General features: G+C 45.4%; 5 protein-coding genes across 5 annotated transcripts; all 5 read left to right on the forward strand.

Moving 5' to 3' along the window:
- The first annotated feature begins 2,771 nt into the window (after window positions 1–2,771).
- On the forward strand, window positions 2,772–3,917 carry LOC112902762 (dof zinc finger protein 2-like). The gene has a single exon (XM_025971931.1). It carries the CDS (start codon window positions 2,949–2,951, stop codon window positions 3,831–3,833), a length of 885 nt encoding a protein of 294 aa, XP_025827716.1. The 5' UTR covers window positions 2,772–2,948; the 3' UTR covers window positions 3,834–3,917.
- Window positions 3,918–11,662: 7,745 nt separating this feature from the next.
- Window positions 11,663–22,657, forward strand: LOC112902080 (DEAD-box ATP-dependent RNA helicase FANCM). Its single transcript, XM_025970992.1, has 22 exons — window positions 11,663–11,783; window positions 11,859–12,444; window positions 13,828–13,971; window positions 14,080–14,162; window positions 14,275–14,389; window positions 14,660–14,751; window positions 14,921–14,975; window positions 15,056–15,177; window positions 15,254–15,367; window positions 15,484–15,677; window positions 16,523–16,647; window positions 17,424–17,484; window positions 17,860–17,936; window positions 18,531–18,580; window positions 18,650–18,815; window positions 18,913–19,034; window positions 19,106–19,420; window positions 19,527–19,587; window positions 19,828–20,928; window positions 21,099–21,153; window positions 21,316–21,474; window positions 21,802–22,657. Exons 1-22 carry the CDS (start codon window positions 11,721–11,723, stop codon window positions 22,340–22,342), a joined length of 4,401 nt encoding a protein of 1,466 aa, XP_025826777.1. The 5' UTR covers window positions 11,663–11,720; the 3' UTR covers window positions 22,343–22,657.
- A 9,626-nt stretch (window positions 22,658–32,283) lies between these two features.
- LOC112901910 (myb-related protein 308-like) lies at window positions 32,284–33,776 on the forward strand. Its single transcript, XM_025970775.1, has 3 exons — window positions 32,284–32,626; window positions 32,737–32,866; window positions 32,992–33,776. The coding sequence occupies exons 1-3, from the start codon at window positions 32,494–32,496 to the stop codon at window positions 33,599–33,601; spliced, it is 873 nt and encodes a 290-aa protein (XP_025826560.1). The 5' UTR covers window positions 32,284–32,493; the 3' UTR covers window positions 33,602–33,776.
- Window positions 33,777–44,103: 10,327 nt separating this feature from the next.
- Window positions 44,104–49,947, forward strand: LOC112902910 (transmembrane 9 superfamily member 1). Its single transcript, XM_025972101.1, has 12 exons — window positions 44,104–44,310; window positions 45,933–46,125; window positions 46,253–46,357; window positions 46,469–46,486; window positions 46,571–46,659; window positions 46,730–46,882; window positions 47,039–47,173; window positions 47,499–47,665; window positions 48,364–48,458; window positions 48,561–48,934; window positions 49,126–49,399; window positions 49,482–49,947. Exons 1-12 carry the CDS (start codon window positions 44,221–44,223, stop codon window positions 49,547–49,549), a joined length of 1,761 nt encoding a protein of 586 aa, XP_025827886.1. The 5' UTR covers window positions 44,104–44,220; the 3' UTR covers window positions 49,550–49,947.
- A 2,040-nt stretch (window positions 49,948–51,987) lies between these two features.
- On the forward strand, window positions 51,988–55,050 carry LOC112902627 (FT-interacting protein 1-like). The gene has a single exon (XM_025971740.1). It carries the CDS (start codon window positions 51,988–51,990, stop codon window positions 55,048–55,050), a length of 3,063 nt encoding a protein of 1,020 aa, XP_025827525.1.
- The last annotated feature ends 4,560 nt before the right edge of the window (window positions 55,051–59,610 follow it).

Raw genomic sequence — 59,610 nt, forward strand, 5'->3', positions numbered from 1 at the left:
CACCCTTTCAAAGTGCTTAAGAAATCGAATGATATCAAAATCAGATTTGAAATGCCTCTTCAGCTCACTATTTAGACTCTCACTCAATTGTGAACTTCTCATACCTAATGCGAACACATCCTTCACATAACATTCAGACCATTTTTCTTTCACCTTGTACATACTATCCAACCAACTTTGTTTGCTCGCCTTTGCCTTTATGGTATTAAATACTTGTTCAAATGTTTCCTCATCTTCGTACTCAAACATACATGCACTAAAATCTGCGAGAATACTTGGTTCTTTCTCATTGTCTTCGGCTGTCTGTTTGGGAGAAGTACTGGATTCTTCATCGTCGACTTCATCTAGATGTTTGACAGCATTCTGCATAATATGGAAAGTGCACAAAACATGCCATGCTTCTAAAAATACTTCCTTAACTGCTTTTCCTATTGCAGAATTTTGATCGGTATAGATTGTTTTAGGTTGCTTGCCATTATGTGCTTTTAGGAAGGTCTCAAATAACCACTTGAAGGACTCAAATATCTCATCGTACATGAGGACAGCACCAAAAACCATTGTTTCCCTAAACTGATTGGACCCAACAAATACACCAAAAGGTCTACTTTCCTTGTTTGTTCCAAAAGTAATGTCAAAATTGACAACATCACCAAAATATGCATAGTTAGTGAGAATTTTAGCATCAACCCAAAATATATTTGCTATTTGTTCCTCCCGATCCATCTGCAATGCATATTGGAATGATGGGTTCTCAGCAATTTTGTCTTGAAAATACATGAGCATGCTTCCTGCTTGACCATATGCCATCTCTCGTTGGCGCTTGCCCCGTAAATCATTCTTGTGGTCACGGAGAGTGTAACTGAGATTAAGTGAGCCACCAACTTGGATACTGGCCAACTCATGTGCTGCTTTGGGTCCAATTCCCGCATCGTCGGCTATCTCAATTTCAAAACCTTGTAACTCTAAAATTTTCCTTTGAGACACCATCAAGTGCGAGATTTCTAGCAACTGAAGGATGTGATTGTGTTCCAAAACTAGATCAGCCACTTTATAATTCCCCTCCTCTCGATCTAGTATAACACCCATGCGAACTTGACAATCGGTTCTAGTTTCAGCTCTTGGACACTTTGTTAGATGATCCATTTTATCTTCCTTTCTATGACCCTCATTTGCACAAACATATCTGCAGGACCTAACCTTCCCATCTGATTTTCTTTTGTTTGTGTACCTTTTTCTAACCTCAAACCCAATTTTACCTCCATAGCTAATCCAAAACATCCAAGCCTCATCAATAGTATTGAACTCCATGCCAACTTCAGGTAACAAACTAGGCAGCACACCCACTGTACAGGAAAAAAATGATTTTGTGGTCATTCAACAAGTAAAATATATCTGATCACATAGTGAAAAATTAACAACTATGGCCTTACAGACCTATTTTCTTCCATCTCAAATATGCAGATTTTACTTTGCTCAAGACACGTTCAGATTAGCCCACCTGTGCCCGGAGTGCTGAAAATTATCATTTGCAGTAAAGCACGTTCAGAAACTAGAGACGGTATTATTACACTCTGAATATACTGAGGACATCTATCGATCCATGTATGTATGTTTCTGTCGTCTCGGGAGAGCAGAGTAGAATCATACAATAAATTCATACCTGGTCCTCTGCTTGGAGCTGTTTCAGGGGGCAGCACTCCGGCACTCAGGGCTCCGTGGCGGCCGGCAACGGCAAGCCGCCTCCGGGCACGTGAATCGCCTGGCTCTGCTGCTGCACGGCACGGGCACAGGCCAAGACGATCACCGCCGCCCACGGCTTGTCCTCGCGCCAAAACGCACGCCGCGGTGCCGCGAAACACGCAGATCGCTGCTGCCCACGGCTCATCCTTGCGCCAAAATGCGCGCGCTGCCGCGAAACGATGCAGCTTTCGCGGTAAAAAAAAAAAAAAGAGTCCGCCGCCCACGCTGCTACTCTTGTTCGTGGGCTGAGATGGGCCACTGCGTGCGCGGCCTGCCAAATCCATTTGCCGAGGGTCGCGGTTGGATCAGCAGCGTGCGGTTCGGATGGCTGGCTGCCGAGCAACGTCAAAACGAGCGACTCCAGAGGATCTGGTTCCTCTAGGCCTAGAGGGATTCCATAAGGGGCAGAACGGTCTTTCGCAATGTGATGGAGCTGAGTGGTAGAGACGTATCCGTTTGATGGGGAAGGAATAAAAGAATGACATGATGCTGAAATGCGAAGAGGAGGCAATGACGAGGGAGTGATGAGATGGCCCAAGGAACAAGGGGAGATGCTTCAGATCGATTGAGGCCGCTGTGGCTCGCGAGTGATGTGTAAACATAACATAGGTTTCAGCCTACTAGCTAGACAAAAAGAAAGTTAGCTGCATTCACTCCACATAGGTTTTAAAAATGACCAGCATGCAATTTTGCTGAACTACCACGCCAACATAGGTCTCAAAGCATTTTTAAAGGCGATCTAGGACATGCGCGTACGTAGGTTCCGTGTCCCGGCACTTCTTGTGACGTTCGAAACCAAACAAATGAGCAGATGTAACTTACTGCAACTTGCCTAATGACTAACACAACAAAAGCTAAGAACAAGTTACGCTAATATAGGCCAACTTGCTTATTAATCAACAAAGCAAAGGCGTGTTAAGAAGATTGACGAGACTTTGGCAATGCCATCGCAACCACGCATGCCACGGACTGATTCAAACTCTGCGTGCCGCACGTGTGGGAGTGGAGATATATCACGCGCAAAAGGCGCGTTGCATCTTTGAATCTCACCACTACAGCAGGATCGAGATGCTATAATTAGCACGAAGGAGGAGGCCTGAGGGAGGTGGGGAATCGAAGCAATCGATCGCCTCTTTGAGCTCGTCGATCTCTCTCGCTCCTCCTTCCTAAGCGATTTGAACACGACGCGCAAGAAGTGCTTTGCATTCATGGATCCCACGCAGCGGCACGAGGACCAGAGTCCTGGCGCTCCGGCTCCGGCTCCGGCCATGGCTGCAGGGGCGGCGCGCAGGGAGCGGCCGCGGAAGGAGGCGGCGCTCAACTGCCCGCGCTGCAACTCGACCAACACCAAGTTCTGCTACTACAACAACTACAGCCTGCGGATGCCGCGCTACTTCTGCAAGACCTGCCGCCGCTACTGGACCGAGGGCGGCTCGCTCCGGAACGTCCCCGTGGGCGGCGGCTCAAGGAGAAGGAACCGCGCGTCGTCCTCTGCCGTGTCGGCGGCGGCGACCGAAGCAGTCACCCCCTCCGCCTCCGGCACGATTCCCGTGGAGCTGGCTGCCAAGAACCCCAGGCTGGTGCACGAGGGAGCGCGCGACCTCAAGCTGGCGTTCCCGCACCACGGCGGCCGCGGCCTGCTGCAGCCGCCGGAGTTCGCGGCGTTCCCGAGCTTGGAGACCAGCGGCGCGACCGTGGCGGGCGGCAACGGCGCCGCGAGAAGCGGCGTGGGCGTGCTCTCGGCGATGGACTTGCTCAGGAGCGCCGGCTGCTATGTCGACGCGCAGCTAGGGATGCCCGCCGAGCACGTGGCCGCGGGGTTCGGGCTGGGCGAGTTTCGCTTTCGCATGCCCGCGCCGCCGCCGGTCACGCACGTGCACGGCACGCGAGGTGTGCAGGAGAGCGCGGGTAGCAGCCTGCTCTTCCCCTTCGAGGACTTGAAGCTGGCGGCGAGCGCGGGTGAGGACGCAACCGCCGGGGCTGATCAAGGAGATGACGGCGGCGTGGTGACCGCTGGCCATGAGACCACGGGGTTCTGGAGCAATAGCATGATCGGGAACGGCAGCAGCAATGGTGGCGCCAGCCCTTGGTAAAGGCGGCGCGGTCCGTTATCTTTCTGATGTACTCTGAAGTCTGAATTGGTTCAGTAAAGAGGACAGCATGCTTCCAGTTGATCTTCTACATAAACTTGAAATATAAATTCTTGAAACATATGTAGCCTACTGGAGGTGATGTATAAGCAAAGGTACAATTTATAACACAATTCCTGAACAACGTCGCCAAGCTCCAGATCTTTCAGTAGCGGTTGGTCCCTGCCCAATGGCAAATTTATTAACACACAATCCAGTATTAGTAGCTGCTACAAAAATGCACACTAGACAAAACGCTTCTAGTCAATTAGTTCAAGATTGCAGCGCAACTTCTTTGCTGCGTGTTTCCGAAAATGAGTACTAATCTGTCCAAGCAGACACACTTGTATTCTATCTGAATATAACTCTTCTATGTCTGCTCTTGTGAGACTAGCTAGTGGTTTAACTGATGAAACATTATCACTAGGTGGAGGTAAATAAGAGGAGGATTAGTTTTCCGTGGTTACCTTGCCAAGATATCCTTGCAGCGCTCGCTGACGGCAAGAATGTACCCGAAGAATGCTGCCATGGCCATCATCTCCAATCCGAAGTAGTACACGAAGAACCAGGGGCCCAACAGCAGACCAGACAATAGTACAATACACCGACAGGGAGGATGGACCCCATGTCGTAGAAGAGGAGGCGCAGGATGAAATCACAGGAGACGAGAGTTTCGTGCAGCAAGTAGTAGATCATGTGGCTAGCCCAGAAGTAGAGGATCCACCACATCAGTCCTGAAAAGCACGATCATGAACAGGTTTCCTTCTCCATAGGAGGGGAAGAAGACCAACCATACCACACGCGCGGCCAGGCACAGCGTGGACAGGCTCGACATGAAGACGCAGTAGAAGTGGGTCAGCATCTGCCCCTCGCTCAGGCTGGGACGGGTGCGCGCGGCGGCCCCGTCGGCGGCGAGCTCGCTGCCGTCGTGCATGCGGTACTCCGCGAGCGCGTAGCCGAGCAGGCCCGCGGCCCAGGCCGTGCTGAGGTGCGCGGCGGCGATCCCCGCGGCGGGGCCGACGAGGCCCGCGGCGGCGTAGGCCAGCGTGGCGCCGTACGAGACGCGGAAGAAGACGGCGGCAGCGCCCATGGTGCGCGAGAAGGTGTATATTTGTGGTGAGAAACTTTCAAGTAAAAACTCACAAAGGAAAAAAATACAACGTTAGATATTTGTGGTTATATATTATCATATACATGATATTCTTCAGGAATACTGATTAATCTTCAAGACGTACGCATGAACTTTATGGTTCTTGCAATATAGATCTACATGATCTTAAACAATTAAGTGGTGTACCTTCATGGTAGTTTCAAAAATTAACCATCGAGTTGATTCCTTCTAGGTAATACAACATAAATTAAATCTAATCATGATAAAAGATATGATCCCCTTATAATAGCATTCTTTGAACTTTGATGTTCAAAATTCCTTACTTGAATTCTTCAGAAATGTATATGAGTAGTATTATTCAAGTACCACAATGTTTAGTCTTCAGAGACTTAATTTATATTTCTTCTAGATTATATTTAGGAGCAATGCTTCTATCACTAATAACCACTTATTAATTTGTGCAATGGAAATAAAGTTTTATCCTTTCAGAGAATTCTGGGATTCTAAATTAAAGCCAATGATCTATTCAGTGGATCATAGGATTTTAGTTTGTTCCACTATAGATAATGAGTCTTCAATTGGTATTTGAGGGGATAATTCAACTTGCCGATCACCAATATACCTTCTATGGTATGCGAGGATACTTGCTATTAGTGGCAGCTAGTAACAAATGCACTTATAGGTGCGCGAGAAGGTGTACATCCAGAAGGAGAGGTAGGAGCAGAGAAGCAGCGAGACCATCCACACGACGGACACGGACTGCCGCAGCGTCGGCAGGTCGCCGCCGGCCTCATCGTCTGCCGCGGGCGCCGCCGCCGGCGCGGAAGCGGCCCTGGGAGCCGGCACAGCAGGACCGCGGCGAGCGGGACGAAGAGCAGCGACACCAGGATCATGCCGGCGAGGGCCGTGTTGCGCAGGCCGCAGGTGTAGTTGTAGCGGCGCCACAGCACGGGGTCGAGCCCGGCGGGGCACTCGTCAGCGTCGATGTCCATGTAGATGCTGATGTCTTTGAAGCGATTCGAAGCGCACATTTTTGCATGGGAAGTGCTTCATGCTTTGTCTCTTTTCCTTCTTTACCGCCCTTTCCATTCTTTGCCCCGCGGCGATGGCGCTGTTTGTGCACTCGGTCATCCACATTAGTTCGACTCCGTACCTCAATGTTACTGATAATTCTGTTTCTGGAATCTGATACCCTAGCTGTTACTTTACTGGTTGGGCACAGTTTCATTAACTGTCACACACGTCAAACCATGAACCCAAGCCGATGGTACCAACAAAGTTTATTGGGATGAGCCGGTTCTGTACAGGAATAGAGTGAAACAACCATCACCAAGTTAAAGGTGAATCATCAGCTATAATTGTACTGCAGAAAGAGAAAAGAAACTAAGCATCAAATGATTCTGTGCTGTTGGTCAAAACTCGATTGATGGGTCCTGGTCTTTACACTCAATTATTCGTTGCCCGTTCATTTGACCTGAAATTCTATGAGAAAGCTAAATGTTTTCTACCATTTTTGGGTGATATAAAACTCACGTGGATGACATGTCATACTTATATTAGGTGGAAATTTGATTGAAAACTGAAAGAAAAAAAATAGCCGAGTGTTAACTAGACACCCCAAAAAAATAGCTAGGTGTTTGATGGACAGGGGCTAATAAGGTGAGAAGACGTGAATGCATTGCAGAGGAACTATATGCTGCTAGTGGGACGAACTATCTGTGTGCTCCAATGTTTGTCATGTACGTAGGCCCAATATAATAGCATGCATATAAATATTTGAGTAGCAACTAGGAAAGAAAGGAAAAACTAATCAAAGCAAATCCAGAAGCATAGTTTTCCAGCCACTCTATCACTGTGAAGATTACTTGGGCCGTTTGGCCTGGCCCCCTAGTAATGGTAGGCCGGTAACATAATCACCTCCACTCAACTTGCTTCACCATCTGAATCTTCGGCACACTTTGCAACTATTAATTGTAGCATCTATAGAATCAAACAACATTAATATATACTTGGTGAAGTAATAAGCAGCATATGAAATACTTCTTCCTTTTTCTGAATGAGAAACGTTACTTGATTGAGATGTAACGCATGCTTTCCCAAAAATAATTCTAACGTATTGACAATTAAGAACCAAGAAGATGAAGGTCACGGAGTAGGCATCTGCAGCTATAGTAGAGGCAGCTAATTACCTTGGGTAGTAGCCGCATCTTCATACTTTGCTGGATTCATATACTCGGAGATTCTACTAGGACAATAGATGACATCAATACCACAGTATTTTCGAATGCCAAAATAAGCTGCAGATTGCTGTCTGCCTTCAGTCTTCATGTCAGCAGCAAGGATCCATGCAATATATATCATGCATTGGCTGAGTAGCAGGCAAAAAATACTTTAAATGCTAGAGCTATACATCGTTTGTCCGACAATACCTTCATCCATCACCTGAAGAGAGTCTTAAATGGACCGTAACAGTAAATTAGCCCAATAGAGAAGCACAACACTTGATAAACTATATCCATACATGTGAGGCCACACGAGAGAATCTTAGGTGGGCTGTAGCAGTAAATTAGCCCAACAGATCAGTGCAACACTTAATAAACTATCCGCATGTGAAGATGTAAGTGAAGATATTTTTACTATTAGCGTCCGTCAGTTTTATAGTGTGCAGACTACATGGCTAGCCACTAACTACGCTATATTGTCACACATGCATTCTTATTTAGTTTCTTCTTTCTTTCTTTTTTTAGCTTCTCATCTTTTATATTTTTCTGTTCCTTATTCTTTTGTTTCCTTCTTCTCAGGTTGATATCACTTTTTTCTTTGTCTTTGTTTTTTCTTCCTTATTTTATGATAGTTTTTTTCCTATTTCTTTTCTTTCCTAGCATGTTACTTGAGTTGATATAAATTTATTTTTCTCTCTTCTATTTTTATTTTTCTATTTGTTTATAGAAATTTCTTAATACAAAGTTATAATTTTGTGACTATAATTACTTGATGCCTCTCCTATTGGTTGTTCTCTATTTTTAGTTCTTTCTTTCATTTATTTTTTCACTCGTTCAATAGCTTATGATTCTTTTTCTTTTTATTTCTTCTTTTTATTTTTTATTTCTCTTTTATATATATCCTCTTACTTTATTTTTATTCTTCTCTTAGAAGATTTATAATTTATTTAGTTTCTATTTAGTTTACAATCTATCCATTAATTTTTTTATAGATAGTAATATTTTGTTCTGTGTTTATAATATAATCGTTCTAGGTGTATAGTTTATTTGTTCACTTGGTAAATTAAATTGTTCGGCCATGTTGACTCATTTGTTCGTGATATTTATTTTTTATTATTTAGTCTATACAATCAAATGTTCGTGATGTTTAATGTTTTGTTTGTTGTACATTATTATTTGTTCATTATATCTAATTTTTAGTTTATAAAAACAATTATTTATTTGTGTTGTTAAATTATTTGTTCCCAGTAGCTGAAACTTATTATTTAATATTAGAGAAGTATTTTAAAAAAATATCATGCAAACATAGCCAAGCGTGGTCTTGTTTCGAAGATCTTATCATAAGAAAGATAATGGTGCAATCCAAATTTCATCTGGATGCTCAGTTTAATAGTTATAATTTTTTTTAGTTTCGGATTTGCATGCATATGGGTGACGTCAGCATCGTTGTCTTCCTTAGCATGTATGCACAGATTCTCTCCTATTTAGCTTCCAACATGCACGCTAATGGGCCTAATCTATAGCGCAAAACTACATCCGCATCCATAGCCAATTAAATCATGCATCCTTCAAGTGATAGTTAGTGAATCATCACCTAAAGTGATGCCTAATCGCGAGAATTCATCAACAACGATTTCATGACCATACAAGTTGGTTCAATGGAGGCAAGAGAAAATCAGTAAGCATACAGTACTCCAGACTTATAACCTGAATAGATATCAAACGTGACATTAGAAGATCACCATAGCCATCTTTAATATCAAATTCAACTCCTCCTCACTAACTTCATCTAATTCTTCAAGATCCTGCTCCTGACCATCTTCACCTAATTCTTCAGCATCCTCATCGACTGTTATAACATACAGTGAACAACATAAATATTTGGTGAACTACAACATATGAAATACTTATTCCTTTATTCCTTTGTGAAAGGAAACAGTAATTTGATTTAGATGCAACAGGTCATTCCAAAAAAAAATAGTTTCATTTCCATTATGTGATTGTCATGGGATCTTCACAAGCGCTACTGAATTCAACTGGGAACGGATGAAACATAATATCAAGTCTCGACTAAATAAAAAAGGGAAAACAATTATAATCCTGTAGGACATGTACACCGCTGGAGTTGAGAGTACTTATACAGAATTATTTATATTTGCATGCAAACATCAATTCCATTAAAACACAGCAAAGCCTTCCTACAAATTTGTTGAATTTGCATTGTCAATACTTATTATTATATTGACATCTTAGCATTATTAGTAAAAACAGTCGGTACAGTAAAAAAGAAGCATAATCCTTTAGAACACACACTTCATGGACCAAAGACTTTTTTTAAAAAAAATTATGGACCAAAGACTTAGTCTACCTTGTCGATTAACCAACAATCCAACACACAGCACTATTCATATTTTCAGACATATGTCCATTGTCCTCTACTTCAAATTAATATATAATTGATCTACTTGTAAGATTATTAACTAGGGTAGTAAAGTAAATGATAAGGTTTCCGATCCAAGCAATCAGCAGTTCTTGCAAATATATAGTCAAAGCAGTATAGTCATCCACAAGAGAAGCAATTTAGTGACAAAGGTCACGGCCCAAAGTTGCTAAGCACATGTCACAACAGTGATAAATTATAATGTATGGACAATTAAGAATCAAACTGAGGAAGGTCTAAGGAGTAGGCATTTGCATCTACAGTAAAAAGGTTAATTACCTGGGGAAGTGGCTGGTTTTTCATACTTCACTGGATTCATATACTTGGAGATTCTGCTAGGGCAATAGATGACATCAAGACCAAAGTATTGTCGAATACCAAAGTAAGCCGCAGATTGCACTCTCCCTTCATTCTTCATGTCAACAGCAAGGATCCATGCCTTTGGGTGACTGAACTTTTCCCTGGCTACCAAGTAAACAACATTTTCACCAGTGATGCTGGGAGTGGGCTGATAGATCGAGAGGTTCTGCAGGTTTATTATCCGATGGTACACGCAGCAATCCAGTGTCCTTCAGCATCCGTGAAATCGCCGGGTCGATTGCGATGCTGGAAGCTTGTACCACGGATTCCTTGTGCCAATCCTCCAGGGAGTTGCTCATCTTCTTGTTGCTCCATGTGGTGAGCGCCCAATCATCCACTCGGACTGTAATCAACTCTGTTTCCTCATCCACTTCCGGAAAGCATTCCTCCGTACTTTCCAAGTTGGAAAGTACGAACTTATTCCAAGTGAACAAAGTTGAGGCAGCCCTTGCCCCTGATGAAGGCGATGCCGCGGCGTTGCGCCGGGTTGCCCAACTCCATTCCCAAACCGTAGTTATAGCCCATCTCCACCAACGGCAAGGGGAGCGGCACGCCACGGAGGGAGGGCTCGGCATGGAGCACGTCGCAGAGCAGAATGCCACGCCAAAGATCGACCCACCCCATGGTCCCGCCTTCGCCTCCGATGGTGATCACGGTGGTCGTATGGTGAAGAAGAAGCCGGCCGCAGTTCCGGGGAGTTTTCACCGGGAAGTCCTCCTGCGGCGCCGCCACCGACAGCACCCTTCTGGTCCAGGTCGAGGTATCCGAGTGGAACACGTGGAGCTCGAACTGATGAACGGTGCCGGTGAAATTCAGCGCGGCGATGGTGTGGTGGCCACCCGGCCGAGGAAGGAGGCCGACGTCGGTGTGGTAGAAGTAGGGGTGCGGGCGCCGCAGCAGCTGGAGCGACGGGTGGGCGGGGTCGGCACGGTAGACGAAGTAGTCGAAGTCCTTGTCGTACAGGGCCGAGGGGCCGGACCCCATGTTGAGGCGGAGGAGGAGGAGGTCGTCCACCGAGTAGATGATGCGCGGGGGCAAGGACGGGTTGATGTCGGGGCTGTGCGCGAAGAGCGTGGACGGCCGCGGCGGGCGCCTGAGGAGGAAAAACACCTGGACGAGCTCCCCGTTCCTGGTGCGGGCCGTGGCCGCGGTGCTGCTGCTGCTGCTGTGGATGCCGACGACGGCCTCGGTGTTGAGGAGGACGTGCGCGGGGTGCCGGGACCCTCGACGCGGGCGGCGGCGGGAGGAAGGAGCCGCGGTCGCATCGTTGGCGGGCATGGTTTCGGTTGGAACGGAGGCGGTGGCCGGCGGCCGTGGTGGCTGGGTGCGCTGGTGGATCACCTCCCCTGATCACCTCGGCGGCGGAGGCGCGGAGCGAGAATGGTGGGAGATGGCGGCGGCGTAAGAAGAATGGTGGGGCTGGGTTACATTCGACACAGGCAGAAGAGTAATGAAGGCCCAAACACCCGACTCTGGGCCATTTTTCTTAAGGTTGGAGACTTGAAGCTTGGCCCGCTAGGAAGCTTTTGGGTCGGGCTGGTCACCGTACCTCGCTGGCCTAACGGCCCATATTTGCTCATCGTCTTCTCCGCTTCCCTTCCCCTCTCCCGAATTCCAAAACCTCGCCATCTCCCCGCCCAAATCCCCCGCGCACCTCTCCCCAATCGGCAAATCTCCATTCCCAAATCCTTCTTCGCGAAGCTTCCCGAAGGCTTCCAATGGCAGCGGCGCCGCCGCCCCAGCCTCCTCCGGTCGCCGTCGACGATTTCTACGATGACGACGTAAGTTCACCGCCGCTCCCCCCTTCCCCGTCCCCCCTCCCTCGCGTGTCCCCGCTCACGCAACCCTAACCACAGGGCTTCGACTGGGAGGCCGCCGTGCGGGAGATCGACGAGGCCTGCGCCCGAGCGTCGGCCTCCGCCTCCTTCTCAGCCCCCGCCCCCGCCCCCGCGCAGGTGCATCATCCGCTGCCGCCGCGGCCCCCGGAGCCCTCGCCGACAGCACCGCTTCACCGGCCACCAGCGGCGGCGGCGGGCGGCGGCGCGGGGCGGCAGTCGACCCTCGACCGCTTCGTCGACTCCTTCACCAAGAGGCGGCAGGAGAAAGAGAGGCCCGCGCCCGCGCCCGCTTCAGCTCCCGCGCCGCCGCCGCCGTCGGGCGTGGAGCCTGGTGGCGACGGCTTGGGTCGGCCAGGTGTCCTCGCGGGCGAGGGGTACTCGCGGCAGGCGGCCGAGAAGGCCGTGGAGGACCGCTTCGTCGAGTCCTTCACCAGGAGGCAGCGGGAGAAGGAGAGGGCTGCGCCGGCGGCACCGGCTGGTGGCCGGAAGCGCCCTGCGGCCCGCACTAAGAAGGGATGCTCGCGGCGGGCCAATGTGGAGGTCGAGCTCGCCCCCTGCGCCGTGGCCCTGGACCAAGAGGCGGTGCAGACGTGGATCTATCCAAGTGAGAGCTCTGGGCTTCTGCTGCATTTGGCCAATAGCTTGTTCTTTCTAGTGGTTGCATGCTGATGCTGGGGTTTGGCTTAAGGGTGCGGCCATATTGAAAAAACACGTTCATTTGGTGAAGATACTAAGGCTTTATTACTCGACATTAGCAGGCATATTATTACAATCCCAGCAGTGCTTGCTGGTAATGAACACCAAATGATTGGTGAACCTGACTCTAAACTTAACTCAGAGTTTGCTGAGCTCTTGAACAGCCATATCAGAAATGCAGTTACAACAGGAAATCAAACCAAAACTATAACATCTAGCATAAGTAGTTTGGTTTCCTGGAGCACCATTGCATTCACTGTAGCATCCACCTCTTTCAGCCGGAGCAGATGGACAAGGAGTTTATCCACCCTTGGCAGTGTGTTTTTTGTTGCATCAAGCAAACATAAATTTTGGGACTCTAATTGGTGGATTAGGCTGGGTGTTTGCCTGTTTGGAGTTTCTTCTGTTACTTATCCATATATTCAGAATGCACAGGTTTTAGTGGGTCTGGGCAATCACAAATAGTTCCCCAAACTGTAACAATGCCATGATTTCAGCTTTTAGGTGTAGCTTAAGCATTGAGTGCATTATGATTGTTGTATTTTTGAGTGTCCTATACTGAGGCAGGCAACATGTGGACTAGTTCAACTATTCAAGTGAATGGTAATTATTTTATTTGTACAATTGGATTACTTGTTTGGTTACATAAATAGAAAAGATGATACTTGACTGTGGTGGGTTATATGCTTGCTAGGTATGATCAACCTAGCATTCCTTACATATGCACTGCAAACACTCACAAGTATTAGTAAACTTCAAATTTGTATGTTGCTTATGTTGTTGATTCTATTGCTTTACTCGATGCAGTTACAACAGCTAATTTTGCCTCCTAGAAACAGCTAATTTTGCTCTGTGATAATAGCACTATTTTAGTATAGCCTGGAATGGATATATGTATTCTACTAAATTATGCCTGGATTGTGATGTTTTTATGCGCAACAATCTTAATTTTTTTTCAGGATGCTTATCTATATGGGGAAATCTTTGATTTTGTAGCAGTTGGCTGCCTAAATCCCATGGGAACCCCCAATTTCAACATGGATGCACATAGATTCATCCTGTAGATTCAAATAGCTTAATGAATACATCAGTCAACTTGGAAAGTAGCCTCTGAAAAATTCCTGTCAAGGGTTCCATTTTGTTGTTTTTATAGTTCAATCCTTCTAGAACCATGTTTGCACTGTAAATATCTAAGGGTTTACACCTAGCCAGATAATTATGTTGTTATGTAACCCAAGTAGCAAATAAAAAAAATTGTAAACTTTTTTGCTTATTCTTTTATGTGTTGCAGCTAATGTACAAGTCCGAGACTACCAGAAATATATGGTTGAAAAGGCTCTATTTACTAATTCATTAATAGCTTTGCCAACTGGACTTGGCAAAACTTTTATTGCTGCGGTAGTGATGTACAACTACTTTCGATGGTTCCCCGAAGGTAATGTTTTGTTTTCAATTGTAACTGTTACCTCCCCAATGGTGTATTTTATGAACTCTCTCAGAAAGTACATGCTGAGAAGTTGTTATCTCATAAATGGGAATTTAGGGAAAATAATATTTGCTGCCCCTTCGCGTCCTCTTGTTGCCCAGCAAATTGAGGCATGTTACAATACAGTGGGAATACCACAGGTACTTCAATAATTTTGCAGTTGGTGTTTTCCTTTTTATCTATAAATATTCTTGTTCTGCTTCAATTTTTCCGTACCCCATGCTGGAAATTGACATTGTTACTTGGATTCAGGAGTGTACAATAGATTTGAGAGGGAATCGAAACCCTTCCAGTCGATCAATTTTCTGGAAGTCAAAGAGAGTGTTCTTTGTCACTCCACAAATTCTTCAGAATGATATAAAATCTGGTGATTATCTCTGATTATTCATGATAATCTTTATTAATCTCCTTTGATTGTTCTTACTAATACATTTTGCCATCAATTGAAGATCCGATAACTTAACATGAACTTACTTTTGAAATCAACATCAATTATATTTGGACTGACCACTTAAGAACTACTCTACCTGGAGTTGAATTTTTTGTTTTATATTCGTGTTTCATACTTTTATCATGCAGTTAACACTATTGTTATTAATTCTTCTCAAATTTTGCACTTTGAATACCGTGTTAACAGGTATATGCATGGTAAAGCAAATAGTTTGCTTGGTGATAGATGAAGCCCATCGTGCCTCAGGAAATTTTGCTTACTGCACTGCTATCCGAGAGGCATGTTTCAAATACTGCACTCATTTCTTTGTTTATCTGTACTTTAGAATCCTATTTTTATCAGCATTTTCCTTCCTTATGAGCTCAGTTAACTCATGATAATATCAGTAAAATAGTTGTTTGAATGCTGTGCAACTTGGCTTATCAATCTTTATTTTCACATCCACAGTTGCTGGCAGCTCATGTCCCTTTAAGGATTTTAGCTCTAACTGCCACACCAGGATGTAAGTCTCTGTAAATTAGACTTACTTGCCCACATGAAGGCATCATCTAAATTTGTGATCTTATCCTGCCTGTGGTTCAGCCAAGCATGCAGGTATTCAAAGTGTTATAAACAATTTATGCATTTCGGAGTTGATTTATTGCGATGAAGAGGATTCTTTAGTGAAGCAATATGTTAACACGCGCAAAGTTAAAGTTGTGAAGGTATGGATGAGCTTTGGTAAGTAAATAGGTAATGCACTGTTCTTCTGCGAGGTAAAAGTCACTTGTTCCAGTGTAGGTCCCTTTGGGAAGCAATGCAACTCAAGTCGATGGTATGCTTTTGGATATTATGCGCCCACATCTTAATCGGCTGCGTGATTCTGGTGTGATTGATCATCGTGATTATGCAAAAGTACGCTTCTCATTGCTTTAAAATATCGGTCATTATGTTACATGGATTTCCATTATAGGTCATTAATTCACCCACTTCTAGCTGATGATTATTTATTGTTCACATGATTTCGCCAGTGGACCCCATTTGAACTTCTGAAATATAAGGAAAAATTCATGGAAGCACCCCCACCAAACATCCGTGAAGTGGAGAGAGGGGAAATCACAAGGTCTTTTGTAGCTCTTGGCTCACTTTTACACATCAGGAAGTTGCTTTCGAGCCATGGAATCCAACAAGCGCGTCAGTTTCTTGAAAGGAAGTTGAATAAAGGGTATTGTCTGCGCACATTTTTGCTACATACTGTGCTTTTATATGAAATGATGCATAAGTAGGCTCATAAATATGTAGCATGTGAGGAATATTCTCATTGGTAAGACTATGGAAATTCTTGACAGACCTCTTTTCTTGATGTATGGAATATTTTTGAAAGCCTTAGTGTGATTTTGATATACGATGGTTCAGTGCAACTTAGTCCATTTGGGTTGTCTAGAAGGTTATATAATTTAGCCAGATACCAATGTTGACCAATGATTACCTGTAGCTACAATGTGACCAGTTGCCATATGTTGTTCGCTCTTGTTATTTATTTAAGTATTATTTGTTATCTAATGTTGTTTGGAGTTGGAAGTTGTAGTTGCAGGAAATTTAAATAAAATTTAAGAAAATAGATCAGTTTCAAAGAAAATTACACAGGGAATCTGGGAAGAAAAATAGAGTTTTGTACTTTTCCTCACTTGTTCCATGCACTTCTGAAATTATATCCATAATTATTGGTATAAATTTATAATAAGCATCTTAGTAGTGAAATAAACTCTGCCTATCCTGTTCAACTGCACAGCGTTCCTTCTGAAATAACTAGACCTATAATTCAGTTGAATTTCTGAATGGTTGTGCGATATTGTACAGTTGTAATGACCGTTCAGGAAACCTGATTATTCCAGAATTTAATACCCCAAGATTATTGGAGATTTGTTTAGTATTAAATGTGTTTCCTCATAAATCAAGAAAATTATAATTGTGATGCTTAGGGAATTGATACTTGTTTTGTTTCTGCATTTATTTTAACAAGCAAGCTTTATCTATGTTCAAGTTTAGCAATGTTCTTGTTTATTGAAGGTCATTAAATTTGATGCGCAAGAATGAACTCTTCTGGCAAATAAAAGAAAAGATGAGGCTTACCTCGTCTCAAGGTTCGACTCCAAAAATACAGGTGTTGATAAAGCAGATGGTTGATTACTTCGGTAAGTGACCTATTTTCCTGATGGTGTATCGTCGGAATTCAATGATGCGCCAGTAGATGTACAATGAATAGAAACATTTGTGAACCACAACTAATAGCTGTCTGACATCGCAAAATGTGTAACCTAATGATTGGAGCTGGTTTTCTATTGAATATTATGTGTGTGGCAATAGTTGTTCTGTTCATTTGTTGATTGTAGGCAATGTTTCAAAGATGCTTAGGTAGGCTATCGGGCTGCGCCTAGGCGTTCCTAGATGTTTGTAACTTTTCCAGTCAGCTAGAATAACGCCATGTTAAATAGAGAAAATTTGACATAATAAAACCATGAATTTGGCATTATCATGTATCCATGAGTTCCATGGACATAATTCATCTTCCGTCATCTCCAAATTGTCCAACTTTCATGCATATATCATGGCCTAAATCCCTCTAGGTAGGAAAGTGCCTAGACGAAGCAGTGCCTAGGACCGCCTTTTGAAACTATACTGTTCTGTAGCAAAGTAGTCTTAAGTTTATTAGATTTGACTGTTCAGTTTGCAATTTATCAAAATACTTGATGGAGTATTTTGGCAAATGCGGAATTATGTCATATGTTTCAAATGGACACACCACTGCACTAAACCGTCGTTGATTTATGTATGTCTCCTATGAAGGATTTCTGTTCCAGTTCATGTCACCAAGAAATCCAACTGCTGCTTAACCTCAACTGAACTGATGCACAGATTATTAAGTTTACATGTTACAGTGATTGGGTAGGTACTGATTGTCTTGATACAGATAAGACTGACTCGAAGGACTCGAGGATTATTATATTTTCCCATTTCCGGGGAAGTGTCAAGTAAGAATCAAACCTTATAATGTAGTCTTGGTTCTTACTAAGTAGTTTCTTCGAATTTTTTTTTCTTGTTCCAACATTTACTGGTGAACTCTGAACTATTAGATGATTTAAGCAATGATTTAGATTTATCTAATTTCGTTTTCGTTCATTTACAAGTTGGGTCATAACTGTACATGAATCTCACTCTTTTGTCTTTTGCAATGTCCTGTAATCTTCAATAAGTATATACAGTTTTGTTGAATTTTGTTTGCAATCCTTATATAGCCCAGAAAATATTCATTGTATTATGGCTGGAAAACGATGTAGTGCTTTTGTTGTCTGTTCCACAGTTTATCATAAAAGATTGAATGTATTGGTGATTGCTTTGCAATGCAGTGAAATATATTGCTCACTACAAAATATTGATGATAAACGTATCAGACCTGTTGAATTCATTGGTCAAAGCTCGGCAGGTATGGGATATTTACTCGTTTCATATAAAATCATTATGATCTTGCAGAAGTAGGACTTGCAAATATATTTTTGTTAGTTCTGATTAGCTGTTGTTTCACTCTTGGTCATAAAACCATGTTCTAGATGTTGACAAGATCTCCAAAATGTAACTCCGACCCGTATTTTCTATTGTACCATGTGTAAAACACAATATAATTATAGTATTATCTATTACGAAATAAGTTCAGGACACAACTACATATGTGACTCGTGTTTCCAATTATAATATTTTCAAGCTATTAATAGTCAAAATTCAAGATCTCAATTGCATGTATGTCCAAAACGGTATTTATATAGATTGAAGGTAGTACTATATTACAAAGATTATTTTTGATATGTAAGTAATTTGATTGCAACAAGTGGTAGGAGGAACTGCATTCAGTATAATCTAGTTATACCCCTTCCTTTGTCTAGGTACTTCTACAGCAGAAATTTCTACAAAATGTGGGATATTTAAAAATGTAATATATGAATCATGAATCCATATCGTTATTTTACAGTACTGTTGTGTCCTACATGACAATTACTTAATTCAGAGCCTTTTTCTTTGACAGGTAAACAATTGAAGGGGCAAACCCAAAAAACTCAACAAACTATTCTGCAGGTATCGAATAGAAACTCCTGTTCTTTATTTGCATTAGTTTCGCCATCTCATCTTCTATATTGTTTACAGAAATTTCGATCTGGGGTATATAATGTTTTGGTGGCAACATCCATTGGTGAGGAAGGACTAGATATTATTGAGGTTGATCTCGTGATCTGTTTTGATGCCAATGTCTCACCACTAAGGATGATTCAACGGATGGGAAGAACTGGGAGAAAGCATGATGGACAAGTTGATATCCTTTTTTTTCATGATGAGATATAGAAAGTTCCAAGTCCAAAAGTTCTAACCATGGTTTTCTTTTAGGCATTTGCTACCTTAACTGCTCATACTGGTTTTGGCTTGTGAAGGACAGGAGTTGAGTGGGTACTCAAAGAAACAAAAAGATAGTCAAACCATGAGGAAGCTATTGCGTAACAGTGAGAGATTTGAATACCATGCTAGTCCTAGGATGGTAATATTATATGATATACTTGTTCATAAAATTGTTTCTTCTGAGATGCTAATTTCACTATACATATTTAGGTTCCACATGTCTATAAACCAGAAGCTAAGTATGTTAAATTGACAATAGACAAGTATATTCCTTCCTTAAATAAAATGAGGATTGCTGTAAAAGAAGCATCACCAACTCCGTGGAAGATGTCAGAGGTAGATAGTCAATTGATTTCTCGGTATTTTGGTGGTTGCAAAGATGTATGGAGGCCGTCCCTTATTGCATTTCCTAGATTCCAGCTTTATCCAAGTGTTGTTCACAAAGTTCCGCATTCTTTCCGGACAACAGATATGCTTACTGATGCTATGCAACAACTTCAAGATCCATCTTTTTTTAGGCCAAAGGTAGATTCATTGACTGTCTGTGTGAATTTTTTCAGTTGTTATTTTATATAACTTAGAAGTGAAAAAAAGGTCATACTTGATATTATTGTTCCTAAAATTTGTTCAGTGCGAAAGCCCTTTGCAAGAACCAGCTGATGTTGGAGCTGTGAAGGGTCAGGAAGAGGAAGGTACAAATATTAGTCATACTCTTCCCTTGTATACTTGTTTAATTCATGTTGCTGATATCTGGGTGCTATAAGCTTCCAATTGTTTTTGCCCCCTGACTTTTATATAGAATCATTCCTGGGCTTATGGCTGTTCATTTGTTCGGTGGATACAATTTCTGTTCAGTAATTTCATTACTACAAGCCTGGAGTTTCATTTTTACTTCTGTTTAACTGATGAATGGCAGTCTTAACCATGTTTAGGCCTCCATGCTATTAATGGAAATGAGGCAATGCCTCAGGAATGTGATGGCTTGGAAACCTCATCCAGAGAAGTAGTGTGGAATCAAGGTGTTTCTGTGCCAGGTTCTCCAGTTCAGAAGTATCCTATTCACTCTTTCTTCAGTGGTGATTATGTAACTGTGGATAGAGGAGGCAATGTTTCAATTACCTTTGTACCTGTCCCGCCTCGGACATCTGCATTGCATAAGGACAGAAAGAATGCAGATTGCCATCATAAAGACCAGAGCAAGGCCACACCTCACAGATCAGCAGCAGACATCAGTTGGACAACAGTTGAGTTTGTTCGCCCTGTTGCTAACTCAGGCAAACATATGTTTGTGAATAATTTATCAAGTTCAGCCATGTGTTCCCCCAAGTATGCTGGGCCCTGCGACAATGTTGATGACAATCATGTGCTTACACCTCTTCCTCCTAAAACATTGACAAGCCCGAGGGAAAATTTGGACACTACCTGCAACATTGAACTGCCGCAGTCCACCAGTTCATATCAGGAAGATATGGAGCTTAGTCCCAGGTTAACACTATATATGGAAGAAGGAATTGTTCCTGAGTCTCCAGTTGTTGAAGTTAGCCACTTGCATCTCGAGATAGAAGGAGCTGCGAACGTTGGATTAGTGCCAAAGCGTGCTGCTCCAGAGTCATTCAGTGTGGGAGGTCGCACCAATTTAGCTGGATGTAAAAAAGGGCCACTGGATTTTGAGAAAAATGGTCAATGGCTTTCTGTTGTGACTGAGCCTGGTGTCTCAGCAACTCAGAATGTGCTAAATCGTACTCGAGCAAAAACAGAAGAGCCAATGCAACCTTCAAATGTGAAAATATGTACTCCTACCAAACATACTCCTACTGTGAATCTGCTGCATGATAGTTTCTCAGGTGATTGTCTCCTTAGGTCTGGAGGGGATGCATCAGGGTCAGTTCAGCAAGCTCCTAAGTACAGAAGACTATGCAAATACGGTGACAAGGTCAAAAGAGTCTCCATCTCTTTTGATGCCTGTCATGATGTATTTGAAAAATGCGATATTCCTGCTAGAGCTATGTCAAACAAAACAGAGCATGCTACAGGTGAGCTGAATTTTTTTTTTCTTCACAAACCTTTAGCTCACTTGTTAACGTAGGTAAAAAAAAATTGACTTATTTATTGTATTGCTTGTTAGATTTCTTCCAGCCATTTGATCCCTTAAATATTTACATGTTTTGTTATCTTGATAGACTTTTCTGAACCTCCTGACTAGGGAAAAAAGGGAAGGCCAAGAGGCAGCTGGATACCTATATTGATGAGGAAGTCGAGTAAGATTACTAGCTCCTTCAGATTGAAAACTTCTTCACTACATAACAGCAAGCAAATTTTTACTGATTCCTTTTGCTATTGTCATAACTTACCAATGTAACATGTTCACTCTTAGAATAAACTGCTATCTTATCAACTTTACTCTTGCATTATTGCATTAGAGTGTCTGAAGATGCTGATGTTTCGGAGGATGAGGATGATAATCAGAGTGAAGATAAATATGAAGATAGCTTCATTGATGATCAGGCAACTCCAACCGGCGAACTTACCCAAACTGAACAAGGCGGACGAAACCGTGGTGACATGATGGGTTTCTATAGGTAATATGAGATCATAAGACAAGTCCTTTTTGCTAGTGTTTAAAATGACATATCCTATTTAAATTGTATTTTTTTTGCTGTTCTGTTCATGCCATTCGATCTGTCATCAACAAGCACAGAAGTTTTAAATCAGTGTACAGTTGAAAACTATGGCGTTGTTTTACAACTGAACCACAAATGGTCTTGTGCAGTTAGATTAATGTAATTAACCTACTCCGACTGTAACATATACATTCTGGCGTTATTTGCATCCATAGTTCTGAAACGGTGAGTCTAGTTCATACATTAGTTTTTACTAAACTCAATTTCCATTTGATGTTTCTGCAGGCAATCACTGCTTACTCAGTCCCCAGTAGTTGTACCCTCAAGATACCTTGATGTCTCTGACAATTCTGCTTCTAGGACTGGAAATGCAAGCTGCTCTTCAGAGGTTGGGCATAATTCTATTGAGACTCCAAAAGAGCTCCAAACACATACCATGACCCCAAGTCCATCGTACCAACAAAGTTTACTGGGAAGAGCCAGTTTTGTACAGGATCAATGTGAGACAACTATGACCAATTGTGAATCATCAACTAAATTGGATTGCAGAAAGAGAAAGCTAAGCTTCCTGCAGCCCGCCGCGATCCCTGTAATAAACCTCGAACCCGAACCAACAACTGAAGCATCCTCCCACTTTGCCACTGGAGTCACTGATGACAATTATTACGATGATGGTTTCTTTGAGAACCTTGATCTTGACGCAATTGAAGCAGAAGCAACCGCACTGTGGAGGCAAAAGACTACACAGTCGACACAGAAACCAGTGGAAACTAAGAAAGCGTCAGAGCTTAGCTTTGCACCTCCATCATTTGACCTCGGTTTCTGATACCTCGGGTAAAGTGAACATCCTTTTAGGATGCCATCTGGCTACTTGATCATCTGGGAGCATGTCGGGAACTGTGTGAGGCAATGAGCTTATCACTCGGGAGCATTTCTGCAAAGGTTTGAAGCTGCATCACATGATAATATCACAGGATCTGGCATGCTGCTGTTAATATCTAGCTGTGTTATTTATGGGCGTGCTGGAAGATCAGTGGGAGGTGGATTTTGTGTATATATATATTATATAATACATACACACTGGTGCTAGAAGTGTATTATCCCAGTACAGAATTATATATATACCATGTATAGTCTCTCTCTCTCTCTCTCTCTCTCTCTCTTTCTCCTGTAAATATTGTTCGATATATAAGGGTCTGCCTGTATGCAAGCACCAGAAAGTTTTGATGTGTCAGCGATGACGGCACTGCCACTTTGCTGTGCAGTATTAGCCACGCTTTCAGTGCTTAACCGAGACAGATTTTGCATGGACGGATCATTGCTAGCTGCAGCATGATGGCAATGTGCCGTTTGGTTGATAGGACGAGTGGTTGCTACATGGTTGCCTGGTTGCTGTCTGAAAACAGGCAATATTTGTGCAGGTCCTGTCGATTTCTGTCGGCCTCAATTAACGCCCGTGCTGCCGTACCCTTGCGCGATCATGTGAACACGGAGATTCCGACGACACTGCCTTAACTCTAAGCGCGTTCTAATGGCGTATCATCGAGGGAGAGAGAAGAAACTCGCTGTCCGTGCTCTCAGCAGATGGATGCAGCAGGGCAAATTTCTCCGTGGTCTTTATCTCTGTTTGGAGGTTGCTAGCTGCTCTTTATCTGCTCACGCGGTTCTAGTGCTTATCACTTTCATATAAGCACAGTTCGTTCTAGCACAAGTTTTATGAAGGTGTATCAGTGTATCTGTGCATGATGTCACCAATACATTTTTTTTCTTTTCAGAAAAAGAGTTATCACCAATACAAACGCATCGGTCACACTCACATGCCGATGCCGAGGGGTGACGTGACATGGCAAGCAAGCAGCGGAGCTGGTATGTTTTGGCCGGAGCTGCACTTCAGGGATGCAATGTGAACAGAGAGATTCTGAGCGCAAAATGGTAAGAACACACACGAGGAAAAAGACACTAATATTTACACAGCGTGCCACGAAGAAAGTTCCTCCCAGCAGCTGCAGCTTACTGCACCTGTACTAGCGCTTCAAGCGTTGCAATGGCTGCAAGGAACAGACATCGTCGCCGGCGTTGTTTTTAATTTCTCGTTGAACAGATCAATGCGCATGTGTGTGATGCATCTGATGTGCTACGGTGTCAGCGACAGAAAAAGTTTTACCAGCTTTAGTTTCGTCCTCGTGCCCAACCGGTTTGGATTTTCCTTAAGCCTTAAGCTTAGTGTCTCTTCAGCATAAACTCCGGTGCAGGTTTTTATTCCTTATTAAATATTAATACAAAGGTACCCTTTTTCCAGAGGATATATTATTAATACAAAGACACTATCGAAGCTCAAAGTGTTAGTATGGTGTGCCTACCGGTTGCATGCGTTGTGTGCACAGTTGCTGATGTCTGAGTATGGTGTGCCTACTTGTGTCACCCTTTTAATAAAAAAAATATTTAATCATATTCTACTTCCATTTGCACCCTTATATCACGGCCTCTTATGTGTTGACACAAAAAATAGTCAAGTCAAATCCAACTTAGATGACGACATCACTAGTATAATCAAGAGCAAGCATGACTTTTCATAGCTAATAGCCTAGCTCCATAGGTTGCCAAATGTATGAGGGCCACATGCTATGCCCTAATCTATTCAACAACCTTAACAGTGGCGGTCAGTATACTAATAGGGCTAGTACTATCTAACATTAGCAAGTTAGTTGCTCTATGTGCCAAATAAGGTGAGGTAGGTTTGATAGGTGGGTAGGCAGGGAAGCCTTCCAGAACCCAACAAACAAATAGGACCACCCTGGTCCCTGGAGGAGTGCTCCCAAATGGACAGAACAAAAACAGAAGCACCTACCTTTCAAAAAAAAAAACAGAAGCTCCAAAAGGCATCTCAAGTTCAATTTGGTGGATTTGTGGTGTGCACTGTTAGGTGGCCCATCAATTTCAGCCCGGAATCCGGGCCATTTGTCCTCGAGTCACATGAAAGCTGCTCCTGATTTGTAATGAGTCCATTTCTGCAGGGATGGCTGTCAGGTACACTTGGATAGTACACGTACACGTATCCCACTTTGTAGCCTACACTGCTGTTCTGTATAGATACGGTCATTGACTACAAGTACTTGTTTAGTGTTGGACAGATACGGTCGTGTACACGTACGAGAAAGTTAATTATTTGTTCTGACACGTCGCTTTCTAGAGATTGTGCGTGTGTGGAATATACGTACTCTTATAGCGATGCCTTGTATTTATGCAGTACATAATTGGTAGGAGTAGTATTTGGTAAGTACATGATGTAGTGTACTCTTTTTTTTTTTCAAATAACAATGTAGTGTATTCAGTGAGGTAATCAGGCATGCATGTCTTTTGTCCTTCACATTGCATTCACAAGGACACTCCGTCACGTCCTACTATGAGGTTGGCCCGTGTTTGCTGCAGAGTTAGGTCGTTTCTTTTTGGGGCAAAAACCTAACACTCGTGTCAAACGATCACTCTTTTCAACAGCAACAGTGGAGATGATGTGCAAAACCTTAATAAAGATAGTCCCTCTCCACCAAACCATAAATTTCAAATCAGTACCGTGGGAAGGTTTGAAACGAATTTCACTTTCCAAATTATCGTACCAATGCAATCTTCTTAAGTGTGATTATGGCCAGTAAATATAGGTTGTATGCACGACGTGATAAAGTATATAGCCCATGAAGGAAGTGCACATGCTACATGATTTTAAAGATTTGTCAAGTGTTCCTTTCAAATGGCTGGGTACGATTGTTCTTATTTGTAATTTCTTGTTAAGTTACTGACAGTTTTATAGTCTAGTTTGGGCATTTCTCGATAGGGAAAACAAACTAGCAACAAGACTCCCTAACCAAGATTTTCCAAAGAAAAAGATACGGTGCGGTAGAAATCCGACCCAACAACAAAAGGACAAACAAAAATAAACGCAAGGACGATGACAGTGATTATTATCTAGAAAAAGAATCAAGACAATGACAGTACCCCTAACCGCTGATTACAACATGCACGAGCAGACCAACAAATAAACTTGAAGCGCCTGACAAGATCTGCACCAACCGCACGCGGAGAAAACGGTGCTCCCGCGACCGGTTCGACTTGAATTAGCAGGAGGGTCGTCGTCGTCGATGAGACTTCTGTGACTGTACGGACGGCACCGGCCGTACGGCTTGTTCTTCATCTTCTGCTCCGATTTTCCGAGCTCCTGTTTGACGAGGAGAATGGCCATGGAGAGAGAGAAGAGGAGTGGGAGACGGAGACGACGACGCGCCGTGCGGACCCTGTGCCAATGGGATCGAATGCTTAGCGTGGTCTCCTGGAAGAGCGTCTCTCTCAGTGCCAACCGGGCTCAACGCCGTGGGTTTTCCAGCATTGCCTCCGGAAAACTGACGTGCTGTAGAACTTGCTGGTGGAAGAAGCATGCAGCCTGGATGGACTTCCACTGTGTGTAACTTGTTGGAGAGAATCCAGGACAGCCACGTTAGTTGTGGTTTTGAACGTTGGCGCGCGTATACTTCTAGCCTAGCCTGTAGTAGATGGTTTCTAACGTTACCTGCTGTAATCATGTTGTGCAGAAGTCTCTTCCAGTAATAGTTACAATTTCAAGTAGATTTGACCATATAAGATTGGCGATACGTTCTAAATTTGCTGAGAAAAATTGTAGTAATATATTTTTTTTCCCAAAGACTCAAGAGGTCAGCATATTTATACTGAAGACGTATAGATGTCCAACGGGCTTATATCTATGACAGAGTCTTAAGAAATAGAAATTGATGCGAACTTCAATCGAGAAAACTGTCATTTTTTTAAAACTTTGTGCAGTCGGTATCTAAAATGCCACGTAATGTGGCAACACATGATTAGTGCCACGCGACGCACCACGAAATATGTTGCCATGATCATAAACTCATAGCAGATGACTCTTCCTGCTTAAGACAAATACAGTTTCGATCCTTCTTTCTTGTTCCAGTTTTCTTCGTCTAGCGAATCTGAATGCACGTGCACAGATTAGCTCGAGACGCACGGAGTAGAAGGTCACCATTAAAATTTCTACTACCTCAACTAATTAATCTCCACGCTTTTGAATTGTAATGGAAGCACGCAATTACTACACTTTTAGACGGCGAATCCAGTGACGCCATATTGTTTTCTTTTTTGAAAAAAGTGACACCATGTTGTTTCTGCATCCAGTGCCAACAGATAATCTGAATGCACGTGCTCTGGCGCGAACTGGAAAGAGCTGAAGCACGGGGATGTACCAGTCAGCACTTGCATGCATCACCCTAGTCTCTGCCTCCACGACCTGTCCTTTCAGCTGCTGTCTTCCACAGCAAGTCCACCACTGCCCTGTACCCGACACACACCTCACCCCAACACTTTCTTTTCTTTTGCGTTTTCTTTTCTTTTTTTCCTTGAAAAATAGCTCACCCGCGGTCACACTCTCTCTCGCTGCGGTCCTGCGCCAAGGTTGAAGAGGAGGGAGGAGGAGAAGAGCCCAAGAAATTAAAGCCGGGGAAGACCAGCACGTACTCGACGTCAGCTGCCGGCCCGGCCGGCATGAAGCCACTGGAGCAGCAGCAGCTAGCAGTAGTCTTGGTGGTAGTGCTAACTGCTAGGGCAACTTTCCAGTAGGACGTGGTAGCTACATAGTGCACTAGCTGACTGACTGACAGCAGCATGGTAGATGCGGCTAGCTAGCGTACCAACTGCCCTCGAAAAACAAACTGTTGTCCGGTCAGCCAGCCCGGCGTAACTCCGCATTGACGGCCGGTCCTCCTGTTTAGGTTTCGCAGCCAACGGCTATGGCCTTTCAGCATTCAAGTGAACAGAACAGGAGCTGTCTGGTGTCTGCCTCCCTCCTGCAGGAGAGCTCCTCCTTGTCGTGTTGTAGCCGAAGAAGACAGCAGGCAGGATCCGTTACCGGTTTCTGGATGCATATATAGATCGATCGTCGAGTCAGCTTGCAGCTAGCTGTGGCGCCTCCCATGTTCGATGTAAGGACGAGCCTTCTCTGCAGTATTGCGGTTGCTGGTGTTGTGGGGTTTTACCCTAACAGCATGGATGAACGATGTAGGAGAGACAGTGATTCCCCTATTTTTTCTCAGAGTACAAGCAGATCAGGCCTCTCCTTGCATTGACCGGATTCAAACGGAGAGGAATTTGGGTGGAAGTGTAGTGACACCAGCATGCAAGGCAGCACAAGCATGTGGCAGGAGCAGGAGCAGTGGAGGAGGAGGATGCAGCCATGCAGGTGAGTGAGCCGGTTCAATTCATTGAAGCGTAGGCTATACCTACCTCCTGTTGGTGGGTGCGGCCAAGGCTCCATTAACGCACACCACCTCGCTCGCTCGCTCCAGCTGCTGCTGCTGCTCAGTGCTCACTGTCCTCGATCGCCCTGCTCCTTCTCATCCCTTCCCCCCTTCCTCCTGGGACACAAATGCCATTGCCGCTGCCGCTGCCTGGACCGGGTCCACAGCCCTCCTGCCAGCCAAGGACCAAACGGTCACTCGCCAGCACTGCGTGCCCCAACCGCCACTGGTACTACCACTGACTCCTGGTCCACGGGGGGCCAGGTCCACGCAGCCGGGCGGATGGCGCCATTACTCCGGCTGCTGGCTGCTGCTGCCACTCCACTCCAGTACTCCTCATGCTCCTACTCCTCCACCGTGCGGTCTGGTCTTTGTAGGGGGCTGGTCACCCCCATCAATGCGCGTCGCGTCCTTCCCGCCGAGCTGGCCGGCCGCGGCGGAGGATGGCGGCGGCGGCCATCGTGGCCATGCCCATGCCATGCATGCGTGCGTGAGCGAGCCGGGTGGTTGGTAGGTAGGTGATGGCTGGGCGGATGGCACGGCGCTCGGCGCGCATTCATTCGAGGTCCGGTCGCCTGGCAACTGGCGATGGCGTGGCCTGGACAAAGATACCAGCGGATCTCGCCGGCGGCCGGCCGGGCCACTCGTCTGAGCACGTCCGGTCCGGCACCGAGGTCAGGGTCTCAGGGAGGGGAAACCGAACCTAACCACCAGCACCAGCCAGGAGTTACTCCGAGCCAATCAATTCCGAGCTACCTCCTCTATTCCCCACTGCGAGCTTGTTCGGTTGCTGTTCCGCCAGCCGGAGAGGAGGAAAAGGCCAAGCCAGGTCGGCGTCACCTTTCTTGTCTCCTCCTCCCGGCCTTTGTCCCGGCCTCGTGCCCGCGGCTATCACGGATCTTCTTCCTCAAAACATGTAAAAACGTAAAACATGTAAGCATGGATTATTCTTCCTCAAAACATGTAAAAACGTAAAATATGTAAGCATGGATTATGGAATCGGATTCGGATAGCACTTTTTATTATATTTTAATTTAAAATTCGGATATTCTATGAATGCAAAACGGATGCCTCGAATTCGAATATTTACTCGATATATAGGATAACATTTAGCTATTTTTTTATAGTTCTAAAATATAAAATCGTTATATATGTACAAATTAATGTATGACAATATAATAAAGATGGCTAGTCAAAAATAACTTATTTATCGATAAATATTTTAATAAATAAATATAAAAAAATAAAACTAGAAATAAAAATGTATTTTCAATAAATATATAAATATTTTTAATTAATATATAATAAAAAATTATAAAGTAATTTCATCCATAACTAGATAAAATAAGAATATTGACGAGTAAACTTAATCTTCTTCTAACTTTATTATAAAAATTAATAATATTGGTTATGGAAAATAAATATGATTTTTTAAATAGTTCTATTGAAAACAGATACGGTTAGTGTCGGATATTGTCGAATACGGATGTGGAATCGAATAAAGAAAAATAATAAAAATCGGATTCGGATGTATCCACTTTACCACCACATTAAATTCGAATATGGATGTTTAAGCGGATACGGATATCGGATATTTCGAATATCCACGTTCACATTCCCATCCCTAAAAATATGACAAGAACTCGACCAATCAGAGGGAGAGAGTCACCAACCACAAACTAGTCAGAAAACTCGATGAAATAAATTAAACATGAGGTGCCCATGTTTCACGGGCACCTAGGTACGAGCACAAGTAGTGTACGGTCTTCTTGACGAGGATTCTATTACCAAGTACCAACCAACCAAGCTATCGCTAGGCCCTCAGCAGAGTTACAAGGAACACCGATTTCCTAGAGCAATCTATATTCTAGGAGGAAACAAATTACAGCTTCAAAGTGTTTTTTTTAACAACCAGCTTCAAATTGTTGAAGGTAATGACAAGAAAAAAACAGATACACCCCTGCAACAATTGTACTAGGTACCAATTCATTATCAAAGAACCAATGCTATCATTATGAAAAAAGTACATGAATAAACAAACAAAGGTGATTGCACCCAACCCTTAATTTGGGGTGCCATGCATGGTTTGCAGTACCAGCAGTAACACCCACTCACCAACTTTTTGGTCGAGCAGGTAGGGCACTTTTTGTGGTTGACTGACTGTCCAGGGTGTTTAACCTGTCAGTTGCACACAGCCTGAGCGAAAGCTGCAGCATTGAGAGGTTTAGTTTCCAAAACACCAGAAGTTTAGGGAACGGTTGCAGCATGGACGGGGTAGTCGGGCGGAGCACCTGGAACAGCGAACCAGTCTTCAGCTGGGCCTGGCCCTGGCTCTGCTGTGATCAGCACACCACTAAACCCTGAGCTGAGTCGGTTAACGTCTCTTAAGGAAACATCCTGGGAGAGCTACGCGTTAGAAAAAAGTGCTTCTTCTGTCGGACCAACATCTCGGCTGGGGATCGGCTTGTGGTGCCAGGTTTCCGCGTGCAGCACGGAGTCCGAGGCCAGCAACCCTGGAGACTGGAGAGCCAGTCCAACCACCTCCACTAGTGTTAAAACCATGTGCAATTGTGCATTGCTGTCTAGCCTGTACTACTATAGTTGTCTGCCTCCTTTTTGCCTAACCTCTCAAGAAAAGCTGAACATGTTCATTAATCTTAGTTCCTGGTCCTGACTATTATTATTGATTAGCATAGATCTCTGGCCCTCTAGACTCAAGAAAAAAATTAAATACAACATCATCCATCTGAAGTTCAAAGCATACCAAAATTTTTCAAACTCTACTAGTCACTCGAGATCCCGTCCAGTTGGCGCAACATGAACCTTGAACCAAAGCATGGTTGTACATGCCATTAATTGGTGCAGAGCTTCTTCCTCTCGTCTCCACGAAGTTTATCTAGGAATCTAGATGGTTGCAGGTCTTGTGATTGTGTGTGTCTTTGAGGTCTGGTAAACTCCCTTCTCTTAAACCATTAGATGCTTAATGTTTTAGACTTTTAGTATCTCTGTACAGTTAAGAGTTTAAGCTTTGTGTGACGCCTAAGAGAACGACTTCCAATGCAAGCTTAAAACCCTACCTGCAGCAAGTAAGCACACCAACCCGGAATAAAGCAGCAGCAGCGGCGGCGGCGGCGGATTAAACAAGAGGGCAATCTTGCTGCGCATCAAGAAGTGAAGCAGAAAGGGTAGCTCACCAAACTGCTCCAGATTCTCCCCCTCCTTTTCTTGCTTTCTTTCGTGCACACTCCCCCCCACACAAAGACATGCCGGGCGTTCTAGAATCTCGGAAGGGGTGGGGTGCCAAAAAAAAATGATGTCGGTGGGTGAGTCAGAGAAAAATATCAGATATATAGTAATATACTTTAGGATATATATATATATAATAAGTATATTAAAAATAATGGAAACAAGCGATGACGCAGCCTTGAGTCAGAGTCGGGAGGGAATAAGCACTTTCCACACCCGTTAAGCATCATCGCCATGTGCCGCTGATGTGCACACCAAAGGAACTTCAGATGGCTTTGGAGCGGATGAGGGGGAGCCATTGGAGACTGTTTTTCCAGCTCAGCTTTTTCTCTCCTCCTGTCGTGAAGCAAAGGCTCTCCTGTGTGCCTTGGCCAGTACATGCATGTATGATAACTCAAAATAAGGAAAGAAAGAAAAAGCGCGTGGTGGTCGGTAATTTGACACATATGAACAAAAGGACGCAAGATGGAGAAAGAGAGATGACGATGATGATTTATCGTGTGGCTCTCAGCCATCGCCTCAAAATCGGAATTATTACAGCTCACGAAATTTTTACATGTTACTCAAACACCATTTCTCACTTCAAAATGCATAATTGGACACGACTTATAAAAAATCACTTGAAGTTTGTCTAGGATGGGTACGAGCTCGTCAATCTTGGCCCGTACGAGTTGCGCGGTTTTAAAATATCAGTACCGTTATTTTTGCACACCCGATCTTACCTTTGTTGAAACACATGTATTTTTTCTATCACGCGTTCACATGCCGCAGAAACAACTTTGATGCATCACAAATGTTTGATTCTCGCTCGGTGAAAACACGGAGTTAAACCCAACGCAGGGCATCTAACATGACACGGCAGCTGGGTACGCTCGCAGGGTGCAGCTAGCACGCTACCTCCCCATCCCCAAAACAAACAAACTGAAAAGCAAAACCAAAAAAACAAAATAAAGCAAACAATAGGGAAAGGGAATAGGACAAAGGGCACTCGAGTGAAGCGCACCTACCTACCAAATCCAGCGCCCCTCCTCCGGCTTCGCAAATCGCAACCAACCACTCGCCCGGGCCCACACCTCCCATCACCCCAACTCGGTCAAATGCCATGCCATGGCTCGCAGCGATCCGGGTCAATGGGGCCCGCCCGCCCGCTCCTCCTCCACCCCACCTCCCCTTCCCGTATAAAACCAACCACCTCCTCCCCCTCCTCCTTGTTCACGAAAAGCTCGCGCTGCAGAACGCCACCGCCACCACCGCATCACCGAGCAAGCAACAGAGGCGCCGCCCGGCCCGTCTTCCTGGTCTTCCGTGCCCTTCCTCGCGGGCGGCGGACGCCACCCCACTCCCCAGCCTCGTGCCGCCGGAGCAAGGGCGACGGGAGAGGAGGGGAGTCCTGTGACGCCGGAGCGGCGAGGACGGCATGGGGAGGTCCCCGTGCTGCGAGCAGGCGCACACCAACAAGGGCGCCTGGACCAAGGAGGAGGACCAGCGCCTCATCGCCTACATCAAGGCCCACGGCGAGGGCTGCTGGAGGTCGCTCCCCAAGGCCGCAGGTGAGTGCGCGCGTGCCAATCCGGCCGGGCGGCCGGTCAGATTGTATTCTAGTAGATGTGTGTGAAACTGTGAATCGCGATGCTCACGGCGGCGGCGGGCGGCGGTGCAGGGCTGCTGCGGTGCGGGAAGAGCTGCCGGCTGCGGTGGATCAACTACCTGCGCCCGGACCTCAAGCGCGGCAACTTCACGGAGGAGGAGGACGAGCTCATCATCAAGTTCCACGAGCTCTTCGGCAACAAGTAAGCTGCTGCCGCCTTTTAATCAGAGATCGCGTGATCGGAGCACTCGCCGAGGAATCGACCGGCCAGCCGGAGTAGTTACCTGCTGCGTTCTGATCGAACGTGCCTTCTTCTCTTCCCGTCAGGTGGTCGCTGATCGCCGGGAGGCTGCCGGGCCGGACGGACAACGAGATCAAGAACTACTGGAACACGCACATCAAGCGCAAGCTCCTCGCCCGCGGCATCGACCCGCAGACGCACCGCCCGCTGGCCGCCGCCGCCGCCGGCGCGCCGGGCCAGCAGCAGCAGCAGCATTACCAGCTGGAGGCGCAGAAGCGGCACGCCGGCGGCGCCGCTCCGGGCCGTCACCACCAGCACCAGCAGGACCGTTTCGAGGTCATCTCGGACTCGCCGGAGGCCTGCAGCCGCAGCAGCGACGACGAGCCGCGGTCCGCCACGCCGCCGCCGCCGCCAGCGCAGCGGCGGCACCTCGACATCGACCTCAACCTGTCCATCAGCCTGGCGCCCTACCAGCCGCCGGAGGAGTCCACCAGCAGCAAGCCACCGAAGCAGGAAGCCGCGGCGGCGACGACGGCAGGCCAAAACAACGCGACGGCGGCGGTGTGCCTGTGCCTGAACAGCCTGGGCTACCGGCCGGGCGTCGAGTGCGTCTGCGGCGGCGCCGCCGCCTCCAGGCAGCAGGAGCAATGGGCTCGGAATTTTTTACAGGCGGCTCCCTGCTACAGAGGCCAATAGTGTAAGAGTGATCGCCTGATCGGTGACGACATGAGGGGGTGGTTTATTGAGGGACGGGGGCAGATTATAGTTAATTAACTAGTAGTAAAAGCCACACATGCTTAGCGGCTGCAGCTCCCTGTAACATGCAGCATGGATTCATGGTTTATGAGGAATTGTGCTCTCGTTTTGTCGCTTCCGGCCTCGGGCAGCGTGATCATGCCCTCCCCAACGAATCATCTTGGCGACATGCGTGTGGTGCAGCTACCAGTTCATGATCTCTGCTAAGCTCTACCTACCTCCTGCTGCCTGTCCTTTTAACACTAAACATGTACTGTAGCTTCCCTTCTTTAACACTAATCCATAGGTGCAGTTCAGTGATCCTCACCTAGATGTGCTTGTGTGATTGAGCCCAGCTCCAGCCATAGCCGTGCCATCTGGAGGCTGCTGAAAGTGAATGGGGTTGTGTGCTGATGGTTGGTTCCGGGGTAGTCTCAGTCAGGTCCCTGAAATCTGAATGTCTGCAGCCACATGAGCACTTGGTGAGGTGAGGAGCAGGGAAAGGATGGCGCCGGATTTTTGGCTCCAAAAGAGCTTGTCTTGTAGAGGGAGGGGAAGTTGGGAGCATGTGAGCGAGATGCCTGCCCTTCGTCTGGTTGGTTAGGTAGGTAGGTAGGTAGGAGGGGGGGAAGGGGTGTGAGGGCTGAGGAGTGATTGCAGAGGAGCAAGGAGACGACGGGTAGTGGTGGTGGTGGTTGGTGGTCTGATTGATCGATTGCTAGTTTTATCATGGATCAGTTTCAGGATGGCTGATGCTGTAGTGTATGGCTGGTGGTGCTAGGACAGGATCCAAGCTTCAGGGCTTGGGGCAGAGTGGGGGCCAGCAATGGTGATCTTCACCAGAAGTTTAAGGATGACAGAAGTGGTCTGGCTCAATTCTCTAATCTCTGGGTGAAATCTCTTCCCTCATGAGGATCTTCAGGAAAAGAGCTGTAAGTGACTCCTGTAGTGTAGCGACTACAGACCTGCAGGAACCATTTACTAATGGGTGGTGCAGAGTAGCTCCTGTTTCACTTCAAGAACAGCAACATTTTCTTTCTTTTTTTAAAAAAAAGGGGGATGTATGGATCCCATTTATTTATTTATTTTGGTGAGAGGGCAATGCGGAAATGCAGAATGCCAGAATTCATGTAAAGGGGGTTGAGATGCGAAAATACTTTCTTCAAGCAAAGGAAAGAAATGCGATAATGCTATTCTGATGAATCATGATGCAATAAAAGCGGGAGATTATATTCTTAGGCCTCTAATGTCTCGAGTCGAAGGAAAGGTGAGACCTGTTCAATAAATTACCGGAGCCGCAGCAAAGGTAAAAATTCTAGACCTATATATTTTTCCTTATGTATTGCAACATGGCTCTCCACTTACCTTGTAACTTAAGCAAGGCATTAGTTAAACAATGGGTGCTAATTCTCCCTTTGTGGCCAAATGTCAGGCTACCCATCTTTTGCAAGATTTGCAGTATCTGAATTCCTAGGTGACAAAATATGAGCAGGTGGGGGGGGAACTCTTTGCTGGGAAACTACCTCTTCTGTTCGTAGGTGACAAAATAAGGGGTCACAAGACCAATGAGTTTAGCATTCAAGTTGATGGGCACCAATTATGTTGTTAATCTTGGTAAGAAATCGCTGGACTGATCTGATGAAGTCAGATGTATTGAGTCTGTAAAAAAAATAACATGTTGCGTCAGATGCATACCTCATATTTCTCCAGGTGTAAGCCTCTCCATGCAGGCGCGATATGAGACAGGACTAAACTGAAACAAGTAACACCTGCCACAATTAGTCTTCACCCGGAGCTGAATAAAATCATGCACAAGTCAATATCAACAGTACACAGATCTCATCACATCCGTGTAAGGCATGCTCGTGGCACCTGTATCCATAGTGAAGGACCTCTCCCTTTTATTGGCGTTCCTACTTCCTAGGTAGGGAAAACTATTAGCAGATCCCATGGATTGGATCCCTCTGAGATATCTAAATGAGAACAGTTTAAAACTGGGACACCTAGGACCTGTTCGTTTCCTGCCTTCTAAATTTTAGACCCATCACATCAAAGAGAATCTTGCTATTTAGAAGTATTAAATAAAATCTGTTTATAAAACTTTTTGCACAGCTGGGTGCTAATTCGCGAGACAAATTTAATGAGCCTAATTAATCCATAATTTGCCACAGTGATGCTACAGTAGTCATCCGCTAATCATGGACTAATATACCTCATTAGATTCGTCTCGCGAATTAGCACTGGGTTCTGCAATTAGTTTTATAATTAGACTTTATTTAATACTTCTAAATGACAAGATTCTCTTTGATGTGACCCCTCTAAACTTTAGACCCTAGGAAACGAGCACACCCTTAGTCGAGTATCGGTTGCTACAAGAAAGTCTGTTCACCAGAACTATGCCAAAGCTAAACGTTGACTTGACCAAAGAACTCCTGGTGGGAAAAAAGAACTGGCTCATCCTGTCTAGTCAAATGGCGCACGCTGATATCCAACAGAGAGCGAGTCCAGTGGCAACATATGGCAATAATTAGGATATCTACGGATCTTATGTAACGATTTGTCTAGATATGTCTGAAAATTTATATCTAACAAACGGACAGCTGCTGCAAAATTTTCCACAGTTTGAAACAGTGAGGACTTGTGCGACCCAATAATTCTCTTGGCGGAGGGTTAAAAGTTCTCTGATGTTTGAGAAATAAAGTTTCCTTGCAGGAAAGAACCATGCTAGTGACATGAACCTTCCACCCAATGCTTCCATTCATGCAGAAGATTGTTGACTCACTGTAATTGTACAAGGACCTGTGGTCTGCTGACAGGAAGAATTATTTTACAGGTTGGCCGGCAGGATCTTATGCAAAACTTTCTAGCAGGCAGTGACTAGAGGGCTAAATGCAAATGAAGAAAAAAAAGAGGCCAAGAATCTCTTGTGTCTGCAAATGTTCCTTCCCATTTGACCACCTGAATGCATAGTGGAGCAAATATATTCTTAGCCCCCTCAACTATCGCCAGAAAGGACACAGATGACAAAAGAATTCCACCCAAGTATGAAGTATTGTTCCTCCTTTCCCCCTTTGCGCTGATCCCCAGTGGTTCAAGCAAGTGTAACCTCCATCCATATTCTTAGCTGATGATGAGTCACTATGTTCCGCTGGATAGGCACGAATTTAGCCGGAACGTCCTCCGCCTATGACCATGCATTAGTACATACGGCACTTGGATCATTCCAGATCATATGACCGGACGATCACGGTTCATCAGTAACGAAATGTAGGGAAAAAAATCCTTCTCAATTTGCATCAATCTGGCTTGTCGACCACTCAAAATGATCATAATCCACTCAATTGCAAAAGAAAAAAAAGGTCTGAATATTCAGGTGCAGGATGCCACCAGCACCAACTTGGTAGAAGATGATGAAGATCACTGTAGTAATGGATGGACAGGGAGAGGGCTGGAATGGAATAAGCGCTAAGGTTTTCCAGGGGAAACATGGGGCGGTGGTAGTTGGTGGTTGGTAGCTCACATGACGTCACCTCCAAAAGACAGCAGCAGCAGCCACAGGCCACAGCCGGTCTTCTTCTTCCCACGAATCCCCGGCCTGTGCTTTTGCGTGCACCTACAATTGCCAATTGCTCCCATCTCATCTCCGACCTCAACCATCCTTTTCAAGCGTCATTTTCCAATGGCTTGGCCAGTTTTTTATGGCATTTGGGAAAAGCGATCTCTTTTGCTGGGGCTCACATTCTAGAAGCCCAAGTGAAGTGACTCCTCCGTCCCAACCCCAATGACTGACTTCCCAAAAGTGGTCAGTGGATGCAACGTCCGCTTGCAGACTATCTCTATCAGTGAGCGGCAATGGATGCGAAAAGGCAGGCGATATTGCGGGTCACCTAATCTTTTTTTCAGAAAAAAGGAGCAGCTGCTACAGCCCAGGAAATGTTGAAAGCGATACCAGCCGGCCGTTTCGTAGTCTTGGCTGAGGCAACAAAAATCTAACAGCTTATCGACTACTAACTTTAGTGGAAGTCCAATATGAATCCTTTTATGTTAAGTTACACTGTTTTGGATCACCTTGGCCCGCCCAATAATGTTTCTTAAACAGTCAGGATCGTGGCCGCTAAACTTTGGTGTACATCTTCTAAGATCTTGTCAGCCATTTGCGTGGTATCCAGTGAGTGGTAACTGGTGGTGAATATGCTGATCTTCTTTGTTTGAGAATAAAAGCAATCTTATCCTCCTGCCTAACCATCCAACATCACATGTTCATGATGCTCAATCCCACTTGAGAACTTCGTCCTCTTGCTGTATCCAGATGATGAGTGTACTGTGTGTACATAATACATACCTGGTTATGTAGAAGACAGTGCGTGATTTGAGTATGAGCAGGCAGTCCAGCAACATGTATGCATCCTCACATCTATATGTAAGGTAACCTACAAAAACGACATGACAACCATACGCTGCACAATTACTTAGACTTGTTCAGTCAGCATCACTTCTTCCTTAAAAGGTAGCTTAGGAAACCCAGTTGAGAAAACAGTACCTTACAGCAGCTTTGCAGGATGATAGCCCAAGTAACATCTGCTTTTGAAGTCACGATTCTTCATTCAAGCTGTTCAGGACCATTCAGTGAACTCTGTGATGTATGCTCTGGAAAAGCAACTACTGCAACTACAGGACCACACATACTACAGGAGGTCATAGTTCTGCATACTAAAGAAGGCCCAACAAAAAACGCTAATAGGATTAACCTTTTGCACGATCTCCAGATCACATCAAGAATATATCGTGTGCACTTATCTTTGCAAAAAGAAACAAAAATGAATTAATGATTCTGTTGAACATGTAAACAGTGAGGAGATAAAAATGAATAAGTCGTCAGAATACTTATTGCAAAATTAACCCTAATCTATCCACACAGATTCTTGTCTGTATTGACAGCAACTAGATCCTAAAACCACCAACCCATTGCGGTTGATCTTAGCTTTACACTTTTTGTTTTAGTGCCCCCCTGCGACAAGGACTTGTCGCAGCGATCCTCCATCTTGGGAGTGTTAACAGAATACTATATGCTATACAAAGTATTGCCGCTAGAAAGAGTGTAACAATTGTACCAGTTTGTTACCAAATACCAACCCAAAACATACTATCAAGTGACCTTTTCCTGAAACTGTCGAACCAATAGTCTCGAAACAAAGGCAGGTTCAAGAACTCATGTAGCCATTAAATTGGCAGAACATGTAAAGAACAAGGCAGTATATTGGGCATATATGCAGCAAATGGTTTTCTTCTAAAGTCAAAATGCTACTTTATTCATTCGTTGTGCTCTAAAGACGCATAGGCACTCCATTATGGAGCACTACAACCATTGGTGAGATTCTCTCCCATCAGCAAGGTGAAACACCCAGCTGGTTTGACTGCATGCCAAATTGCTCTCGATCTTTTCCGACATGCAACACACATGACATGAATGGAGCACATAAGTGCACAACTGCCTTTTCCAGATGAAAGGCACATAAGCTTTTGGATAAATCTGCTTTCCAAAGCAAAAGAGAAGAAAAGATGTAAAGATGTTTTGACATTCATACTACATAGGATGAGTTGGGTCTAGTGAAGGTTCTACCTGTGACTGTGAGTAGGACTCGACGAAACCAAAAGGAAAAAAAAGGAGAAAAGAAAAATAATGTGGGTGGGATATTGTTGATGCATGCGGATATGATGCAAAGCCTGTATAGCTTTACCTAACACCACCGTTTGAGCAACTGAAAGATGGTGTAAGTGATTTATCTGTAACGTCAATGATGAAGAGTGCAATGACCCCTTCTAGAATGAGGTAGGTCAGGTGCAAAAATACTTCAAATCTTTGTCAGTGCATCAGAACCAGCACCTAACAAGAGAAGTGAGTAAAAAGATACTATAACCTCCAGCGCACCCACCAGGCTGCTCCAGTTCATAAAGGCATGAATGTATGGTAGGCTCGATGGATCGGAAGCTTCTATGGATCTTTGTCATTGCATCACTCGGGCGGCTGGGCCACCTAACATGCAGATAACAAGAGATAATTTTTCAAAATTTCTGGAATGACATCACTACTAGAACCTTTGGTGACAATTTACTCTTTATTGAACCACTGTCGCTATCAAACTCCCGTTTCCAGGAGGCAGTCAAAACAGTTTTATAAAAAAGTCTTGCTCGTTACATTTCTGTTGTTCCGCTCTCAAGCAATAGCATCTAGTTAATGTAGAGATTCATGTCATCCCATGATAGAAGAAGGGCAAGGAAAATATCCCCAGCATGTACAAAACCGAAGCATAGTTTGTGCTGATGACATACCTAAGCTGGCGTAGCATATTGATATTATTCAGAAGAGGAGCTTATTTCCCTATGTAAGGGTTCAAGATAGGCCTTCATGATGAGTAATTTAAAGGGATTTACCTTGTTAGTGCAAAAGCGTATGAGGGATAAAACTTTATTCAGGCAAAAGATGTAGGTATCTTTGAGTTTATATGAATTAATTATACCAATCAGCTGCAGAAAGATGATACAATGTGAGGACATCGTGTGTCCAACATCTTTGATGAAGAATAAGACATTTAACAGATTTTTGGGAAGACAGCTGTATTAACTGAATAAGTCACCCTAAGAGCAGATGAGATGAAAAGTCTTAAAAGCGAAAACCACAAGATATTGATTTAATTCCCGTATTCATCCTTGGAGACGCATTTGGAAAAGTTGGGCCCCTTTGCGGTGTAAATTCTTCCTTTGGCTGGCCATCAAACAGCACATCTGGACTGCTGATCGCCTCGCCAAAAGGGATCTGCCTCATCAGGATGCTTGCCCACTTTGCGACCAGGAACAGGAAACGGCCCAACACCTCCTTCTCTCGTGTGTGTTCACCCGGCAAGTGTGGGCAGTGGTCTTTCAACACCTGAACCTGGTCGTTGCCAGGCCTGCCACCCCGACGACCAGCTTCTCTGCTTGGTGGTGCAGCTCTGTCAAGTCAGTACCTAAGGATCTTGAAAAGGGCCTAAACTCTCTCATCATCTTGGTCACGTGGGAGATCTGGAAGCATAGAAACTCATGTGTGTTCAAGGGAGCGAGGCCAAGTGTGCAGGTGCTCCTGCAGCAGGTGTCTAGTGAATGCGTGTTGTGGTGTTCGGCAGGAGCCACCAAGCTCAAGGAGCTCCTGTCTAGGTCGTCCCAACAGGCCGTTTGAGTCCTGATTTTTCTTTTCAGGTTGTGGTCTCGTTTGGTTTGTGTTATAAGTAACAAACTAGTATGTATGTTATGTATGTTGTACTGAGTGCCAGGTACTCACCCCTTTCTTCTTCCTTAAATGAAATGACATGCAGTCCTCCTGCGTAGTTCGAGAAAAAAATTCCCGTATTCATGACACAAGCTAAATCATTGTGTAGGATAAGGTGAATGCTTGGAGGACTTAGTTAAATGTTTAGAAACTAAAATATGCTGAATGCTTGAATGGGCTGGTGGCAAGTTCATGCAAAGCGCATTGACATGGACCAAACTGTTCCTTCAGAATTTAGAAGGAAGCAAAGCACTAAAAAGGCCAGTTTTGGGCCATGGGCCTGAATCTGTGCACCATTTGAGCATATTGTATAGACGAGTCAAGATAGTTTTGACAAAAATGACCAGAATGATATATAATCTTTCGGATTCCAAAACACCAGAATTGTGAATAATTATAAGCACATCATTTGAACACATATAACAAAATTTTCAACCCAAGAACAAAATTTATTAGAGTGCATGGAGGGTAAAACAGTCATCCACATTGACATATATCAGGTTGGTAGCATACCTGAGCCAAAAGTTCTTTATCAACTATTCTTAGGTTATGCAGATGCTTTCTCCTCTCCGATACTCTATTGTCTACCAGTGGTTGCCCACACATGCTTTTAGCCTGTTACAATACATTTCTGGTTTGTAGCTGCAACGTTACACTGACTGATCCAACCTTCAGCGTTGCTGATGTTTGCACATGCACAGTCCCGATGTAGATAATTATCAAAATATTATAGCAATATGGTTTGAATAGACAATTCCTTTAATTTCATCCTAAGATTTATTCTAGATTTAAGAAGAAAAATGTTATGATCATCCAATTTGATGGTTTGAATCCAATCTGATATTTGGACATCAGAATGTAACCACCTGATTCAGGACATGAAAAACTCTTTCTAGATCAGAGATCAGGTCAAATAAAAAAGTACTTCAGATCTCTTTTTCACCTAACAATACTTCACAGATCTAGCATCTACGAATATTATGTTGTTATAACAAATCCAAACAGTGTTAAAAACGAAAACTCTATTCAGGTTCTGTTTGGAACGAAGGAACTTCACAAGCAACAATTCAATTCATTAGATACCCTTGTTTCTGCAAATGCTTAGTGTTCACAATTCATTTAAAACCATAGAAATTAGAAAGCATAATTTCCTGTGCGTCCTAAAACAAATTTCTGTACCTTTTTTCAGCTATTCAAATGGGAATAGCATAGTTTCTTTGGCTGGTTTACCTCAGCAATGTTACAAGGCATAATTTCTTGTGTATCCTAAAACAAATTTTGTATCATTTTTTCAACTATTTGAGACAATAATTTCGGATCGACATTTCTGGTTAGTTCTTCAAATACTTTAAATTTGTATGTAGTCCTACGGCGCTTCTAGGACCAAGCTTCAGACTCTTCACTCCCCAGACTAATCGAGGATTGAAGACATCATTTACACTAGCATTTGCAGGGATATGGTCTCTCAGCTTGGGTAACTAAAATATTAATTATGCCGGAATTAGAAACTACCATGGAAAAACAGTGATTAGATTGGCATTGCCGTTTGGGCTAGTGACCAAAGGCACAAGTCATCCCACAAGTAATGCCAAATTGCCAATCTTCAAATGCTCCTAAGAACATAGTGCAGCACAACTGTTGCTTCCCATGGATCCATGGTTGAAGACAGAATGCAGACCCTACTATGGGCCATCTGATGGCAATACTAGGCAACTGCGGTCATGATTTAGGCGGAAAATCACTTGACGTCAATTTGTCTTTCATAATTCAGATTCAGTCTCAAGCAGTGATGGTATGATCGAGCAATGTGCAGTCACTGAACATCTGTGACTGATCCGAATTCTCCAGAAAAACACAGGAACAGCTCTGTTGTGCTCTGTACATGATTCATTTATTTTGTTTGCTTGGATTTATAACTTTTATATTCCTCAAGGACAAGGAGGAACCCCCGACCGACTCCACGATCCATCAGTTAAGTAGACCAAACCCAAAACCTACGATCTCTCCCCACGGGAACTAAACCGATCGACTTAGGGAAGCGACAGCTAGCAATGTTGGCACACATAAACCCTAGACAAAATGAGAACACGCTGGAGGAAGCACGAGCGGCTCACCGGGTTAGGAGATGCGTCAGAGGCACCCGTGGCGTCCGCCGGCGGCTCCGCGCCGCTACCGCACCCGCATCGAGCCGGCGATCTGGCCTCTCCACGGCGAGCTGGCCGGCCGCGACGGCGGCGAGTCCAGCGAGTTGGAGGATTTCAAATGGGAGCGGAATTTTTTGTGTGGGGTTTGATTCGAGTGGAGACAACGGCTTCCTGGTTTAGCGCGAACGCAGAGTCGGGAGGTTTTATGGTGTGAGGCTGGAGTGTGGGGCCTGCGGAGAGGGGCCCTGGCTTTTGCCTTTGCAAGGAGACGTGCTCTTTCTAATTACGTCCCTTTGACTTATGAAAATTCATAAAAAAAATGCAAAATGGGTGCACGCCACCTTGTAAATATGTAGTGATCCGATTACACGTAATATATTATTGCTTGGACATTAAAGATATTTTTCATAGTTATTATTAAATGTATGGAGAAAATACTAATGAATTATTTATCTAAAATTGTGCGCAATTATTTTAACTTACTCGTTAAAGCTTTGATCTTCGTACATGCAATTAACCAATTACAGTATTAGGATTATAGCCAATTTTGTGCTATCTAGTATTTTGCCCTGAATATTAAGGTTGAGTTTTAACATTCTAAGTTCCTAACCATTACATGTAACCTTTCACCTTCAAATTCAAAATATAAATATTTATAATTGTTGATAAAAATAATATATGTACTTACATTGCGTTCTCTTACTCGTACGGTTGTACCTACGATCATCTTTATTGTCTTCTAAAACGATTGGACCTATCACTCTTTTGATATAATATTATACTGTACTTTACTTTACTAGTTTACTTAACCTTTTCTTTGTTACTTCATGACCCTTTATATATATAAAAAAATAATATGATTGGAGTATGTGGTTACGCTGTATCTGGCATTTCCGTATTTTTTTTTCCATGCCATAAAATGGGATTTGTGAAAATATAAAGTGCTCTATATGCATGCTCTGTTTCATGGCAAATATTCTCAAATACCGCATTCCATAGGGATCTCTTCGCAAAACTGCGGCCATTCTTTCTGCCTACCTCCTCCGTATGAGCCAGCTCGTGCTCGTTCGGGACTGAGACCCACCCGAACGTTCGCGGCCGCCTCCCTCCGCCCAGATCTCGCCGCCGACGAGATGCTCCGCCGCGGCGTGCTCCTCCTGGCGGCTGTCCTCCTCGCCGTCGCGCGCCCACCTCACGCGTATGCCTCCGAGGCCGACCACAAGGTGCGCCCCCCAACACCCCCTTCCTCCAACCCTAGATCCGAACGCTCCTTGGTTGGATCCGTCGAGGCGCCGGCGCCGGATCTTCGCTTGTCGCGCGTGTGGGACGTGGCCGAGCGATTAGAGTTGCGCGCTTAGGACGACGGTGACGGCGTTGATTTGTTGGCTGTTGCTATGTGATGCGAAGGGCTGAGCGCTCAGTTTATGAGCGAGATAATGGTGTGAGGGTTGTTTCAGAAATTATCTGTTTTGATCTCAGTTGTTGGAGTGCTGGGAAGAAACTGTGGCAGCCACATTCAGACAAATAGCGTAACATTTTCGTAGAGAAACATCTGGTTGCATCACTATAGGCCTTGAGTAAGACTGAAGATATATGGTGGGCTTCTCTTCACCTAAGTTGACGCATCAAAATTGAATAGTTTCTTGATCTTCCATTCGTATTAGTAGATGGTGCATGTCATTTGGGGAAGGGTACAAAGCATGCATATCATCAAGGACTTTTTTGTTACATTACACTTTAATGTGGTAGTTATCATGCGCATTTCAGTGAAGCCTCCCAAGCCACAACATCTGGGAGACATGCTGTGGTGTCAATTGCATGTGACTTGGTAGTTCAAAAGACAAGTACATCTTCATTATTCATTTTGTGCTATTGCTAAACAACTGAGGTTACGTTCTTGTTCGCATTTGGGATCGATCGCTCAATCAGGGCTTAAATTTAGCTACATGACATCCAAACTAGCTTACAATTTGTTAGACAACAATTTGGGATCATATTTAGCACAGGGATAGGTACTTGCAATTGGCGGTAGCAGTTTGATATTGGACACTGATTTACTTTTTTGCTGAGTGCAACTGCATTTACAACTTCTAGTAATTACTTGTATATGCTTCTATATTGTGGCCAGTAGTTATGCAAAGTTGGGGCTTGATGTCATCAGGTAGACAGGTAGAAACTTACATTCGTATGGTGAAACATGTACATGTGTGTGAAACCCCTGTCCTAGATGATCAGCCTGTGTTTACCTTTTATTTCTGTCCAGAAGGCTAGGGTATCAGCTTGTTGACTGTTTACCATTTTAATTTTGTCTAGAGGGCTGCTCTCCTAGATTATCAGCTTGTTGACTGTTGACCCTTTTATTTCTGTCTAGAGAGCTGCTCTAGTGCTCTGTGCTGAGTCTTTTAAATAACTATGCATCTGATAATTATTGATAGGAAATATCGAACTCCTAGGCTTAATAAATATCAGAGTTTTTTTTTCATGATTTGGTCATGGTTTGTTTGAATTATCATTAAATGACCATGACCATTGCTCTTCTATGTCCTACACATTGACATGTGTTACTCCTGGGCTTAAGAAATATCAGAATTTTTTTCATGATTTGGTTATGGTTTGTTTGAATTATGATTAAGTGACCATGATCATTGCTCTTCTCTATGTCCTACACAGCGACACGTGTTGTTACAATATACAGATTCGGAGAACTTCATTGTTTCTTACAACCAAGTGCCAACGGAATTTTTCTTTTTGTCTTCGAATTTTAGTCTCACTGATTTTAATTATGCTGATAACATGTTTCATCTGCTAAAGCATTACACCTGCTACTTATTTTTCTTATGTGCAGTACAAAGCAGAAGAACCGGTTAAGCTATGGGTAAACAAGGTTGGACCATACAATAACCCTCAAGAAACATACAACTATTACAGCCTCCCATTTTGTCAACCATCTGAAAACCCGACACATAAATGGGGTGGACTGGGAGAGGTCCTCGGTGGAAATGAGCTGATTGATAGTCAGATTGATATAAAATTCTTAAGTATGCTTACCTTCGCATCCTCCTGGAATTCATTTATATTTTGTTAGGGCGTGGATCAATGCATGTTTATTTCTGTTAAGTGATTTATCTAACTCACTTGTCATTTGATTGTTTTCTTTTGTTTTAGAAAATGTGGACAAGGGCTCCATTTGCACAATTGAACTTGATGCTCAAAAGGTTAAGCAATTTTCTGATGCCATTGAGAGCTCTTATTGGTTTGAGCTTTTCATAGGTATGGAAATATTAATTTTGTTCCATTCTGATGCGCATTATTTTATTGTCCCTTCTGACATTCTTTCCATCCAAATTTTGTGCTGTTTCTTGCTGTGGTCAAATCACCTAGATGATCTGCCATTGTGGGGTAAGTGTACCTATTCATTTATGTTGCATAATTCTTTCTGCCCTCTATTTTATTTTGTAATTTGTTCAGTTGCAATCTGAGCAGGTTTCGTTGGGGAAACTGACAAAAACAATGAGAACAAGCACTACCTTTACACTCACAAGAACATTGTTGTTAAATACAATGGTAACAGGGTATGTGTTGTATGTAACCTTGAAAGGATTAGCTGAGACCCTTTGTTGGCTAATTAAATTTCCTTTGTAGATAATTCATGTCAATCTCACGCAAGAGTCACCTAAGCTTCTTGAAGCTGGTAAAAAGTTGGATATGACATATTCAGTAAAGTGGGTGCAAACAAATGTGGCATTTGCACGGCGTTTTGAAGTTTACTTGGACTACCCATTCTTTGAACATCAGGTAATTCTTATTCGCACTAGAGACCAACCAAACATTTCATATGGACACTTTGATCTTCTCTCCTTGTCTCCGAGTTGATTCTGACAAAGGTGGACATTATTGCTTTCTATCTTTAGGAGTTGCAAATGGCTGACTAATTGTATTTTCCATGCTCAGATCCATTGGTTCTCCATCTTCAATTCATTCATGATGGTTATTTTCTTGACTGGTTTAGTGTCAATGATATTGATGAGGACACTAAGAAATGATTATGCAAAATATGCTCGTGAAGATGACGACCTGGAATCACTTGTAAGTTCTGAATCTGAAGTCTGGACCATATCGGTTTGCTTATGCATCTGCTAGTTTTTACTTTTTGCATCTCTTAGAGCCAAGATGAATGTTTGTTCATTATCATTATCTATCATGTGGTATTTCTAGAAGCGCATAACATCTTGAATGTTCTTTATAGAAAAAAAAATGGTCATCATTTCCCATGTCAGCAATGTCATTTTCAGAAAGAAATAGTCAAATAATCAATCAAATATCAAGTTGAATCATACAAATTCCATAGTAAAACGTTTTCCTTTAGCAGGATGAGTTGCTAAGAATTTAAGATATGATTTCCCTTTTTTAGGAGCGAGATGTTAATGAGGAATCTGGATGGAAGCTTGTCCATGGAGATGTATTTCGGCCTCCTCGTGGTCTGGTGTTTCTTTCTGCCCTTGTTGGTATTGGCACTCAGTTGGCAGCTCTTATCCTGCTTGTGATTGTGTTGGCCATTGTTGGCATGTTATATGTTGGGTAAGCTCATAAGCAACTTTCTTCATCTCCTTTTTTTCTGCATTGGGTTGTGCATGCAAAATTTAGTAGATTTTAATAGATAATCGTTTTTCAGTAATTGATGTGTTCAATCTTCAATGAGAATGATTGACCTTTCAAAGCGCATTCTTCTCTTGTGCTTAAGTAAATTCATATCTTTCTTTAGATGAAATGATAGGGTACAAGTAGAATTGAGATCTTCAGTAGGTGATTAGTCTCTTATTTTGTTATATATGGCCACAGTAGGATCGTTATATAAAACGGTTGCTTTCGCATCAATCAATACCTTAGGTAAAACACAGTATTAACTTCTGGAGCAGTGCTCCTCCCAATAACTGAAATGCACTACCCTAGTTGCCATGAGAGACGATTTGCAAGAGCGAGCACCACAGAAGTTCAGACAAATGGTACCATTGTTCAGACTGGAAAACAATGGAAAGTTTGTAACATAGGAATTACTAGGATCATGCTTTCATCAGTATGTTAATCTTTCATTAATATAAGATGCAAAAAATGTTCTCAGATATCAGCATATATGCTCTATTTGTCAGACATGAAGCAATCACCACAAACCTTTGTCATGCCTGGACTGGGACAACGCACAACAGAAATATTGTTTAGCTTGCATCAATTTGCACTAACTTTTTCCAATAAGTTCCTAACTGTGCTCTATTTGTCAGACGAGGAGCTATCATCACAACCTTTATTGTGTGCTATGCTCTTACATCCTTCATCTCTGGATATGTTAGTGGTGGCCTTTATTCAAGGAATGGTGGTATGATTCCGCACAAATTTATGTAGTTCTGTCAAACTTCCCATGTGATTCTTCAGTTTGATTCATCTATACCACTCAATGCCTTATTTCATTCCATGGCAGGCAAAAACTGGATAAAGTCCATGATCCTTACGGCATCCCTTTTTCCATTCTTGTGCTTCTCAATTGGATTAGTGTTAAACACCATTGCTATCTTCTACCGATCATTAGCAGCTATACCATTTGGCACAATGGTTGTCATATTTGTTCTTTGGGCTTTCATCTCCTTCCCATTGGTGCTATTGGGAACTGTAGTTGGCAGAAACTGGAGTGGTGCTCCCAACAACCCATGCCGTGTGAAAACGATTCCACGTCCTATTCCTGAAAAGAAGTGGTACCTTACACCTTCTGTTATTTCATTGATGGGTGGGCTTCTCCCCTTCGGCAGCATCTTCATTGAGATGTACTTTGTGTTCACTTCCTTCTGGAACTACAAGGTAAAGAAAAACTACATGTTGGTGAATGCTCCACCTCTTGGAAGTTCCTTTTATTCCAATAACTGGCATTTGTGAATGATTTGCACTACTTTATTAATTATAGAAGTTGGTTTCCAAGTAAATATGTCCACATTCGTTCAATTCTCTTAGTTTGAAGGAATATTGAGTTCGTCTCTTTTGTTGCTTGGCAGGTGTACTATGTTTATGGTTTCATGCTGCTGGTGTTTGTCATCCTTATAATAGTCACCATATGTGTCACTATTGTGGGTACTTATTTCTTGTTGAATGCTGAGAACTATCACTGGCAATGGACATCATTCTTCTCTGCTGCTTCTACTGCCTTGTATGTATATTTATACTCCATATACTATTATCATGTGAAGACAAAGATGTCAGGCTTCTTCCAGACAAGCTTCTACTTTGGTTACACCCTGATGTTCTGTATTGGATTGGGAATACTTTGCGGTGAGCTTTGAAATTTACTTTTGTTCACTTCATTTCAAGCATACATTGGTCCTATTTTGACATTCATTCTGTTTGTATGAAGGTGCTGTTGGCTATCTGGGCTCCACTCTATTTGTGAGGAGAATCTACAGAAATATCAAATGCGACTAAATTTCTGCACCTTGCTGATAGAGGCTGTTAGCAAATTATGTCTTGTCGCAGTCTGGTGCGGAGTAATGCTTGATTCTGATTAACTTCTGAAACTACACAGGAGGTCGCTCTCCCTCTGTTTACTCCTTTTTTGGCTTATCTATTTCCTCCATGGAACTGCCCTGATAAATGTATACCTATTAGTTGGGGAATTAGTCTGAGGTGAGGACTGGAAAGTACATGTAGGTTCTTTTTTGTGAGGCCTCTTTTGGTCAGTTGTAGGAGTTCATTGATGAATATTACCGCAGTGCAGATTCCAGTGGGCTAGATTTGCCCCTCTTATGAATTGCCACGTCCAGTTTTCATACCCTCTTTGTAGTATAAGCAAGCTAATATATTGAAGTTACATATATTCTTAATGGGTTTGATTGCTTTGTGTTGCTGTTGCAAGTTTGCAACTTATATCGAAGCAGACATCAGCACATGTCTGTTTCAGCTGCCAGCTGTTGGGGTTTGCTTCCTTGCAGAATTTCTTAAAGCGAAATGCCAATTGTAGGCCTATCTTCGTCTAGTTCAGCAGTTTGTTGTGCAGTGATAGGTGGTTTCTCTTCATCAATCTGGTTTGTTTCATTGTATGCATTTCATACCTGTCAGAAATAACCACATGCACTGAGCCCATTTATATCTGATGATTTAAATATCTCCTGCCCAGTCCAGACTATGACCTAGGAATTGAACTTTTACTACTATCATTACTACTCCCTCCGTTCCAAATTGTAGGTTGTTTTGGCTTTTCTAGATACATAACTTTTTTTTATTATGTATCTAGACATAATGCATATCTTGGTACATGGCAAAACTTATGTATCTATGAGAGTCAAAACAAGCTAGAATTTGGAACGGAAAGAGTAGTTTTATCATATTGCTGTTTTCATTTTAATTACTATCTTTTACCTTCTCTCTTTGGTCTGTATGGTTCCTGTTTGGTTTCTTCTCTATAGCCTGTCCAACTTGTTTAAGACGGCAGGGTTTTCCCGCTGCTCCTGCAGTGCTGCTGTTGTAAAATATCTTGACACTTAAAACTATATTGACTGCATGTTACATGTTAGACTTTGTGCTGAGATAGAATCTGAGAAACCTTAGAATCACAGCAGCATGGGCTACAGCAGAAATACATAAATATTGGGGGGTTTTTTTTTCCCTCTCCTGAAAAAAATCATATTGCACAAGCAGCACGCTCTTATTTTGTAGGCTGCAACACCGCAACTGTTCTTTATTGACACCGTAGAAGTGCCACTTATTTTGTTTGAAGTTTACCTTCTCTGCGAGTTTTTTTTTAAAAAACTAGCTGCTGGTGTAGTGTAATACAGGACAAGTTTATAGGGATACTCCAGTGATCAAATTCCTGGAACACGTCCAAAGAATACTCTCCAACCCTTTCTTATGATGCGTCAATATTATCTTGCCTAAATTTTTAAAACCCAATTGCAATTCTCAATGAAGCCACCCTTGAATACTAATGGTGAAATATCCTATTGTTCTCGTGGAATTGACACTCCTAGTAGGATACATGCAGGAAATGGGTTCCTGCCAGAGTGGCCACCAAAGATATTGTTTCTTTTAGACGACCACGGCGTATGAGCATATCTCAGTCAAGCATATGTTCATAGCCCACAAGTATCTTTTGCAGCTCTTGTAGATTACTTGCGGCGGCGTCCCCGGTTTGCGCCCCTCGTCAAAGTTTATTTATTCCTGATGAATGATGAGCTGCTCTTAAGAGCTTATAAATTAGTGAGATGATCGCAACGGAGACATTGCAGGACGGAACATATGGAAGAATATAGTTGCGATGCCTATTATGGTATTAAGGAATATATAGTTGAAATGTTATTAAGGAATATATTTCATGTTTTTTTTTCTGTGTTATTATTACTACGAGTCATACGGCAAAAAAAAAAAAGATTGGCCCGACTCCAAATAAAGAAAGCTTGCAACTAGCCCATACAATAGCTGAATGGTTGTGCTTAGAAGATATCCATGATGATGCATCGGTGCTTACCACACAGTCACGCGCGCGCGCACGGGCAACAGCTGAGCGATGGGTGGCGACCTGGTCTGCGAATTTGATTGAACAGCGCATTTGAATTTAGCTTCTCCCTTTTGTTTTTGCTACCAATGGGGTTTCTTGGCAAGGCTTGTCCTAGTCCTCCTGTTCTATTGGCCGGCTTGTCGTCTTCGCCATTTCATACCCAGCCAACATGGATTACAATTACTCGATCGATTTGCACCGGAAAATTACGTCGCCCCTAATCAGGTTCTGAACCCCCAGATTGCAACATGACGTTGGATTCGACCAGCAGGAAGCCATGGTCAGCAGCCTGTAGTCTTGTACCCTGCACTACACACCCATGCACGGAAGTAGGTAGCGTTCGACATCGAACCACCAAGCGCGCACGGCGATGAAGCTGGTGGTCGAGGTCGCCGGCGCGCGCGACCTGCCGGCGAGGCGGGGCCGCGGCGGCGTGTCCCCGTTCGTGCAGGTCGCGTTCGGCGGCCAGCGCCACGCGACGGCCGTGAGGCCGCCCGGCGAGGCCAACCCGACGTGGAACGAGACGCTCGTGTTCGCGGTCGACGCGAGGACGGCCCGCGGCGGGCGCAGCCTCTCGGACGGCTCCATCGACGTCGGGGTGTACCACCGGCGGGCCTCCGGCGGCAAGAGCTGCCTCGGTCGCGTCCGCCTGTTCGGCGCGGCCGTCGCGCCGTCCGCCGAGGAGGCCGTGCTCCTGCGCTGCCCCCTCGACAAGCCCAGCTTCTTCGCCTCCGCCCGCGGCGAGGTCGCGCTCCGGCTCTACTTGGCGCCGTACGCGTCGCCGTCCACTTCCGCCGCCGCCGCCAACGCGCCGGCGGGGAATGCCTACTCCAGCACGTATGCTACGACGACCTTCAACGACACCGCCTCCATGGACGGTCCGGAGACGGTCGTCGGAGGCGCGAGCACGCAGTCAGCTCCAGCAACGATCAAGAGGAAAACCAAGAAGAAAGAGCCGGTGCAAGTGTTCCACTCCATCCCAACACAGTCCAGCACGGGGTCACTGATCTTCCCGCCGCCGCCGCCGCCGCCGCCGCCGTTCGTGCCACCAACCGCCGGAGTCCCAGCAAAAGGTGCCGACAAGAAGGCGCCGGCGCCCGCCACCGCCGACGATGCCAAGGCGGCGGAGTACCTCATGGTCGACAAGTTGGAATTCCTCTACGTCAATGTAGTGCGCGCCTCCAACCTCCCCGGCATGAACCTCACATTGGGCATCGACCCCTACGTCGAGGTCCGGGTCGGGAACTACTCGGCGGCGACACGGCACGCGGTGAGGAACCACTACCCGGAGTGGAACCAAGTGTTCGCCTTCTCAAAGGATCACCTCCAATCAGATGTTGTAGAGGTGATTGTCAAGGACAGGAACCTCATTGTCTGGGACAGCTTCGTTGGGAAAGTTGTCCTGCCCATCGTCGACGTGCCAAGCTCGGCTCCTCCGAATCGCCCTCCGGCAGCGCAATGGTACGGGCTCAAGGGCGCCAAGGACGGCCAGTGGACCGGCGGCGAGATCATGCTCGCCGCATGGAAGGGGTCCCAGTCCGACGAGGCCTTCGCCGGCGCGCTGCACGCCGGCGCGCACGACCTCTCGCCGAGCGCCGTGGCTGCCACTCAGGCCAAGAGCTACCACGCGCCGCGGCTGTGCTACCTCCGGTGCCACGTCATGGCGGCGCAGGACCTGGTTCACCCTGACCGGGGCCGGTCGCGGCCGAGCGTGTTCGCGAGGGTGCAGCTCGGCGCGCAGAGGTGGGAGACCCGGGCGTCGCCGAGCGCCAGGTGGGACCAGGACTTCTTCCTCGTCGCGGCGTGGCCGTTCGAGGAGCCGCTGGTGATCACCGTCATGGACGGCTCCTCGCCGGGGCGGCACGAGGTGCTGGGCCGGCTCGTCCTCCCCAAGAGCAGCATCAAGGTGCAGCAGTTCGACAAGAAGAAGTTCAAGCCGCCGGCGCCGTCGTGGTTCGACCTCGAGGGGCCGCATTCCGACGGGAACGGGGGCGGCGACGGCCGGGACAGGGGATGGCGCCACGAGTTCCGGAGCAAGATACAGCTGTGCGTCTACTACGATGCCGCGTACCACGTCCTCGACGAGCTGACGACGTACGCCAGCGACTTCGAGCCGTCGGCGAAGCAGCTCCGGAAGCCGGCGCCCGTCGGCGTCCTCGAGCTCACCGTCCTTCGAGCGACCGGCCTCCCGTCGACGAAGAAGCGCCCGAACGGCGGGCGGGCGGCCGTCGACGCGTACTGCGTCGCCAAGTACGGGCAGAAGTGGGTCCGGACGCGCACGCTCGTCGACACGGCCTCGCCGAGCTGGCAGGAGCAGTTCACGTTCGACGTGTTCGACCCATGCACCGTGCTCACCGTCGCCGTCTTCGGCAGCCACCAGCTGGTCGGCGTCGGGGAGGACCCGCGGCGCGGTGCGACGGACGCGCCGCTGGGCAAGGTCCGCATCCGCGTCTCGACGCTGGGCTCCGGCCGCAGGTACGAGCAGCCGCACCCGCTGTTCGTGCTGCGGCCCGACCGGCTCGCCCGGTGCGGCGAGCTCCACCTCGCCGTGCGGTTCACGCCCACGGCGTGGGTGAGCATGCTGTCCCTGTACCTCCGCCCGACGCTGCCAAACCAGCACTACGCGAAGCCGATCCCGACGCACCTGCTCCCGGCGCTCCGGCGCGCCGCCGTGGACGTCGTCACCGCCAGGCTGGCGCGCGCCGAGCCGCCGCTGCGCGCGGAGGTCGTGCACTACCTCCTCCGCGACCCGTCGGCGCACCCGAGCCCCGCCGTGCCGGAGTTCTCGGCCTACAGCAGGCGCCGGTCCCTCGCCGCGCGCGCGCGCCTCCGCGACGTGCTCGCCCCGGTCGCCGCGCTCGCGGCGTGGCTCCGGGGCGTCCGCGGCTGGAACCACCCGCCCACCACCGTCCTCGTCCAGCTCCTGCTCCTGATGCTGACGTGGCAGCCCAAGCTGATCCTGCCGACCTTCTTCCTGTACCTCTTCGCCGCCGGCGCGTGGAACTACTTCCGGCGGCGGCCGGCGGGGCCGGCGCGGATGGAGCACTACGCCGACGGCGTGCACCCGGGCATGCTCGAGGAGGAGTTCGACGCGGGGCCGGCGTCGGGGACCCCACCGCACCTTGTGGAGTGGCGGTACCTGCAGCTCTGGGAGGCGGCGGCGCGCGTCCAGACGTTTATCGGGGACGTGGCCACGCAGGGGGAGCGCGCGCACGCGCTGCTCGCGTGGAGGGACGGCCGCGCCACGGCGCTCGCGCTCGCGGCGGCGGCCGCGCTCGCCGCCGTGACCTACGCGGTGCCGTTCCGGGCGCTGGTGGCCGCCGCGGGGCTCTACGCGACGAGGCACCCGCTGCTGAGGCGGAGGAAGGGGCGGCCGTCGGCGCTGATGTGCTTCTTCCGGCGGCTGCCGTCCAATGCCGACGTCATGCTCTGAGGTCGATCATGGTTCGACGTGTTTTTGCCTCAAACTGCCTCACAGCCTGCCGCGTGCTGCCAATCGTCGCCCACACCGCCATGCCAACGTCCAGGTCGACATGTCGTCCTTTTCCAGTCCTCCCCCTGCCCTCTGTTCTCTCCCTATACATTCACCTGGCTTGCTCTCCAACTTCAATTCTTGGACACAAGCACGTGCAGTCATCTTGCCGCATCCTCTTCACTGATAACATTTGCACCCATGGGCCCTTTCTCCTGCTCGAGCTGCCACATCATCTTTAACCAGCTTCCTCCAGAACGGCCTCAGGCGAGCACGCTCACTGCTCACACAGCTAAATGTCACTTCAGGTACATCCTCATGTTTGGGGTATCAAAAATCCAAATTTCTTGTTTGGACCAGCACAAGGAGCTCCATGGGGATTTGGACGATTGCTTGATGCGGTAGTGTCAGTTCGTCGCCCGGAAAAAAAAAAAGTTATGTTGTATCTTCTACATATTATACAGGGATTACTATGTGATGCAATAAAAAATTTCACATGCCAAACCAGGATGTAGTCTGACAAGAAAAAGATCATCCTTTAAAATTTTAAATATCTGTTCTCTGAATCCTGGACCCGCCCCTGTCATGCATCTGATTCAGTAGCCTTATTAAGCTAAGCAGCTAATGGTTGAGCTCGAGGTAGGGCATGTGCCCTACTCAGCTCAACATGGGATCGTCCTGACAGCAACAACAAACCTAGCTATGGGAATCGCCATTGGTGGACGGCAAAATGAGGTTACGTTTTCACATCCTTGTCTCAGCTAAGTAACACGGGATGGGATATTGAGGGGCCAATTTGAAGTGTCCATGAGGAATCCATGGGGTGTGGGAGGCTCATCTTCGGCAATATTCGAGGTCGCGCGCGGCTCGGAGGACTTACGCGCGTGTTTTTTTCTAGACTATAATTGGTGGCCTATATAGGCTGACAGCAAGATGGGGACGCGGACACCAATATAAAGATTTAAAGAAAAATGTTCTTAATTTTTGGATCAAATGTCCAACTAAACTAAATTTTGATTGTACCCTTATGTCATTACAGCATGATCTTCAAAACTAGATCACACACGATTATATTTTGATAATTCTTTTCTCATAACAAATGTGGAACAATTTGTTTTAGAAAGGAGAACAATTGTTCCGCCTTCACTTTCCAGTACAAAAATTATCCAAATATATTTAAGTATGGACTTATTTTGAAGATTTTATCATAAGAGATAAGATGATGGGATCGAATTTTGATTTTAATGTTTGTGTCAAAAATATTACCTTTTGCATATTGCAGGTGGTACTTTCTATCTTTCTTAGGCCCGTACTAGACCCATCCTACTTTTTCTTTGTTTTCTACGATACTGTCACTGACGATCCCACATGTGACTGGTAATATCTCTTCATCTTCTCCCTTCTTCCTCCCTCACTTCTTTCTCCTTTCCTTCCTCTTCATCCATGGTTAGAAAATGCAGAAGAGGCTCCATGATACCCATCCTAGATCTAGATCAGCCCCTTGTGGAAGATAAAGTATATCTCATACTCATTAACAATTATCATGGTGGCCGATAGTGGACTAAGTATTTCTTTCATTATAAAATGATCGGTAAAGAGACAACACTAATTTCTATGACCATAATTCTATATTCTATGAATTTTAGTGGGACGATGACCGTGTTTCTCAAATTTTTACATTAATTGTCAGCTTGTGAGGGATGAGGTGGTGACGGATCAATCCATTTCATTCCAGAAACCAAATAAAATAAATAAAAGATAAGAAGAGAACGGAATACCCTACTCTTCAAACCGAACGCATCGAATAAGTTGGGTGCAAAAGATTGCTCCGTTAGCAGAGCATGCCACCTTTCTGGGGGTTTTTTCTCAACATTTTTTTGGTAACCACAGGGTTGGACAGGATACGATGCGAGCTGATGAGCCGGGTCGAGGAGGAGGCGAGCTCCTGGGCTGGTGTGAGACACAGAAGAGCCGTGCGAGGTGCGCTGCCACCGCCAGCCGCCTCGGCCCTGTCCGTTCGACGTGGTCCGCGCGCGCGCACGCGTCGCGCGCCGGGCTGCCACACGTGGGAGGAGCACCAGTCGAAGCCGGATCGAGTTCGCGTTCTGGAACAGTCTGGAGGCGCGCACACGGCTGACCTCTGACGCGGACACCACGTCCCCGCTCCGGAGCGCGCCCACGTGCACCGGCGCGCGCACACGCGTCGGCGCGCCACGGGCGCGCGCCGGATCGCCGGGCCGCGACGCGCCGGGGTTTAAAAGGGGCGGAGGCGCCATGTCCCCGTCGATCGTATTCATCAGCGCCATCATCTCCGGCGATCTCCTCTCTCCTGTGTCGTCGTTGGGTCATCATCCTTCAGCTAATCAGCTCCACAACAGCAGCATTATTTAGCCCAGGCTATAGCAAGCAGCAGAGCCGTTCGCGATGCCGTCGCTGATGTCGCTGACGCCGTGGCGGCGGAGGAAGAGGGCGGCGGCGGTGGGGGGCACGCCGGTGGCGGTGCGGACGCGGCGGGGCACGTCGCTGGGCGGCATGTGGCGCCGCCTGGTGCGGACGCTCACCTGCTCGCGCCGCACCACCTACTACTGATCTCCATGGCTGCACGACTCCGACTCTTGCGGAGGAGCTAGTCAAGCGTGCTCCGGTGCTTCGATCCTGCGGTCGATGCGTGTGTTTCATACATAAAGTCCTGTCAGCTTGGGATGGATCGATGCTGCCTGCATTGTTTTGTACCCATGTTACTACTCGACGATCTGCCTTACATTATTTACATATATGCATGTATGTGTGTGCTCACTTTGCTGTATGTACTCCGTTAATTTGTACGTACTAGAGCATCTTCAGCAGTTTTCGATAAATATTTTCTTTTTCGATAAATATTTTCTAACAAGATTGTATGGGGATGTTTCAATATCACTATAAAAAATGATGGTTTTACAGTTCCTTATCTCGTCTCATCTCAATACAACTAACGTACAGAAAGAGCTAAAATTCTCGAGTTAAGCTAAAATATTAGAACAATTCAATAATTATTAGGATATTAGAAAAATTCAATAATTATTAGGGAAGAGAGCTTCTGGAAACTGTTGGAGTATATATTTTACCTTCGATTTGCTTTGATCTAATTAATCTCCAACAACACACATGTCCGCCCCAGTTGAATTGAAGCTTGTAAGTTAAAATTACACAAAAAACCGTTGGAGCACTCTGCGCGAGAGGTTGTCGGTAGTTTTCACCGTTCTCGTTGCTTACTACTGTCAGTCTCACGTCCAATGGCCAGGCTGAATGTTGCACAGAATCTGCTTAGTACTAGCTCGGCAGTACAAACCAGGAACCTTCAATTTTTATAAAAAAGTTTGAATTATTAGAGCGAGGAAAGCATAATTGTAGCAGGGATAATGATTTGCTATTGGAAGTTATGTTAAAAGAGGGAAATCCCTTTCACTTATGAGAAATTGGTGTTCTTGTTACGGGTGATTATACCTTATTTTTTTAACTTTGTGATTTTATTAGTGTTCTTGTCCAATACAATTGTGATTATACCCTCATTTTTTTACTTTATGATTTTATTCTTATTAGTCACAAGCCCAGCGCGATTTTGCCCTGTTCAACGCGATTTTGCCCCTAGTCTCGCGTTGACTTGTGAATAGTTTCAGTAAAATCACAGAGAAAAATAAGAATAAAATTATAATTACACCATAAAGTAGAGGCAAGAACTTCATTTATTGAAATTATTCAGACTACTTTCCCTAGTGCTTTTCTATTGTTCATGGGTACTTTCTCTCCTCCTCTCTTTTATTTTGTTTTTATCAAAATCAATTATCATTCTACAATTTTTTCTAGATTTATCCTCCAACTTGTCATGTATTTGTATCTATGTGTACAAACGTCCACGAACAACCAAACCTTTGAACATCAAAGTCAAAGTAGCTAACTATCTCAAACAGAGAATTTAAAGTTATCAATGTTATTGCGTGAAATGGAGGCCAGAATTTCCCTTGTTTGTACACACAAGTCTACCAAGTATTTTCGTCTGGATCGCACGCGCGAGCAAAAAAAAAAAAACAATCGGCGTCGTCGTTCATGCCGCTGTTGTCGGAGCGCGCACGTGTCGTGACACGCGGCAGCACCAGCGCACGACACGGCGACGGAGATCAATCAGTGCATCAATCAATGCATGCGGATTGCCCCGCTTCGTTATTTGCTGTGCCTGGCTCTGGAACGATCCACTTCACGTCGACATGGTTAAGGGGCGACGCGCCACGACACCACGTACCACCTCCCTCCGGGCGCCGCCCATGGCCCGGCGACACGTGCGCCGCCCAGGGGTGGCGCCTCGGCCGCGGCAGCACCCTCCACCCGCGCGGCCACGCGTGGCGCGCCGGCCGGCCGGCCGGGGCTTTTATAAGGAGAGCCTCCCGGGCGCCAGCCGGCCCGGTGACTTGGAGCAGGCTAGCTCAGCAGCACACCGTAGCCAAGTAGCCACCGCGACGTCTCGATCCGGCGAGCGGCGCCACTCCT

Source organism: Panicum hallii, chromosome 8 (genome assembly GCF_002211085.1).
Source record: "Panicum hallii strain FIL2 chromosome 8, PHallii_v3.1, whole genome shotgun sequence".
Taxonomy (NCBI): Eukaryota; Viridiplantae; Streptophyta; class Magnoliopsida; order Poales; family Poaceae; genus Panicum; species Panicum hallii.

Coding starts and splice junctions, on each gene's coding strand:
- LOC112902762 (XM_025971931.1), top strand. CDS start 2,949: ATGGATCCCACGCAGCGGCACGAGGACCAGAGTCCTGGCGCTCCGGCT.
- LOC112902080 (XM_025970992.1), top strand. CDS start 11,721: ATGGCAGCGGCGCCGCCGCCCCAGCCTCCTCCGGTCGCCGTCGACGAT. Junction 14,976..15,055: donor TCTAACTGCCACACCAGGAT/GTAAGTCTCTGT, acceptor CCTGTGGTTCAG/CCAAGCATGCAGGTATTCAA. Junction 17,937..18,530: donor CATTGGTCAAAGCTCGGCAG/GTATGGGATATT, acceptor TTTCTTTGACAG/GTAAACAATTGAAGGGGCAA.
- LOC112901910 (XM_025970775.1), top strand. CDS start 32,494: ATGGGGAGGTCCCCGTGCTGCGAGCAGGCGCACACCAACAAGGGCGCC. Junction 32,627..32,736: donor GTCGCTCCCCAAGGCCGCAG/GTGAGTGCGCGC, acceptor GCGGCGGTGCAG/GGCTGCTGCGGTGCGGGAAG. Junction 32,867..32,991: donor CACGAGCTCTTCGGCAACAA/GTAAGCTGCTGC, acceptor TCTTCCCGTCAG/GTGGTCGCTGATCGCCGGGA.
- LOC112902910 (XM_025972101.1), top strand. CDS start 44,221: ATGCTCCGCCGCGGCGTGCTCCTCCTGGCGGCTGTCCTCCTCGCCGTC. Junction 47,666..48,363: donor GTTGGCATGTTATATGTTGG/GTAAGCTCATAA, acceptor TCTATTTGTCAG/ACGAGGAGCTATCATCACAA. Junction 49,400..49,481: donor TGGATTGGGAATACTTTGCG/GTGAGCTTTGAA, acceptor GTTTGTATGAAG/GTGCTGTTGGCTATCTGGGC.
- LOC112902627 (XM_025971740.1), top strand. CDS start 51,988: ATGAAGCTGGTGGTCGAGGTCGCCGGCGCGCGCGACCTGCCGGCGAGG.